This window comes from Monodelphis domestica, chromosome 1, assembly GCF_027887165.1.
Source record: "Monodelphis domestica isolate mMonDom1 chromosome 1, mMonDom1.pri, whole genome shotgun sequence".
Lineage (NCBI taxonomy): Eukaryota > Metazoa > Chordata > Mammalia > Didelphimorphia > Didelphidae > Monodelphis > Monodelphis domestica.
Window position 1 is genome coordinate 402,346,674 of NC_077227.1, and position 72,089 is coordinate 402,418,762.

The 72,089-nt window shown below is 36.5% G+C and overlaps 1 long non-coding RNA gene across 1 annotated transcript; it reads right to left on the bottom strand.

Moving 5' to 3' along the window:
* Positions 1-23,395: 23,395 nt before the first annotated feature.
* Positions 23,396-45,980, bottom strand: LOC103104664 (uncharacterized). Its single transcript, XR_008915224.1, has 2 exons — positions 45,630-45,980; positions 23,396-23,862 (listed from the first exon to the last, which is right to left on the bottom strand). It is a non-coding gene; the product is annotated as an uncharacterized LOC103104664 (long non-coding RNA).
* Positions 45,981-72,089: the final 26,109 nt, after the last annotated feature.

Sequence of the window (72,089 nt, forward strand, 5' to 3'; positions counted from 1 at the left end):
AGATTGATCTGCTGTCAGTCAAAGGAAAATTTCATGTGGAATGTTACTGGGAAACGGTTGGAGGCAAGAGCCAACTGCTGACTGTTTTGAAGGCTTTCTGGGTGATGGTGGTGAACCTGAAGGAAGAAGCTGGGTTTATCTCTGGGACTTGGGATAATCAAGTTGGAGGTGGCCTGGTTGATTTGAAGGCAGAAGAAGGACAATAGTCCATATATCTCTCTCTGACTTGCTCTGTTTCATGATAGTGACTGAATTGTCATTTCTCTCAATATCCTCCAACATAAGACTCCATTGTAGATAATAGGGAAAACCCTATCCCTCTTACCTTATCCTCTATCTTTCCTATTTCCCCAATAAACCCTTACTTGAGATAAAGGATACAAAAGAGTATTTCCTCTGAAACATCATAGCTCATCCTGGGTGATTTAGAAGGAGGCTGAAGAAGGGGGAAGGGAAACAAAGGAAGAAGAGGGGAGGAAGGGAGGTTTAGAAGGAGTAAAACAAAAGGAAGATTACTACTTGATCTATTAGTTATCTAATATCCATCAAATGTACCCTCCAATATTATCTATTACAGGACCCAGAGCAGTCTTACAAAGATAATTAACCAACGACAATAAAAAATAAAACTCAGTTCAACCTTATGTGTCTCAATGTCTCTCACACTTTTTCTTTGGACATTTTTTCATCTAGTATGATTTTATTATACTTAAAAATTTGGATGATTTAGTTGGGAAAAGAAAGAATGAAAGGTGATGAAACTGACTCATCCCCCATCTCCTCGTTCCATCTCTGGCTTTTAGTCAAAGTTATTCGAGACAAGTTATCCAATACTTCTCTCTTCTGCTCACATTGTATCTAGAATATTGTTCTTAGGGAAAAAGCTAGGTAACTTAGTGAATTGAGAGCCAGACCCAGAGATGGGAAGTCCTGGGCTCAAATCTGGCCTCAGAAACTTCCTAGCTGTGTGACCCTGGGCAAGTCACTTATCCCCCATTGCCCAGCCCTTACTGCTCTTTTGCCTTAGAACCAATTCACAGTATTGATTCTAAAACAGAAGGTAAGGACTAAAAAAAAAAAAGGTCAAGGACCTGGAGATTAAACCAGGAAAGGATTGGCAGGAGAAAGAATTAGTATTTAATTTGGGGAAATGAAGACTTGACTGTGAGACTTAATAGTTGTTTTTGAGTATTTGGAAGAAGAATTAGAGTTATTTCCTCTGGTTCCCAAAGGTAGAACTGAAAAATGGGTAGAAATTGCAGGAGACAGATTAAGGAAAAACTTTCTAACATTTAGAGCTTTCTGAAAGTGAAATGGGGTTGCCTCAGGAGGATAGTGGGTTTCCTACAAGTTAAAGTCTTCAAGAAAAAGCTGGATGAACACTTCCAGTATCTTGTATGTATATGGGTGTATGTTAATGTGTGTGTATGGGGGTGAGGTTGAAGCATCTGTTAAGTTATGATCTGGATGACATAATGTCTTGAAGTCTCTTCCAATTCTGAAATTCTATAATTCTTTAAAAAGTTGAGGGTTGCTATAACCAGATGAACTCTTCTCTACTTCATCCTTCCCTGTTCATGTCTATGTGTTTATTCAGATGATGATCCATGGAAAAAAGACACATGCAAACCTCTCTGCCTTTTAAATTTTTTTCTGAAATCAAGACCCAGTTCTTGTCCTACTATTGCTATAGAGTCTTTTCCTCTTGTTAGGTGTGAAATCTCCATTTTCATGTTTTTTAAAGCCCTTTGGCTGGATCAGTTTCCTTTACTCATATGGGAAACTTATGGGCTTCCAGATTTAAAATTAGAAGGGAAGGGGGCATTTGGGTGTCTCAGTGGATTGAGAGTCAGACCCAGAGATGGGAGATTCTGGGTTCAAATCTGACCTCAGACATTTCCTATTTGTGTGACCCTGGGCAAGTCACTTAACCCCCATTGCCTAGCCCTTACCATTATTTTGCCTTAGATCCAATACCCAGTATTGATTCTAAGATGGAATGTAAGAGTTTTTTTTTTAATTGGAAGATAAATAAGAGATCATTGCTTCTAGTCCTCTCATTTTACAGATGAGAAAACTGAGACCTAGAAGTGAAGCAACTTGCATAGGGTAGCTCAACCAGTAACTGGAAGAACTGAATTAGAACTCAGGTCCTCTAATTCCAAATCTCAAGCTCTCTCCATATACCATTCTGCCTCTCAATTAAATCATCTATATATTAACTGTTAGAGAGGTATTAGAAGAACCAAGAATGAAATATACACGAAAATTATGATAACAATGGAAATTGGAAAAACCAAAAGCAATAGCAACTAAATTGAATTCTACTAATAGTGACTAAGGTTTTTCCCTGAAGAAGAAACAGGAAATTGAAGCTTCCTTTTTTTTTTTCCAGAGCTGGGGAGGACTATGAGTGTGGGATACTACATATAATAGTTCTGTTCTGTTCATATATTGACTAGTTTTTCTGAATTATTTTTTCTTTTTTCTTTATTATTTTGAATCCTTATTTTCTGTCTTAGTAACAGCTCTAAGACAGAAGCATAAGGCTAGGCAAACAGGGTTAAGTGACTAGCCCAGGGTCACACAGCTAGGAAGTTTTTGAGGTCACATTTGAATCCAGATCTCCTGAGACCTGGTACTCTTTCCTCTGGGACCCCTAGCTATCCCTTTTTATTTATTTGTTGTTTGTTATTAGGGATGATTTTCTGGAAGGGAGAGGGAGGAGAATATGTTGGGAAATAGAGAGGATGTCAAAACAACAAAATATCAATGCAATTTTTTTAAAATTACAACCTTTATGAGGCAAAGAAATGCATCCCGTTTTATCAGTGTGTTTCCACCACCATCTACCAAGCTTCATTCATGGTGGGCACTTAAAAGTTTAGTAAGTTGAAGTGAATACATCTTCAAGCCTTAGACGTGTCCTTGCTTCCTTATTTGTAAAATGAGGCTCTCAGATTTCGAGTCCTAAATCCCACATTTCTACAACCCCGTGGCTATCCTGGTAGTTAGTGTTAATGTATGAACTGAAAAAAGCCTACAATATGACCGATTAAGATTATTTTAGAGGAAGAATTTCTGGTAGCTGTTAGAAAATGAAGAGGGATCTTATGGACTGTCCTTTACCTTTCTAAGAGATGAATGATGGGGCAAATGGCAAAGTGGTCACACTTGGAGCAAGATGTGGAGTGAGCAGAGGGGAAGAGAAGGAAATGCTAAAAGTAAGGAAGAGATGGGGAGGTCAGAGGAATGCTTCAGACACAATCTCCTTATTTCAACCAGGTATTTGACAAAGTCCCTTATGATATCCTTGTGAGTAAATGGGACCAAGATGATAGCATAGGTTGGTGAATTTCTTCCTGAATGAACAGTGGTATATAGACTATGTATGGTATCTATAGCAACCCGGAGAGAAGTCTCTAGAGGTATAGCAGAGAACTCTCTCTACAATCCTGTCCAGCCCAACATTTTAATTTTTCTCTATTACTAGGATCTCAGAGCTGAAAAGGATCTCTGAGGCTCTCCAGCCCAACTCATACCTGAATAATAATCTCCTTTATAATATTATCCAAAATAGCTGCTCTCTCCTTCCCCTTACCCCATCCCCCACCTTAGTCTTCTGCAAACTGGGAAAGTATGCCAATGATATTCTCTTTTTTTCCCTTTTCTAAATAGTTTTATGAAAGATTTAATTTTTTTAATTAACAAGCTTTTTTTTTCTTTTTTTACCCCTTTCCTCATTTGAGGGTGAGAGTAGACTATATGGAGAAAAATAAACTTTTGCAATAAATATACATAGTCAAACCAAACATATTCTCTCATATAGGTCATGTCCTCATTCTGCATCTTGAGTCCATCATCTTTCTTTCAAGGGGCAGATAGCATGATTCATCTTTAGGCCTCTGGAAATGTGGTCAGTCATTGTATTGCTCAGAGTTCTCAAGCCTTCCAAAATTGTTCACTTTTTACAATGTTATTGTTATTGTATAAATTGTTTTGTTTTTGTTCTCTTCACTCTATATCAGTTCATTCCAAGTCGTCTTAATTTTCTCTAAACAGTCCTTATATTTACATCAGTCATTTCCTTTTAGATGTGCCCCATTAGATTGAATACTCACATGTAACAAAGGAAAACAATTAACCAAAAATATAGAACACAGAAACCATATTTAACAATGTAATATTGTGTCCGAATAGTCCTGTGATGGAGGATGTAAACTTCTTTGGAACCTTTACTGGTTTGTCTATTACTCAGAATTTCATTTCTGTTAAGTGATCTGTCCACTTGCATTTTGTTATAATCGTGATATGTTCTATTTTCTTGGTTCTGTCTATACAACTCTTCATTAGTTCGTACAATTCTTCCCAGGTTTTCAGATTCCTCATAATCATAATTTCTTACTGAACTACTGTTCCATAATGTTCAATAAGTCTAGACTTTGCAGCCTTCAGTAGGAACCCACTCTGTTTCCAGTTCTTTGCTGTCATTCAGTTAATTCCCAATCTACTTAGCTGTGTTTAACATCTTTCAGACCATATATTCCAAACTATATCCTTAAAATAGCATGAGAAACAGAAAAATGCTTATCAATTTGGGGTAGATATTTAAAATATGAAGTTGGGCAGACTGGGAAATAGCTACAAAGTAGGATGACAAAACTATAATAATAAAAATAATGAAGAAAAATTGGCAGAGAAATGATGGGATAAAGAACAATGTCCTGGATTTAGAATCAGGGAATCTGGACTGTAATTCAGACTCAGACATTTACTAACTGTGCAACACTGAACATGTGACTTAACTCCTCTGAGCCTCAGTTTCCCCCTTTGTAATTGAGAAACTGAACTAGGATCTATCAAGCCTCTTTCAGTTGACAATGTGAGGAGACTGAAAAATAACAAGACTATATTTACGTCTGTTAAATGTCAACTACCACACTTTGGATAAAAACTATCAGCTGTATAACTATAGGTTCAGATTTCACAGCAGGTCACACAAAAAAGAAGACCTATAAGCTGTAGCTGAGCCAACACTCTAGCAACATAGTGAATGAGATCTCAGGCTCCCTCCAGAGCAGGCTGGTGTGCAGAATGGGGGTGATGTGGCCCCCACTGTGCCTTGTCTAAAGCACTGTGTCCTGTTACAGATTTCAAGAGCCCTTGATGAATAAGGATCACCAGGATGGGGAAGAGTCTGGAAATGGTGTCATTTGGGAAATAACCAAAGGAGCTGGGGATATTTAGACTAAAGAAGAAAAGACTTTGGGAGGATGTGATTAATTTCCTCAATTATTCTCCATCCGATATTGAAAGGGCTGTCATACAGGAGGTAGAGAGACTTCTACGTGGTCCCAGATGAAAGAAAGAGGAGTAATGGAAAGAAATTACTTGGAAGTTAATTTGGAATCAGTACAGGGAAGAGCTTCATAGGAACTTGATTTAGTACAGCACAGTGAAAGAAAGTCCTTTAGGGAGATGGGTGTGCAGAGAAGAATATCTGAGTTCAACCTCTGTTTCAGATACCTACTAGCTATATGGTCCTGAAAAAGTCACCTAACCTTTCTCGAGCTAATTTTCTTCATCTGTAATATGAGAATAATAATAGTAATTACCTCAAAGGATTGTTGTGAGGATTAACTCAGATAATATTCTGACCACATTTCTGAACCAGACTTAGATATAAATCAGAATAAATGCTTGGTTCACTTTTTTTTTTTAACCCTTACCTACTCAGTTCCAAGGCAAAAGAGGGGTAAGGGCTGGACAATTAGAGTTAAGTGACTTGCCCAGGGTTACACAGTTAGGAAGTATCTGAGATCAGATTTGAACCCAGGACCTTCCCTCTCTAGACCTTAACTCTCTATCCCCTGAGCCACCTAACTCCCCACTCCATCCCCACCTTTTTCTAATTTTTAAAGTTCCTATACCTCTGCAGCATGGAATGGCAGATAGAGTCCAAAAATTGCAAATTGGAAGACCTGGGTTCAAAACCCACTTAAAGCTTATTTTCTATGTAATAATGGGCAAGTCATCTAACCTCTTCAAAACTCTATTTCCTCCTCCATAAAATGCAAACAAGAATACATGAAGTACCTACCTCATAGGATTGCCATTAAGCTTTAATGCAGTGAGGACATGTAGAGCTGAAAGAGACTTCCAAGATATCTGGTCCATCTACCTCATTTACAGACGAGAGAACAGTCTCAGGGACCTCTCAATGACTTATCCCAGGAGATAAGTTTCTGAAGTCAAAACTGAACCCAGGCCTTCCTTCTGTTTCCAGAGCCAGGAAGCTTTTCACATAATGAATGCGAATGGATTTTTTTTTTTACCCTTATTTTCTGTCCTAGTAACAGCTCTAAGACAATTGGGGTTAAGTGACTTGCCCAGGGTCACACAGATAGGAAATGTCCGAAGCCAAATTTGAACCCAGGATCTCCCCACTCCTGGTCTGGTGCTCTATCCATGGAATCACCTAATGGATGTAAAGCTATTTGTTAATCTTAAAATACCATATAAATGTCAGATAATATTATTATCATCAGTTTAGAGCCAGAGGGAATCTTCATTGTGAAAATGTTGGAAATTTATATTGTGTCTTTTTGTCTAAAAAATTACAACTACAACCATGGTTAGGAGAGATGTAATTTTCATTTGGCAGGAAGCAGGTTGCTTCTTTCCCTCTTTGTTAGATGGGAAATTTTTTAACAACCTGAAAGGTAAGATGCCCCCATGCCTCTGTCACCTACTCCCCAGATTCCTAGCAATTCTACTCCACTGAGATCAACATTTTCAGGATTTTGCCAAACTGCTTTGCCTGATGTACGGCAAACTCCAGGATCAAATGTTTCACTCATGGCCTCCAGTGATATTATCATTAATCATTTTATGTTTTAATATATTCCCTGATGAAATAAATGATCACTTGGCTTACTGTTTCCCTTGGCTTATAGAGTCCTTTCTTTACTCTATCTTATTCTGTGGAGCAGGTAATTGAGTTTGTGTGTGTGTCTGTATGATAATCTTTGGCAGAGATGGATAAAGGGAAGGTACAGGCCTTGGTCCTAGGAATGCCTGACTGCTAAGGCATTGTGGGTCATGCATCTTCTTCCAAGCAGCGTGTAACTTCTGTGAGTGTGAGGGGCATCTCACTTATTAGAATTCTTTCTTTCCAGAGCCTTAATGCCATGAGGACAGTGCATTAGACATCACTGGGCCTTGGACATATTAGGTATTTAATATATGATTCTTGAATTGAATTGAACTAGACTGGGATTTTGAAGTGATAAAGATGGACATCAGGATCTCAATGAATAGGATCATGGGCTCAGAAATTCAGAGCAGCAAAGACCTTAAAAGCCTTTTAATCCTGCCACCTCATTTTGCAGGAGGCATCTGAAGCACAAAATGATAAAATGACTAAAAAGATAGAAAAATAGGTTGAGAGATGGATGGAAAGATAGATAGACAGAGACACAGACAGACAGAGAGAGAGATAGACTCACAGATGGATACATAAATAGAAAAATAGGCAGATGATAGACACAGACAGACAGATAGATAGATTATGCATGGATAGATATGCAGATAGATAGATAGATATAGCAAATTTTCCTCTGAAGAAACCTTTTCTCTAACAGTTCAGATGAGCGCATACCCTGAAGCTTATAATCTTAGAAAGCTATTCGTGGCACTAAAATTTTAAGAAATTTGCCCAGGGTCAGTCTTACAGCCGGTTTGTGAAAGAGAGAGGACTTGAGCATAAACTTTGCTTCTCCAGCAAAGCTCTAGCTAGCTCTCTTTCCACCAAACACTAGGAAACACCTTCTGTGCAGAATACTCAAGTGGTGGAGAGCCTATTTTTAATCCAGACAAAGTTCCTTTCTTTATGCAGTTTAACATATGTTGGTTGTCTCTCGAACCGAGGATGACGATTGTCTTTGTGCGTTTTTGTGCACAGACACTTGTGCGTGAAGATTTAAGTGGAAAAGTCGATGCACAGAGACAGTCCCACTCTCTCGGCATTGGAAGCCTGGGTCCATTGGCACGAAAAGTTGTTACACCTGGAGACTTCCTCAGCTGCATTGGATGGCCGTGTTATCTTTTGTGCTCCATCATGCCCTAAGCACTCCACAGTGCTTTGCTGCGTCGCCATCTTAGCCGTTGAACCTTCTTGTTGGTCTCTTCCGCCTGTTCCGCCGAAGCAGTCTTCACATGCTGGGTGAGCAAAGCCCTGGTTCACCGGGGGTCGACGTCGACCCGATGGCTACCCTCACAAAGTTTAGCCGGCCTGTCGAAGCCATTGCCCGGGGTGTGGCCGCTGCCGCATGCTAGCAGCTACTGGGAGTCACAAGTGAGAGCTGGGTGTCAGGTGAGGGTCAGTGGCTGGAGAGCTGCCCTAGAAGGGCACGACAAGCCCTCCATACCAGAGATATTACCCCTCCCTGAGCACCCCATACACCCTGGTGTACTAGAAGCAAAAGAACCAACTATACAGTTTGGATAACTTTTCCCACCCAATGTGCATTGATTAGATACAATTAAAAAAATTAAACTAGGTTATGCTTATATTGCTCTTCCCATTTATCAACACATAGTTTTAGGTCTGAAAGGGACCTAAGAGATTATGTAGTCCAACCTTCCCTTTCATGTTACAAAGAAAAGAACCAAGATGCAAAGATGTTAAATGGTGATATAGGGAGTAAAAGCCCAGCTAGATTTCAAATCCTGGTCTTCACGTATTGGTGATCATTCCTTTGTTATTTGGTCAAGTTACACCTAATTGATTGACAGACTCCTTGTCCAATCTGTCATCTTCTTTTCTGGATAAAAAGAGGCAGTTTATCCTTATCCTTTTCTTTTTGTTTTTCAACAATGGCTCAGTATGTATAACCCAGATGAAATTGCTTACTATCTCCAAGAAAGGGGAGAAAAGTTAGGAAGGGAGACAATTGTGATCATATAGTTTTCAAAAATGTATATTGAAAATTGCCATGACATATAATTGGGAAAAGAAAATATCTTTCAATAAAAAAATTATTGTTAGAAAAATGGCTCCAGTTTAGTAAGCTAACTATCAGAGTCTCAATGATAGGGTATACCAACAGACTCTTCTCTCTAAATCCTCTGATTTGACTATGACCAGGGTCAACTGGCTGGGAGAATGATTCTGATATAAGTGAGCACACATATCATGGGACAGTGGGATGAGACAAAGGAGGTCATTGGGTACAACAACACTTAGCATGCTGGACGTAGAGATAGGAAACCTGATTTTATTCCTGTCTTAAGTCTTTTCTAGCTATGTGATGCTAGGCAAGTTGCTTAGGTTTTCTTTGCCTCACTTTCTTCATCTATAAAATGGAGGCAATAATAACACCTAACAGAGTTGTTATGAGGACCTAGATTGCTATATAAATTCTAGTTACTGATATTAGTAAGTGCTATTGTCTGATACCTATATGGCCCAAGAAGCCTACTTTGTTCAATACACAGAGACACATCCCTAGTCCAGGCATTGATGGACTTCAAAACCTTGGTTAAGGTGAATCTCTGCCAACTGAATATTGCTTCTAAAATAAAATCTCAGGGAGGCCACCTGGTTCATGGATCAGACCTGTTGTCTTTGCATACTAAAGACATCTTCAAATGTTTGAATGATGGGATGATTCTGATATATTAAGTCAATTTTCAGAGAAAGAAACACCTTGCATGTCCGTGAGTAATTGTAGAAATTGGAAACAGACTGTTAAAATAGATAGAACCCTGGACCTACAGTCAGAAGGATTAGGGTTAAGGCCTAAATTTGTCACTTAGTAGTCTCATGATTGATCAGTAAATCACTGACCTTTCTAAGTCTCAATTTCTCTTTTGTAAATTAGGGAAAGTGAGCTTTGGTTACCTCAAAGGTTGGTTGCAAGGGGATAAATGAAATATAGTGCCTTATTCTCCCAACTGTCAGTTCTCTGATTCTCTTCAAATAGTTTTGATTTTTTTTTCCTATTTACTTATCAATACTGTCTTTGCTTAGTTGTTGGCCAATAAGTTGCAGTTCTTGCCCCTTCTACCTCTATAATATAACTCATATTCAGCCCCTTCCTCCCACTCACCAATAATCACCATCCTACTTCAGGCCCTCATCAACACTCATCTGGATTATTATGAAAGCCTGCTATTTTTTCTTGCTACCTTTTCTCTCCCCACTTCTAACCATTTACACAATTGATGATGTTTTTTTCATTAAGCAAAGACATGACCATGTCACCTCTCCACTTAGAAATCTTCAGTGGCTCCCTATAATTTCCAGGATTTTAAGAATATAAAATTAGGTTTTATGATGAATATGAGAATTCTAAAGTAATATTGTGGTCAGTGATTTAAAAATATAACAGCTTAAGTCAAAATGACTTTTAGCAGCTTTATTTACAAAGAGGTGGAAAGATTGAAAGTGAAAAAATATAGATAAAGAAATAGAAAGTACTGCCTAGCTACAGAATACCTATTTAATCCTAATGTCTCCAGACCTCAAATGGAAATCTGAAAGTAAATCTCAACAGAATCAAAAATCCTAATTAGGAAGCAGAAATCTGAAGAGCCAGGAAAAGCTTAAAAATCCACTGAGAACCATCAGTGCACACAAGGGGAAGACTGCCAAGAATCTTACCAGAACTCATTCTCAGGGAGTGTCCCACCAAAATACCAACGAGCAGAGAGGATCTCCTCACTGAAAAACCAAGGAAGGAATCATTCAACTTGTTACTGCAATCCAACACAGGATCCAGAGAAAGAGTCTTTTTCCTTCAGTCTGGCTTATGAACACAGAGAGTCCAAAGATGAATTCCAAAGGAGAAGAAGTTGAAAGGAGAAGACCCTTGGACAGGAAGTTCAGGACTTTTTATAGTCCTTTTTCCACTGTCACTTCCTGTCCCTTCCCCACTTTATGGGAACCAGTCACAGTCTTTCAATTTGGCTAACATTGCCCAGGAGTAGGACAATAGTCTCTGGAATTGTCACCCACTTTAACAAGGGACTTGTGAACTCTCATACTTAGGGACTTGTAAGGTACTAAGTAGGGATACTTAAGTTTTGATCGATTAACTTAAAAGTTGCTGATTGATAGACTAAGAGAGTTTGATTCACTCTTCACAGGATCAAGTATAAAGTTCTTTATTTGGCTTTTAAATCTTTTTGTAACCTGTCCTAGGGTTTACTTATAAATGTCTAACAACCAGCTTAAACAGTTTAACTCTCCCCAAAATTTTTTCTTGCTTTTTAAAAATATTAGTACTTGCTAACTACCAACAGTTAAAAAATTAACAAAACAAGTGCTAAAAAGGATTATGTGCAAACCCAAAAATTACACATTGTTTACAATTTGTTTAAAAAAACCCCAAAATTCCACATTGTTTACAATTTGTTTAAAAATATCTAAATGATGTATGTATGCTAATATAAATATCCTTGGCTTTTGAGTTCCTTTTGGATTTGTTTTACTTGGATACTTTTTTCATTGATTTTGTGGCATTTTTAAATGTAATCATGGCATGTATTATTCTCTTCTCTTTTCATCTCTTCATATATTTCCCTTGTTTTCTTTATATTCCATATAATCTGTTATCCTAAAAACTATGAATCCCAGCAAAACTATGATTCCCAGGAGTCCACTCACTTCCTGTTCATATGTGCTGATGTAGACAGGAGATAAACTGGATGGAGTCCTGTGTCTATTTTTTTTCCCTTCCTGTCATAGCTTTGGTGGAGTGGGCATTTTAAGCAGGTAGAAAAACTTAGTCACTTGGTTCTATTTTGTCAGATAGTAAACTTTATAAAAATAATATTTGAAGTATTAGACATTAATTTAATTCTTATACAATATTTGTCATTTCTAATAACAATAAATTCTAGGAAGTTGTAAACATATATTCTTCTGTGAACCTTTTCAGTAAACTTTGTCTTTCAAAGATCTCTCACATAAACAAAGGTCATGTTGCCCTTCATACACTCAAAAAACAATTTCAAATATCACAATCTATTCAGCCATTTCTCCCATTCATTTCATTTGTGCTATTTCCAATTATTTTGTCATAACAAAGTTTCCATGAATATTTTCATACATACACAGCTTTTGACCCTCTCAATAATGTCCTGAGGACCTAACTCTAGTAATGTAGTCTCTAGGTCAATGAGCATGAACAACTTTATAGTCTTAAATGGATACTTCCATTCTGTTTTCTTAAAAAAAATTCATAGCTTCTCTAGAAATATAATATTAAGCCTGTTTCTTCATGTTTCTATCAACATTTAATTTGATCCCCTTAGCCCATCTGGTTCTCAGTTAACAAAAACTAACCATATTTTGCTAGTTTGGTCCTTAGGCAGCAGAGATAATCTGTTGCCAGGACCATACTCTTTCCAAAACAAATCTTTACAGCTAGCTCATACCCAGTGGAACTTTTGTTCCAGGGCCACAACCCCTCAGGGATGCAGGATTACTTCCATATTATGTGTTAAAAAATAAATTAAAAACTTTTGCAGCATGTTTATGTTCTTTAAGTCATTATTGTCCCACCAAAAACTATATTTGGATTATGTTTATGCTCAGGCTTAGATTTACTACTAAACTCATGCAAGTATATGGGGGTTCTTCAGATATTCATCATATTTAATTTATCTAAGGTTCTATTTATCTCCTTATCTTCTTTCTTGTTTAATTTTTGGTTAGACTTATCTAGTTGTGAGAAGAGAAAATTAAAGCCCACTGCTATTAGTATATTGTTATCCATTTCCAATTATGTCTCTTTTAGTTTTTCCTTTTAAAATATGGGTGATATAATACTTGGTGCATACAGGTTTAATACTAATAATGCTTCATTATTCATAGCAGTCCCCATCCCTAACATAATAGAGTTATCTTGTTCATTCCCTTCAATTATATCTGTTTTAGTCCCAACTCTGTCAGAGATCATGATTGCTACCCCTACCTTCTCTACATCATCTGAGGCATAGTATATTCTGCTCTAGCCCTTCATCTTTAGTCTATGCTTGAATCACATTTTAATGTGTTTCTTATAAACAATATATTTTCAGGTTCTTGTTGTTAGTCCTTTTTGCTATCCATTGTCTTCCCATGTGTGAATTCATTCTATTACACTCACTGTTATGGTTACTAATCATGCTTTTCTATCCACTCTGTTCCTCCTCAGTATTTGTCCCCTTCTTCCTTTTTTCTGTTTTATCCCTCCTCAAATGTCCAGTTTCCTTATCTCCTGTTCATATTCCTTCCCAAATATGGTCCCTTATCCTCTTTCCTTGCCTTCCTCATTCCAAACTTGCTCACCTTTTCTTCCTTATCCCTTCCTACTTACTTTTAAATTCTTTTTACCTTATTTTAATTATTTGATACTCTTTAATTATTATTTTGTCCACCAAAATCCCTTTCTTATCCCCCATCTATACCCTACTACTCCTTGATTCCCTTATCCTCTCACCTTACCCCATACCTCTTGATATATATATTCCTCTCTAGTTATCCTCCCTTCCCTTGCTTTCCTTAACCCCTTGTCATCTTTTTCTTAACCCATTTCTCTTATTCCCTCAGTCCCCTAAGGGGTTTCTCCCCCTTTTCCCTTCCTTCTTCCCTCTTATTTCACCATTCACCAAATCCCTTCCTTATCTCTCAACTGTGCCTTCCTTCTTTAATTCCCTTATCTCTTTTCCTTAAGCCACTACCTCTTGATATATAGTTCTCTTTAGTTATCCCTTCCTTTTCTTATCCCCATGTTCTCCTTTCTCTTAATCCACTCTTCCTTCTCTTATTCCTTTAGTGACTCAAGGGGACTCCCAATCTACCCCTTATCCCATCCCCTTTCCCTCTTGGTTCTTTGAACATTAAGAAAATCCTGTACCCTTCTTATTATGTGTGTTGTTCTCTCTTTATTCTAGGTCTTGTTTGGTTCTAGTTATTCTAGTTCTATATTATTTGGTTCTAGTATGCCAGCCCTCTATCTCCTCATCCCCTTCTCTGTGGTAATTCCTCTACTCATTCTTCCTCCATATGAGATAGCCGTTCCACCCTGCCTCTTCCTGGTCTATTTCACTACCATTTCAGACCATTCCATTACATTCCCTCAACCTAAAGTCTTCTATCTATATTCACCCTTTCAAAATACCCAGGCAATGATGTCATTTCCAGGGACCATAGATGACATTTTCCTATGCCAGAATCAAACTATTTGACCTTTTGGGTTGTTTATGATTAGTCTTTCATTACCTTTGTATGTTTCTTATAGAGCAGATTTTTCTGCTGATTTCTGGATTTTTTTTTCTAGGAAGAGTTGAAACTCCTTTAGTTCATTAAATATCCATTTTCCCCCTTTTATAATGATGCTCATCTTTTCTGAACATGTCTTTCTTGGTTGTAAGCCCTGTTCTTTTGCTCTGTGAAATGCTGTGCTCCATTCTTTTAGCATTAAGGTTAAGTTTTTTTTGTAATTCTAACTGTAGCTCCACAGTATTTAATTTTTTTTCTTGTTGCTTGTAGTATTTTCTCCTTAAACTAGAGACTATCAACTTAGCATTAATGTTCCTGTGAAATTTCATCTTTGGGTCTCTCTGAGGTGGTGATTAATGGCTTTTTTCAATTTTTTTTTTACTCTCTGTTTCTAAAAATTATAGTCAGTTTTCCTTGATGATTTCTTGGAGTATGGTAACTAAACATTTTTTTCTGATCAAAACTTTCTGGATGTCCAACTATTCATATATTGTCTCTCCTTAATGTGTTTTTAGATCAATGGTTTTTGTAATAAGATACTTCATATTATCTTCTTTATTTCATTCTTTTGATTTTGCTTTATTATTTCTTGTTGTCTTAGGAAATCATTAGCTTCCCTTTGACATATTGTAGTTCATAATACGTTATTTTGTTCTGTAAGTTTCTGGCTTTCTTTTTCCTTTGGGCAATCTTTATTTCATAATTTTCTTGACTTCATTGCATTGCTATTATTTTTTCCCCTAATTTTTCCTCCACTTCTCTCACTGAGTTCTTTTTAAAATTATTCCAAAATCTCTTTTTGAAATTGTGGCCATTTTTTTTTTGGTATTTCTTTGCTGTTTTTGAAGTGCTCTTACTTCACTGTCCTCTGAATTTGAGCCAAGGAACTCCTCTGTCCCCATAATAGTTATTGATATTTGGGCTCTTCTTTGCTTGCTCTTTTTCATTTGTTTATTTATTTTTAATTATTGCACCCAAGGCCAATAGACTTAATTATTGGCTTTTTTTTTCTGGAGGATTTATGGGTGTGTATTTGTTTTTTCCTATGTTCTATTTAGTTATCGCAGCTTTTATGCTCTAGAATTAAATGTACTTCCACTCCCCTGCTCAAGTCCTAGTTGGTGATTGGCTTCAGATGCTCAAGAGACTCCAGAAAGTTCTGCTACTGCAATTGCAAACAAGCAATCCACCTTCTTCCCTGGGACATGTAAACCTTAAAATTTCTTAGACTTATGAATGTTGGAAATTTCACCATTGGGAAATTTCATACTTGGAAAAAATTTCCTACTGATAGTAAGAACTCTATTGGAATGTGAAACCCCTTGGCATGGGAGGATCCTTCTCCTCCCTAATTAAGACTACTTTAGGACAGAAACCTTTTGCTAAACAATGGAAAGGGTTTTGACCTATGCTTAAGCATAGAACAGGAAGTTCTTTGAGTCATGATTGATTTTAGAATTGATACAATAGAGATACTTGGAATGACAGAACCAGGTCTTGGAAAATACAATCTCCACCCTACTTGGAGTAACAGGATTTAGGAAGGGCTGCAGCAAAGATCAAGATTTAATTATTTGGGAATATGACCTTCAACAGACATGTGCAAAGCCACAGACCTCTGGACAGTCCTGGGTTAAACTAGAACCACAATTGGCACAGGGGAAACATCGACAGTGATTGGTAGATGTGAGAACTGAGGGGAGGGAACTTAGATGGTTTCCTTAAAGATAGCGGGATCTGAGGACAGAGTGGAGGAGAGTTTTTTGCTCTGAGAGATTTTGCTCTGAAGGAGTCTGAGAGGAGAGAGGTCCTGGAGGGAGAGCTCCTGGAGAGGTCTTGAAGGAGGCTGTGGAAGGAGAACTCAGGAGGAGTCAGGAGGAGAATTCTCTGGAACATTTCTTGAAAGGAGGCTCTCTTGAAGGTGGAGCCTGAGGTTGGCATGAGAAGCCTTACCTAGAGAGATCTTGGGTGAGTGATAAAACCAACTGACTGATTTATTCATTCTTATTCCTTTCTTACTTTCTTTCTTTTTCTATTGATTAATCAGTGTATTATAAATTAAATTTCTCTATAAAACCCAGTTGGCTTGGGCATATTCATAAATTGGGAATATATTCCCTGGCGACCATCTTATATTTATATAAAACCAAGACACAGTAGAAAACATATTTCCGTGGTCATAATTGATATATATATTTCCCTTGCTCTCAAACATTTTAATTATCACAGTTTATGGCTCCCACTCTCTTATCTACAACTATTTAACACTCAAAACTATTTTAAATCTAACAGACAACAACTAAGGACTTCACTCTCCTGGAAGTGACCACAGCTGACAGGCCTCAGTCCCTCAGCAAAGACACTCACTAGTGTGGGCTCCTTCCTTATTCCTCCTCTTTTACCTCTAATAGTTCCAGACAGAGCAGATGTCCAATCCATGTTTCTCAGGCCTCCAAATTTCCCCATTTGTTAGCAATGAGGCTTGAATTCCTGTCCTTAGGACCTGGTCTAGCCATGGACCAGTCAGTGTCTCCTCAGCTGATGCCACAATAGGCACAACTGTTCCCAGGGCCTCCAACATTGGATTCAGATTTCAGTGGTATTCTTGGGGATGCGAAACTCACCTGATTCATCAAGCAAGGTGAGGTTTATAATCTTGACCTCTGGGGATGCTTTTTGGATTCCCTCTGTTTGCTCTATTACTGGCCCCAAGGGCCTAGAGTAGTGGGACTGAGGCCAGCGAAGTCTGAAACTTTCCTCCCTAGTTGTTCTTGAGTGTTTACCTTCCCTTTGGATTCCTATCTGTTTTTGCCATTTTTAATGTCGATTTTGTGGAGTTCGTTTTGGTTGTTTGGGGTTGGGGGTTAGGAGGATAAGAAAGCTTCACACTTTAATCTGTCATTTTACCACAATGCATCTCTTGGTAGTAACACTTTTTTTTAAATAGTCATTTTTTAAAAATTTGATCATTTCCAAACATTATTCATTGGATACAAAGATCATTTTCTTCCCCCCCCCCCCCACCTCTCCCATAGCTGATGCACGATTCCACTGGGTATCACATGTGTTCTTGATTTAAACCCATTTCCATGTTGTTGGTATTTGCATTAGAGTGTTCATTTAGAGTCTCTCCTCATACATGTCCCCTCAACCCCTGTAGTCAAGCAGTTGCTTTTCCTCGGTGTTTTTACTCCCACAGTTTGTCCTCTGCTTGTGAATAGTATTTTTCTCCTAGATCCCTGTAGATTGTTCAGGGACATTGCATTGCCACTAATGGAGAAGTACATTACGTTCGATTGTACTGCAGTGTATCAGTCTCTGTGTACAATGTTTTCCTGGTTCTGCTCCTTTCACTCTGCATCACTTCCTGGAGGTTGTTCTAGTCTCCATGGAATTCCTCCACTTTATTATTCCTTTTAGCACAATAGTATTCCATCACCAACATATACCACAATTTGTTCAGCCATTCCCCAATTGATGAGCATCCCCTCATTTTCCAATTTTTGGCCACCACAAAGAGCACAGCTATGAATATTCTTGTACAAGTCTTTTTCCTTATTATCTCTTTGGGGTACAAATCCAGCAGTGCTATGGCTGGATCAAAGGGCAGACAGTCTTTTATCGCCCTTTGGACATAGTTCCAAATTGCCCTCCAGAATGGTTGGATCAATTCACAACTCCACCAACAATGAATTAATGTCCCTACTTTGCCACATCCCCTCCAGCATTCACTACTTTCTTCTGCTGTCATGTTAGCCAATCTGCTAGGTGTGAGGTGATACCTCAGAGTTGTTTTGATTTGCATCTCTCTGATTATAAGAGATTTAGAACACTTTTTCATGTGCTTATTAATAGTTTTGATTTCTTTATCTGAAAAATGCTGCCACAGGCTCAGCACTCTGGGTTGTGGGGGATGGGTCCTGGGACCTTCCTTCTGCCTACCCCTAAGATCCAAGTGATCTAGAGTTCTGGCTTTTGGGGGGCCGTACCTTTTGATCCAGGTCCAGGAGGAGGGTTCCCCTGGTCTGTCCTGTTGTTCAGTTTGAATTTCAGTGTCCTAGGAGCATTCAGTTTGTGATTGGTAAGGAAGGGTTTTCAGAGGTCTGAACTTTCGCTGCCTCTAAGCTGCCATCTTGACCGGAAGTCAGTAACACATTTTTTAAGTTTAATCTGAATTTTAATATTTTCTTTGAGGTTGCTTTCTTAAGTCTAGACAAATCAATACAATAATAAAGCAATTCATGATACATTGTGGTGCCATGGATAAGAGCACTAGACTAGGAGTCAGAAAGACCAGAATTCAAAACCGACCTCAGACACATAGTAGCTATATGACCCTGGGCAGTTCTTAACTCTTGCCAGCATAAAACTGGAGGGAAATGGCAACCTTCTTCAGTATCTTTGCCAAAAAAACCTCACACATGGATAACTGTTTCATGAAGAGTCAGATATGACTAAATGACTAAACAGTAGCAATATTTTATATTACTGACTTCCTACGTGCTGTATTAGAGTCAAATCAACCCCTTTTGCTGTCTCTCCTACATGGCCCTTCAAGTCTTGTGTGTGCATTTATATTAGTAACTTGCCATGCTTGAAATACTTTTCCTTCCTCTTCCCTCTGTGTCTTAACATTCCAGTCTTTCTTCTAGATTCAACTCCAACTCCATCTTCTAAAAAGCCTTTTCAAATTCATCTAAGTGGTAATGCCCTCTCTCCTTAAACTGCCTTGTATTATATGTCACACACACATATACAAATATATTTGTGAGTATATGTATATGTGTTGTGTTTCCCCTCAAAATATGTAGACTCCATCTGGGCAAGTGTTGTTTCCTTTCTTCTTCTTCTTCTTCTTCTTCTTCTTCTTCTTCTTCTTCTTCTTCTTCTTCTTCTTCTTCTTCTTCTTCTTCTTCTTCTTCTTCTTCTTCTTCTTCTTCTTCTTCTTCTTCTTCTTCTTCTTCTTCTTCTTCTTCTTCTTCTTCTTCTTCTTCTTCTTCTTCTTCTTCTTCTTCTTCTTCTTCTTCTTCTTCTTCTTCTTCTTCTTCTTCTTCTTCTTCTTCTTCTTCTTCTTCTTCTTCTTCTTCTTCTTCTTCTTCTTCTTCTTCTTCTTCTTCTTCTTCTTCTTCTTCTTCTTCTTCTTCTTCTTCTTCTTCTTCTTCTTCTTCTTCTTCTTCTTCTTCTTCTTCTTCTTCTTCTTCTTCTTCTTCTTCTTCTTCTTCTTCTTCTTCTTCTTCTTCTTCTTCTTCTTCTTCTTCTTCTTCTTCTTCTTCTTCTTCTTCTTCTTCTTCTTCTTCTTCTTCTTCTTCTTCTTCTTCTTCTTCTTCTTCTTCTTCTTCTTCTTCTTCTTCTTCTTCTTCTCCTCCTTCTCCTTCTTCTTCTTATCTCCAGAACATAGCACTTGGCACATAAGAATAGGGACTAGAAATGTGATTTTATTAATAAGGCTACTCTCATATGAGGAAACTCTGTTTACCAATGCACATTGACACCTTCTTTGCAACATATTTTCTTAGACAATTGCCTGGGATTGATGAGAGATTGAATGATTTGCCCAAGGCTTATAGAGCCAGCATTTATCAGAAGTAGGACTTGAACTTGACTCTATTTACTAGCTATACTTCTTCTATCATGGTAGCTGCTTCATTGATGTCTACTGATTACTTAAATCCTCACATAAATAATGCAAACACCTTGAAGGTAAAGACTATTTGTATTAGTAGCACCTAGATTTTTTTTTTTTTGAGTGATAAGGCAATGAGGTCTGGGCCTGTGATCTTGTTGGTCTATGGAATTCATAGTATGGAAAGTCCTTCTCTCAGTGCTCTTCTGTATCTGCTTTGTAACTTAGTCTTGGGAAGTGGCCTGGAGAGACAGAGAAGTTAGAGGATCCAACAGTGAGTGTGTCAGAGGCAGAACTTGGACAGAGGGTTTCCTGATTCTGAGACCAATTACCTACTATGTCATATGTTGTCTCTCTGTTGAACACACAGTGGGAATGGAATAATATTTGTGAATTGAATCTAATAATGTATTATAAATTAATAGTATATATGTATTATGTATATATATTATATATACATATATATTTGTAACCACAAGGCATACTATATTAATTATGATTTTTATTTTACTTTGGGGCCTCATGACAGTGAGGGATTATTTACTTCATAGAAAGTTTGTGGGTAAATTTGTATGTATCATATCCACACAAAAATCCCCGACATGCTCAGATGGGCAAGAGTGTGAAGGAATCTTCAGATGCTCCTTCTGAGGCACACTCCTGTCTCTCATGTCTCAATCTGCTGAGGACACCAGAATTCAGGGACCTACATGGCTACAACTCACAATGTGAATATGTTCCTCTTTTTCTAGGACTCTTGCCTGAGAAAGGACCCTAAACGTGACTGAGAATTGAATGGAAATGAAGTGTTGAAAGCTACAATCCTCTTCTTAGTTAATTAGCAGCCTATGCCACTTTAACTCTGCTGACTCTCTTCCTGCTGTAAACAGCTTGCAGCAGGGTTTCACAGCCATGAAAAGCACCTAGGTGAGCTTTCAGCCTCTCCTGTTTAGGTTAGAGAAAATTTAATCAAGAGATCTTGGGGCTAATGCCTAGAGGAGGAAACAGACACCCAGGATCATGGATTTAGATCTGAAAAGAGCTTTAGAGATCATTTAGTCCAATCTCATCCAAGGTCACATGGAAAGTGAGCATCAGAGGTAGGACTTGAGTACAGGCCTTCTCACTGTAGAATTTGTTCCCTTTTTGTTGTAGTACACATACAAATACTCCCACAACAATCCAAGTTTTAACTAAGTAGACTATGCTGTCTTGAGTATCAGGTACCTTCATTAAGGGAAGGGTCGGGGGACATTCCGGGAATCTGCCTCCTCGGCAGTTCTCCAATGGATGCCTCCTTGGAGGTGTCAGTGAGCAATATGGGACTCAGTTTTAATAATAAACTGCCAGGAGATGCTGCTGGCTGCAAAGTAGTCTTCAGGAAAGTGTGTGGCCTCTTGAGGAGGTGGGAGAGCACAAGAGTATTTCATTTAATAGACCATCTTCCTTACAAGTGAGTGCCTTATACCCCAAAGACATTTTTTTTCCTGGTCAGCTCCAGCAGGAGGCTGCAAAATGGGCAGTGGAATTTTACTTATGGAAGAAAACTGTTCACACAGGAGATGTCAACTTGTCAACCTGCATATGGCATCAAAGGAAGAATCCAAAATGTAATCTCTAGAAAAATGCAGTGACCATGAGACGTAGTTCTTAAAAATAATTATAGGCATTTGTGTGTGGGGAGTTTAAAGTCTATTTTTACTGATATATCTTAGTTTATAATATCTACATTTATTCCTGTATCCCTCCCTCCACCCCTTCCTAGATTGCCAGAGTAATCCTTTATAATAAAATTTTTAAAAGGGAAGAAGAAAGCTCAGCAAAGCTAACCAACGCATTGAAAACATCTGAGGTTATATATTCAGTGTTCCACACCAATGGCCCCTGGTCTTCACCAAGAAACAGAGAGGGAGATTTTCCCCATACTTCTTTCAAGCCAATCTTGGTTACCATCATTTCTTTACATCCATTGTAATTGTATTGTAGCTCTTACATGTGATATTTTCTGGTTCTTTTTACTCCACTTTGCTTTGGTTCATATAAATCTTTCCATCTACTTTATATATTTCTCTCAAAGATGCCTCTCTGGTATTTGCCCATATTAGTGTTAGAATTAGGATTTGAATTCAGATCTTCCCAACTTTAAGTTCAGTACTCTATGCATTGTACCCTGAGGATCCATTTTATAGATAATGTCATTGGTGTTCAGTGAGATTAAGGGATTTGACCAGAGTCAGATGCCCAGTAAATGTCATAGGCAGAAGTCATATCTTTTCTATGGCCATGACCAACACTCCATAGAACCAATGCATCCTCATGTAACACTTTCTATTCTAAAGCCACACTTGAAGTTGGTCTTAGTTAGTTCTCTACATGCCTAGGAGAAGGATCATAGATTTAAGGTTAGAAGGATATCAGAGATCATACAGATTAGGAATCTGAGGCCAGAGGAATTAAATGATTTGTGCAAAGTCATACAGGGAGGAACAGAATAAGAATTTAAACCTAGGCCCTTTTATTCTAGTTCTTAGTACAATATTTGGCGCTGAAAAAATGCTTGTTGACTGATCAACTGATTCCAAAGTCAGTGTTCTTTCTATAATTGGGAAAATGAAGGGAATGCACATTTATTTGGCATCTACAATGTACCAGGCACTGTGCTAAGCACTTTTAAAAAGCAAATATTACCTCATTTTATCTTCACAAGTCTGTGAGGGAGATGCTATTATTATACCCATTTTACTGTTGAGAAAACTGAGATTATTAGAGGTAAAGTGACTTTCCCATGGTCATACAACTAGAAAGCATCTGAATACAGATTCAAACTCAGATCTTCCTGGCTCCTGGCCTGGTGCTCTATCTACTGTACCAGTAACTGCTACTGCTACCATATTGTTGTTAATCCTTCATTTTCTAAGAGGACAAATGGCATCATGATGTCTTGACTTGAACATGGATTTGATTTAAGTGGGGCAGAATTGCATAAAATTGTTAGCTTTTCTCTCTTTTCTAGAGTTGTTGAAATCTGGTAGCAACATAAAAGTCAGGACAACATGATGGCCCAAGATACAGTGGATGGACTTGGTGTCTTCAAGCTCTAAGCACTCTGAGGTGCCTATTTCAGACATTCATTGTAACAAATTATTCTCATTCACCCATTTCATCAGGGAAATCTTCACATACTTGTTTGGGGTGGATTCCCCCTAATTCTCCAATAGGTATGAGGTCTGTTTAGTTATCCTCAATCTGTCTGCTGAGACAGTTTTACTGGGGTATAGCTTCTACTTATGCTACAGCTTTACTGAACTAGAAATGAGAAGTGGATGAAAGGTGGACAACAAGATGGATGAGTCTGAAAAAGTCTTAGCAAGCCCTCATGCCAGAGGTGCTAGTCCTTCCTAAATGTTCCCCTACATCCACCTGGTACTGTACCCCCTTCTCAAGAAAGAGGAAGAGAACTGAAGAAATATTTTAAACTTGAAAAAATAAATCTTTTTAAAAATTAATTTATTTAGCCAATTTAGAACATTATTCCTTGGTTACAAGAATCATATTCTTTCCCTCCCTCCCCTACCCCCACCCTTCCTGTAGCCCACGTGCAATTCCACTGAGTATTACATGTGTCCTTGATCAGAATGTATTTCCCTGTTGTTGATGTTTGAATTAGGGTGATCATTTAGAGTCCACATCCCCAACCATATCCTCTCAACCCATGTAATCAAGCAGTTGTTATTCTGTTTCTACTCCCAAAGTTCTTCCTCTGAATGTGGATAGTGTTCTTTCTCATAAGTCCCTCAGAATTGTCCTGGATCATTGCATTGCCACTAATGGAGAAGTCCATTACATTTGATTGTGCCACAGTGTATCAGTCTCTGTGTACAATGTTCTCCTGGTTCTGCTCCTCTCACTCTGCATCACTTCCTGGAGGTTGTTCCAGTCTCCATGGAATTCCTCCACTTTGTTATTCCTTTGAACACAATAGTATTCCATCATCAACAGATACCACAATTTCTTCAGCCATTCCCCATTGGAGGGCATCCCCTCATTTTCCAATTTTTTACCACCGCAAAGAGCACAGCTATGAATATTCTTGTACAAGTCTTTCCCCTTATTAAATAATAAATCTTTTGATTGACATGGAGCATAGGATCACAGATTTAGTGCTGGATGAGACCTTAACATTTAACCTACATCTAACAGATGGAACTACTTCCAGTGGTGGGAAGGGAAGCAATGAAAAGGGCGTAAAGGGAAGGGGAGAAAGGAACCCATTAAAAGAACTGTAGGATTTTTCACAGGTAGAAAAGGAGACTGAGGTGGAAGGGCATGATTTTTATTTGCAGTTAGTTGAAAGGTTCTCATAAGGGGGTGAGATTAGACTTTTTCTGCTAATAGATGTAGGAGTCAGTGCCCTGAAAGGTAAGATGATTTACTTGAGGTCACATAGGCATTAGGTTTTAGATAAGGGCCTGATGTTCATGTCTGCTTCCTTAGTCTTCCTGTGACTTAGTAGAGAGTTTTCAGAAGTTGTTGGGGCCAAAAAATAGGCATCCCTTTCTGGCCAGCCTGTCAAAGGTGAGCCCTCTGGGCATCCCTGAGCTGGTCTTCAGGTGACAGAGGCAACTTTTCTTCAGGGCCCTACTTAGAGGGGTTCTGAGCTGGTAGGACCTGTAGTAATTTGTCATCCACTGGCCCAGGCTTCAAGAATCCAAGCTAACCTTCAAGCTGTGATGGACCACTTGGTGGATGGTATGTCAAGAAACATGACTGACCCAAATGGATTCCTCTTAAGGTAGAGACTCTAGAAAGCAAATATGCTATTCAGATGAGCTAGGTATAGGATGAGATTGGGTACCCTTTTGAGGACGGAATGCTAGCCTCCTTAGTGAAAGAGTCCATGTTCCTTTTTATATTCAGCTTCCTTTTTTATGCCCTGTGGTGGGACTCTAGCTCATTACTGACTAGTAGGACTACATTGCTTTCAACCAATGTCCCTGAGGGCTAGGGGAAAGAATTGCTTGGGTTTCTCATGAAGACTGGGGAAATTCTGTAACCTTTACTCTTCTTAACTGGGGCCTTGGGAATAATATCAGGCCCAAAGCTATCTCTAGGCTTAAGCCCCAAGGGTCTCTCTTTGCCTCTGAACATAGGAAGTACACAGAATACCCTAGAGGCCCATGGCAAGAGTCTGAGCATCTTTGGATAGTCTGAAAGAAAGACAAGGTTCTTAGTTGCAACATACCATAAATGATCTTGAGTTTTATAAGTACATGAAAGTACATGAAAGTACATAAGAACAATGAAAAGAGAGAAAAGAGAAGGAAGAAGAAAATTGATTGAAAGAATTGGGAGATTTTCCATAGGCAGAAAAGAAGATGGAGGCAGAGGTTCCTGGTTTTTATTTACAAGTATTTGAAAACCATCATAAAGAACAATGAGATGGAAGCTGCAGAAAGCCAAAGTGAGGCTTGATGACAAGAAAAATTTATAAATCTATCATCCAAAGATACCATCCAAATACCAGACACTGTGCTAAATGCATAACAAATATCTCGCTTTATACTCACAACTATCCTAGGAAATTGAGGCAAATGGAAGGTAGAGGAGTTGCCCAGGGTCTCTCAGTCAGATTCTAAAATAAAATCTAAACTTGATCCTTCTTGAATCTGGACCCAGTACTCTGTCCATGGCACCACCTAACTACCTTAACATTCTAAGATATTCTGATTCTAATGGTTTATTTAGTAGCTCAGAACCTGAAACTGAAGATAACCAACCTGTAAATCACCAGTTCCTGACTCTGTCTGACTTTGCTGAAACCCCCTTCTTTGGTGACCCCATTGGTTTTCCCAAAATTTAAATTTAAACTTTGGCAGTGTCTGTTTCATTTTTGTCTTCCCTAGCACCTCCAGTAAAGGACCTGGCACCCAGTAGATTTTTTTCAACCCTTACCTTCTTTCTTAGAATCAATATTGGTTCCAAGGTAGGGGAGATGGGGAAGTGACTTGCCCAGGGTCACATATTTGAGAAGTGTCTGAGTCCAGATTTGAAGTCAGTACCTTTTGTCTCCAAACCTGTCTTTCAATCCACTGAATCACCTAGCTTCTTCTCTTTACCCCTACACAATAGATTTTAATAGAATATTTTTAAATTTTTATTTAATTTCTCTGTCATCCCTGAGCCCATGTAATCATAGCTAGGAACTCTAACACCTAGAGGAAATTGAATTGAATGATATGTGGATGTGGAAGTGTGTCAGTGAAGAAGATTGGAGACAGAAGTCATTGAAGTCAATGAAGTTGAAGAACTGGCAAACCAGGGTGTTCTAGGAGGTCAGGGTGAATACTGGGAAGAGAGGAAGGAGAATACCGTAGAGGTGCATAGGTGATAGCAAAAAAGGATTTGGACAGGATGGAGTCAACAAACCAGTCAGTTAACACGCATTATTTACATGCTTACTATATATCAGATATTGTGCTAAGTACTGAAGATACAAAGTTATACAAAACTGGTCACTGCTTTCAAGAGACTTCTAATGGGAAATGGAAGGGAACAAACATTTATTTGGCACCTACTTTGCCACGCACCACCTTACTAAGCGCTTTACAAATATAATTTTATTATCTGTAAGGTAGATGTTACTATTCTCTTCATTTTATAGTTGGAACTGAATTAAAGAAGTTAAATGACTTGCCCTAGCTAACAGTTGATTTGAACTCAGATCTTCCTGACCCCAGATTTAGTGCTCTTCACTGCTTGATTGAACTGCTTCTAAAGAAGGAATCAACATGTAAGTTAGTGGGTACTTACAAGATATAACAGAGTGGATGAAAGGCAATCTCAAAGGGGGAAAGGACTAACAGCTAGAGAAAATGGGATCAGGTCTTGAGAAAAGCAGGGAAATTCAGAGGGTGCATTGGGAGCATTCCAGGCATGAGGGAGAGATAGTACAAAAGCATGGAGCCTGACAGAGGAGTAATGTCTTTGAGGAACAATGAGAGGATCAGTGTAGCTGGACTAAGGAATATGTTGTGTGGAACAAAGTAAAAGAAGGTGAGAATATATTGCTGAGAATAGCTATTATTCACAGTTGATCATTGTATAATATTGCTCCAGTGTACAATGTTCTCCTGGTTCTGCTCATTTCATATTGTATCAGTTTATACATCTTACCAAGTATTTCTGAAATCATTCTGCTCATCATTTCTTATAATACAAGAGTATTTAATCATAATCATTTACCGTGACTTATTCAGCCTTTCCCATATTGAAGGCCATCCCCTCAGTCTCCAGTTCTTTGCCAAGACAAAAAGAGCTGCTATAAATATTTGTGTACATATAGATCATTTTCCTTTTTATTTGATCTCTTTAGGATACAGAACTAGTAGTGGTATTGCTGGGTCAAAAGGTATGCATTTTATAGTCTTTTGGGCATAGCTCCAAATTACTCCCCAGCATTGTTGAATTAGTTCACAACTGTACCAACAGTGCATTAGTGTATCAATTTTCCACATCCCTTACATTTCCTTTTCTGTCATAGTAGTCAATCTGATATGTATGATGTGGTACTTAAATTATTTTAATTTGCATTTCTCTAATCAATAGTGATTTGGAACATTTTTATATGACTATAAATAGCTTCAATTTCTTCATCTGAAAACTTCCTGTTCATATTTTTTTAACAACTTATTAATTGGGGAATGTTTTATGTTCTTATAAATTTAATTTGGATCTTTATATATATTTGAGAAATAAGGCCTTTATTAGAGACACTTGCTGTACAAAATTTTCCCAAGGTTTCTGTTTACTTTCTAATCTTGGTTGCATTGGTTTTGCTTATACAAAAATTTTAAATTTAATATAATCTAAATTGTTTCTTTTAGATTTTGTAATGTTATTTATCCTTTAATTTGGCCATCATTTCTTTCTTTACTGATAGATCTGACAGAGAAACTATTCCATGTTCCCCTAATGTTGTTATAGTATCACTCATTATGTCTAAATCATGTACCCATTTGACCTTATCTTGATATATATTGACCTATATCTAGTTTCTTACATACTACTTCCCATTTTCTCCAAGTTTTTGTTAAATAGTGAGTTCTTGTTCCAAAAACTCAGATCATTGGGTTTATCAAACTTTTTTACTTTGTTTTTTTTTTTGACCATTACTATGGTCATTAACTACTATGGATACTTATTTAAAAATGTTATCACTATTAGGGCAATTAGAAAGAGTGTGCATAAACAGAGGATATAAGAGTAAGTTGAAGATGATGGGATAATGTATTTTTTTTTTAATTAAGGATTACACTGGGAGAAGAGAAAAGGAGAGATGGAATAGGACAAATTCTCACAAGAAGAGCATGAAACAGTAAATACTGTGAAGAGGAAGATGGAATGGATAGGAAATACTTGAATATTATGCTCATTAGAATTGAATCAAAGAGGGAATAACATATACACTCAGTTAAGTTTGGAAATCTATCTTACTGTACAGGAGAATAGGGGGATAAGGGAAAGCATGTTGGGGGAGGTGATGGTCAGAAGCAAAACATCTTTGAGGAAGGAAACCATGAAAGGAAAGAGAGAGAAGGGTAAATAAGAAAAAAATATAGAATGGATGAAATATACAGTAATTATAAATATAAATGTGAATGGGATGAAATAACTGTAAAACAGAAGCAGGTAGCAGAGTGAATTAAAAAAACAAAATTCCACCATATATTATTTACAGGATATACATTTGAAACAGGGAGACAAATCTATTATGCTTTAGAAGAAAATTTAAAAAGCTGGGATAAAAATCATAATCAAAAAATCAAAATCATAAGCAAAAAAATCAATCTAATTTTAAAAGATAAGCATGGAAACTATGTTTTGATAAAAGGTACCATGTACAATGAAGTAATACTAATAAAAAAGCATATCTGTACCACATGTTATAACATCCAAAATTTTAGAGAATTTAAATGAGTTATAGGAAAAAGTTGACAGTAAAACTATACTAGTGGGGGACCTCAATTTTCTCCTCCTAGAACTAGTTAATCTGACCAAAAAAAAAATAAAAGTTAAGGAGAGGAATAGAATTTTTGAAAAGTTAGATATGATAGATCTCTGGAGAAAATTAAATGGGAATAGAAAGGAATATACCTTTTTCTCAGTGTTATATGACACCTACATAAAAATTGTTAGGCATAAAAGTCTCACAACCAAATGCAAAAAAGCAGAATATTGAATGTACCCTTTTCAGATCAGAATGGAATCAAAAATTACATTCAATAAAGGGCCATGGAACCATAGATTAAAAATTAATTGAAAACTAAATAATCTAAGTCTAAAGAATGAGCAGGTCAAAGAACAAATCATAAAAACAATCAACAATGTCATTAAAAATCATGCCACTCACAAGGCAATACTTCAAAATTTATGGGATGCAGCCAAAGCAGCACTTAGGGGAAAATTTATATCTCTAAACCCTTACATCGATAAAATACATAAAGAGCAGATCAATGAATTGGACATATAATTAAAATAACTAGAAAAAGAACAAATTAAAAATGCCCAATTAAATACCCAATTAGAAATCCTGAAAATCAAAGGTTAATAAAAGTGAGTAATAATTAATGATAAAATAATAAAATTGAAAGTAAGAAAACCATTGAACTAATAATTAAGACTTTTTTTCACCCTGGAATTGGGACCTAATCTTTTCTGATTTGTCTGGTTAGTCATTCTGACCTCACACTCTTAGGCTAAGAGCTTCCAAAGCTACTGTTACCATTGTTGCAGCCACCACCAAGGTCTTTTGCTGGTATTGTTGGGGAACTGTCTACACTGTACTCTGGGTTGAATTACTATAATGGTGTGACAGCTTTCCTGACAACTTCCTAAATTGTCTTGAGAATTAAGAATGTCTCACTCTCACCTTTTGTTGTCTCTGCTGCTTCAGAGTTCAATTTGAAGTCTTATTTTAGAGTTATTTGGAGATGAACATTGAGAAAATTCAGATGAATTCTTGTTCCTATATTGCCAACTTCCACACATGTTTATATGTGACCTTTTTATTAAAAAATACATCAAAACATTAAAATCAGAGAAAAGCTACATTCTAATCTGTTTTTCTTTTCTTTTTTTTAAAACACATATGGGAATGGGATTGACACCTCTGGTACAGGGCTTTAAATGAAAATTGTCGTAGTTGATCCTGAAGTTTATTAAGTGGAGTGGTAGTATGGTCTACATATTTAGGAAGTAATTATTCATTGATTGTGGCAGTGGAATTGTCTGAATACTTGAGTGTGGGTGGATATGTGGAAATTAGAGATGGAGAAGATTAGTTTTGCACTGGGTGCTGGATAGGGGGAACATGGGAAAGAATATTTTCACCCTTCTTTGGGAGGAATAGATGTCAGTATCTTAAGCAGAGCTCTATGAATGCCATTCTAATTCTTACTCTTAGCTAATGTGGGAAACTTTATTGTCACTGTTGGCTATAATCATGCACCTACCAAAGTCTGATCATGTTTTTAGTCCCTTCTTTATGCATAGGGCATTCTGCATTTTGTCTAGAGGAAGAAGGGCTTACTCACATCTTGAAATGTCCTATGTGAGAATGTTCTCCCTCATCCTCTTGACTTTCTAGCCTTTCTGGTCTCCTTTAAAACTCAGTTCAAATCCCACCTTCTAGAAAACATCTTTCCCTCTACCACTATTATCTTTCTTCTAGATTAACTTCTATTTACATATGTATACATGTACATATATACATACATACACATATATACAATATAGAAATATATTGTTCATACAACTAATTTTTGAGAGTAGAGAAGGTGTTTTTATCTTTCTTTGTATCCCCAGCACTGGACACAGTGTCTAACACATAATAAATATTTAATGCCTACTTGTTGATTGACTGACTATCACTTGCCACAAAGAAGGCAGATTGACCAGTCATAGCAGTCAGGACCATCCATAAACTTGTTCCACTTCAGAACCCAGTGTTACAACCATTTGAAACACTGAGTTGACTAATGCCAAGGATTCTAAAATTAGATAAAAATTTCCTCTGGCTTAGATTTTGGTGGTGGTTGTTGTTTTTAATTATTATTGAACATTTTCTCTAGGAATGTTGAATTGTGAAATTCGGCTTCCGTCTGCCTGACACAGCTCATTGCTTCTCTAATTATAAATAAATGGTTTCCACCCCTGGACCTCTCGGGCATAGCTCTGATAGATTAGTCAGCAGACTCATTCATGCCTGACTTCTATTTCATTCTCCTGGAGTGGCCAGCAGACTTAACACTTCTAGGTATAGCAATGATCTTCATGGGTGCCAACCAACTCATTTCCCCATTTCATAGGATCACACATTTAAAGTTTTAAGGGATCTTAGAGATCATGTAGCTATATCCTTTCATTTTATAATTGAGAAATTGAAACTCAGTTTCAAGGTTAAAGAAATCATCCAAAATCATAAAGATAGTAAAATGGAAAAGTGGAATGCAAACTGAGCTCTTCTGATTCTAAATCCAACCCTCTTTCCATTATCCCATGCTGCTTTCTTTTTCTCTTCTCCTTATCCTGTAACCTTTATAAGCTTGAAGGTGCTGTCCTGAAGCTTAGAATGAACTTTCCCTATAAATATCCTAGCGACAAAGCCAATATGGGGCCATCTCGCTTACTGGCAGATGCTGGCTCACTTCCAACATCTGCACAGAGACCTGTGGTAAATTTTGGAGAACATGTTAGCTTGAGGTTGATGGGGTCCCCTCAGCTTTACTAGACTTTCCCTTGTGACACGTTTGTGACAGCTTTGCTAGGAATGTTTCTCAAGAGGCCAGAAGGGAAATTATACTTTAGAGAAATCTTTTTGGCCTTTGTTGAAATCTTTGAGCACTGAGAAAGCAAGGTTTTAAAGCATTTTAAAAACTCAAGGAACTTAACTCAGCCTACAATACAGGGACAAAAGTTGGACAGAAAATAGCTGAAGGAGATAAAGTTCTTTGAGTTATTGGTTTTTTCACCTATATTTTTTTCCTAGAGATATACATGCCCAGAAATGTTTTACAAAATAGGAAATTAAGGTCATATGTCACACTTCTGAAAGTTCAGAGTAGCAAAGAGATTATAAGTGCATGAAAGTTGTATGCTATACATCAATTGCTAAATACTCACACGTGCCTTTAGCACAGTCTCTCCTACACTCTTTCACCAACTTCATCATTGAGCATCTCCTCTTTGCAAATCAGCTCAGGAATTCCCACAGGATAAAGCACCAAAGCCCCAGGGCTTGGTTTCCAGGTAAATATGTCCATCTGGTTCCAAGAATGTTCTATTCAATTTAATTCAGTGCAGTAATAACTTATTAAGTCTGTAGTAAAATTATATTTGAGAAATGGGATATCTGTCAGAGAAATTTTCTTCAAAGACTTTTCCCCCTGTTTCTTAATTTTCTCCTAATTTTAGCTGCATTGGTTTTGTTTGTGTAAAAAAATTATTTAATGTCATCAAAATTATCTATTTTATCTCCCTTGAATCTTTCTATCTTTTTATATTTACTCTTTTTATTTATCTTCAATAGCCTTAGTATTAATTCTAAGAGAGAATAATGACAAGGTCTAGGCAATCAGGGTTATGCCACTTGTTCAGGGTCACACAGCTAGGAAGAACACTTACTCTTAATATGTTTTCCAAACATGGGGTGAATGAGACAGGAAAGATCAGTAAATCCAGAGCACCGATGAGAACAGACTTCACTGTGATGCTACTATTTTGCAATATTATTTTCCCTTTTTAAGTAATGAAGGAGGAATTGGGGAAGGGTTGCTTAGGCTAGTCAAAGCACCCATTAGCTATCAATTCCTTTAAATCAAATTAATTGAGTTTCTCATCAATTCATCAATCAATTCTTTTGGTCTGTGAAAGTTAAACTAATTATGAACCCAACTATCCTCAATACCACAAAGGCATAACAAGAGAAACTTTATCAAATCTTAGAAATTAGATAACTCAAACGGGCTCAGTGGACTGGATCATCAGAGAAAAAAACTTGAGCTTCACATACATTTCATCTCTGCAATCTCAGGTAAGTCACTTAATCTTTGTCTTCATCAATTTTTTCAACTGTAAAATGGAAATAATAAAAGCACCAGTCTCCTAAATTTGTTGGTAGGGTAAAATGAGATAATATTTGTAAATCACTAGATGTTATCAACAATGCAAAGATTCAGGACAACTCCAAGGGACTCAAAATGATAAAGGTTATCTACTGTCATAGAAGGAACTGACAGAATCTGAATGTAGATTGAAGCATACCATTCTTCACTTTATTTCTTCCATGAATTTTTCTCCAGATGGAGCAATATGTATCTTGTTTCACTACCTGATGAACATAGAAATATGTATTGTATGATTACACACATATAACTGATATATTTCCTGGTGTCTTGGGGAGAGTGAAGGATGGGAGAGACAGAGACAACATGGATCACAAAAATGTCAGACAAAGATGATTAAAAATTGCATCAATGTAACTTGATATGTGTATATTTTAAAGGCTCAGGGCACTGTAGAAAGAACACTGACTTTATTGTCTAAGGACTGGGGTTCAAATCCTGCAAGCAAGTTATACCTATCATGAACAAGTCGTCTAACTTTTAATTTACTCTTCAGTAAAACAACAGGGTTGAATTAGATGTAAATAGCCTTCCAACTCTAAATCTATCATCCTATGACTTTAGAAAAATCTATAGTCCTCAATTTTATTTTGGAGAAACTAATTTCGAGAGAGGATGAATGATTTATCCAAGGTCACATAGTAAATTGGGGGGGGTGGAGTCATGACTGCATCCCCTGATTTCTAAATCATTGACTCTTCAGTTATGCTATGCCATTTCATTCAATCAACTGGCACAATATTTTTATGCCTACTTAATATAATTTATTATTTAATCCTTGTTTTAGAAAACAGGGGATCCAATCCACTATCAGGTACTCACAAAGATTCTAATCTCATGATAAATTTGATGCAAAGTCAATCTACTACTATGGCCAACATTTTATTATCACTGTCTTAAAGAGGCAGCCTTCAGAAGTTCCAGGTTAGCTCTATGACTTTGCATAGCTCACCTTTTCCTTTGCATCTTAATTTCTTCATCTATAAGATGGGATAACCATATTTGCCTTACTATTTACAAAGTCCTTTCCTTACAACTTTGTGAGATACAGAGTAAACTGTATACATGAATATAATTATTATAATAAAAAATCTACTAAAAGACTATCTAAAAAAACAAGTAAAAGTGTCAAGGTACCTCATCATAAATCAGCACAATTCCCTACAGTAAAATAAAAATAAATCCTTTTTTTTTTCAAAATGTTCTCTTTTAAAATTCCTACAGCATCCTTTTTTCTTCTTTTAATGTGTTATTTATTTTTAGCCTTGTTTTATTTTTTTTTTTTTGAGTTCCAAATTCTCTTCCTCTCACTCGTACTCCAATCTCTTGCATCTTTTTTTTTTTAACCTTTACCTTCATTCTTAGAATCAATTGGTTACAAGGTAGAAGAGTGATAAAGGCTATGCAGTGGAGGCTAAGTGATTTTTCCAGTGTCACACAGATAGGAAGTGTATGAACCCAATTTTGAACCCAGGACCTCCCATCTCTATGTCTGGCTCTAGCTGCCCCCTTGCAGCGTCTTTTAATGGAGAAATTGCTGGCTGGGAATTAGTATTTTTTCTTCTTTAATAACTTTTACTATAAACTTAATCTTAACTAAATTAATGAACTATGAAATGAGCTATGAAGTAATATATAAACCATATATTCCAGACTATTTGCTTTTTAATTACGTATACACATATATGCTTTTACCAAAATAATAGCATTAGGATTTGCTTTTCTTCTGTGTACCTTTACTATTTTTAGCCTCATAGCTCAAGAATTTCAAGAGATCTTAGAGCTCTTTAGATTAACCATCCAATTTTATAGATGAAGAAATTGAGGCATAAGGAATTTGCTTGGCAAAGGACATACAGACAGTGATCATCAGAGGTGGGGTTTGAACTCACTCTCTAATTTCAGAGTCAGTGCTCTTTCTACTGTGCCAAGTTGTATCCTATGCAAGTTTCCTAGATCATATCTTTTCCATCTAGATGATTAAATGTTTACCTTGCTATAATTTTTATCCATTTAAAAACATTTTTAAACCCTTACCTTCCACCTTGGAATCAATACCGTATATTGGTTCCAAGGCAGAAGAGTGGTAAGGACTAGGCAATGGGAGTTAAGTGACTTGCCCAGGGTCACACAGCTGGGAAGTGTCTGAGGTCACATTTGAACCCAGAACTTTCCATCTCCAGGCCTGACTCTCAATCCACTGAACCACCCAGCTGCCCACTAATTTTAATACATTTTAATAAAGTGTACATGTAGTTCTGATTCTATTTTGTTCATTCATTCAGTCAATATTTTCCTATTTCTTTATGTTATTTTAATTTTTTTAAAATGAGACTATATTGCTCTTTATTTTAGCTAGCTGAGGAGCTATCTGCTTCCCTTTCTGATGCTTCTTCTCAGTCACAACCCATACCAGATTATGCTTCGAAAGCCTAAGAATGACTGAGTCAAGTTATTAGGAACTAAGGTACAGTAAAAGTGTTGGGGGAGCAAGCTTTAGGTGTTAGGCAGTATTGAATGTCTCTAGGGGGTTATAGAATACAAACTTAGAAGTTGGATACTGCCTGTTATTTGAAGAAATTAATTCATTTCAAAGACACATTATTAAGCATCTTATATTCTTTTCATAATTACTCTCACTTCTAGAGTCTTCCCCTATTAATTATTTCCAATATACCCTGTCTATAGTTTGCTTTAAAAATATTTATATATTATCAACTCCATTAGATTATAAGTTTTTTAGGGTAAGGACTGTCTTTTGTCTCTTGTATTCCCAGAAATTAGCATAGAGTATCTGCCACATAGTAGGCCCTTAATAAAATATTTATTGATAGATTTGCAACGTCCTACACTAAAATCCTTTTCTGATACCACATTATGGCCTAAATATGGTTCTTGAAGGTTCTTGAAGTCCATGCTAAGAAAGTCCAATCTATCAAAAGGGCCTGCCAAAACTGGGAGCAGCCCATTGACGGGCTGTGCAACTGTCTTCTGAGGATCAGTCAAGTTAAAAGCAGAGAAGCTCATTTTCAGAAAATTGGCCCTGAGTGTGGGGTGGTAGCAAATTATTTTGGCTATAGCAACTCATTGAGGCATAGAAGGGGTAGTAATCTGTGTTAGTGACAATCAGCAGAAGTGAAAGGCTTCTAAAAGTAATAGAAATATTTAGTCGGAATTGGAGAAAACTTAGCAAGGTCAATGCTATCTGTGGATGGGTATTTGAAGGACTGTTATGAGAAAGAGTATTAGACTTATCCTATTTAGCCCTAATGGACAGAACTAAAAGCAATAAATAGGAAGTGCAGAGAGGCAGATTTAGACCTGATGAAATGAAATCCTAAATAAGCAAAGCTTTCTAACAATTAGCGTTTTCAAAAAAATGTAATGGACCCCTTTAGGAGCTAGTGAGGGTTCTTCTTCAATGAAGACTTGACTCTAAATCTGGTTGATGGTTTTGGGGGATCTTTTAGAGGAGATCCCTGGTGAGATAACAGTCTTGATGCCTTCTGTGGTTCCTTCCCATTCAAGGATTCCATCTTTTTCTTAAGGAGTGTGCAGGTTGTGAGCAAGATATCTCTCCTACAGAAATGTGATCTCTTTAGGTCAATAATGCCCTAGATGTTCTGAACTGGGAAATGAATGGCAGTTGACCTATTCCTATATATGGAAAATTGTTTCATAATGGAAAAGGTCATTGAACTATGGTAAGAATACTTGAGTTTCATTCCTAGCTCCCCTACCTACTTGCTATGTGATTTTGACAAGACATATAATTTCTCAGCCTACTTTTTTTTTCCTTAAAAATGGCAATAATAATTATATTACTTTCCTTAGAGGATTGTTGTATAGAAAACGCTATAAATCATATTTAGGATTTCACAGAGTCCAAGATTTACTTTCAAAGTTTGAAAATTAGAAACAATTTTGTCAGAGTATATTAACAAAAAAAATGCCTCCACCCTAACCTCCTGACAACAATAACAACAAAATATTTGATAGGTAAAGAGGCACTATGGGATTTTGCTATTGGTTTTTTATGTCCTATCACTCTCTGAATTATGGAGGATCAGGTAAGATGTAGAACCCTTAGATGAGTAAGAACTTAAATAGGCTACATATCACTTTTCTACCCTTCTCTTTTGCAAACAAATAACAATCTGAAGATTTATTGAGTAGAAAAAAATGAAATATCTTATTAGAAAAGCAACTGTCCTGGAAAATAGATTGAGAGATAATTTAAGAATTATCAGACTACCTGAAAGCCATGATCAAAAACATTATATTTCAAGTCTATCAGGAAAAATCTGTCCCAATATCCTAAAACTAGAGAATAAAATAGAAATGGAAAAAAAAATCTACAGATCACCTTCTGAAAGAGATTTAAAAAAAATTAAAATCCCCAGGAATATTATAGTCAAATTTTAAAGTTCTTAGGAAAAAAAGAAAAATTGCCAACATCAGGAAGAAATACCTTTAAATACAGTGAAGCCACAGTAAGAATCACACAAGATTTTCCAACTTCTACATTAAAAGAATAAAGGGTTTGGAATATGATTTTCTGGAAGGCAAAATACCTGGGATAACAACCAAGAATAATGCACCCAGAAAAACTGAATAAAATTCTTTAGGAAAAAAAAGTTTAATGAAAAACAATAAAAAATATTTAATAAAATAGAGAACTTTCAACTATTCTTATGAAAAGGTGAAAGATAAAAATGTGACTCAAGACAAATTCATTCTAAATATGAATAAAAATTCATAAAGGACTTGAGAAATTTAAACCATTTATTTATATATGTATATAGGTTTACATATATATATATATACATACTCTAAGAATTTTATTAAGAGAGTTAGAAGGATTCTACATAGATATATTCTGTCTCAGAATCAATACTCTGTATTGGTTCTAAGGCAGATGAGTGGTAATGGCTAGGCAATGGATGTTAAGTGACTTGCCCAGGGCCACATAGCTGGGAAGTGTCTGAGGCCAGATTTGAACCCACCTAGTTCTCAATCTACTGAGCCATCTAACTGTGGGTTAATTTTAATTAATTTTGAATTTATGGTTCTTTGTCCCTTTATTGAAAATAATTTTTAATCACATAATGGTTTGAAAAGAATGCATTTAATACTTCTGTTATTTTGCCTTGGTTTTGAGGATTTTTACGCTCTAATACATAGTCAATTTTCTAAAAATAAAGGGGCCATGTACAGTTATGAAAAAGGTATATTCTTTTCCATTTCCATTCAGTTTTCATCAGAGTTCTATCATATCTAACTTTTCTCAAATTCTATTCATCTCCTCAATTCTTCCTTATTTATTTTATGGTTAGATTATATCTAGTTCTGAGAGGGGAAAGCTGAGGTCTCCCACTAGTATACTTTTACTGTCTATTTCCTCTTCTAATTTATCTAACCTTTCCTTTAAAAAATCGGATACTATGCCATTTAGTGCATATATGTTTAGTATTGTTATTACTTCATTGTCTATGGTGTCTTTTAGCAAAGATGTTTTTCTCCTTATCCATTTTAATTAGAACAAATAATAGGAACAATAAATAATTTCACTAACAAGAATGACAACAATGAGAAAATATTCCAAAATTTGTACAAAACAATCAAAGCAGTACTTAGGGGAGAATATATTACTCTAAATATGCACATCAATAAAATAGAGTGAGAACATATCAATTGGTTGGACATGCAATTTTAAAAAAAGAACTAAAAAAAGAAGAAATGAAAAATTCTCAATTAAAAAAACAGAATGGAAGACCTAAAACTTAAGGAACAGCTTAATAAAATTAAAAGTAAAAAAAATAAATAAAGTTAAAACCACACATTAGTTTTATAAAAAACACAATGAAATAGAGAAACAATTGACTGGTTTAAAAAAAGAAAGAAGAAAATCAAATTGCCAATATCAAAAGTGAAAAGGGTAAATATAATACCAATGAAAATGAAATTAAGGCAATTATAAGGAGTTATTTTGCCCAATTACACGCAGTAAAACTGATTATCTAAGTGAAATATGGATAGGTATTTTCAAAAATATAAATTGTCCAGGTGAACTGAAAAAGAGCACTTAAGAAAACCTATCTTAGAAAAAGAAATAGAATGTCATCAGTGAATTCCCAAAGAAAAAATCCCTAGGACCAGATGAATTTACAAATGTATTCTACCAAGCCTTTAAAGAACAATTAATCCTAATACTACATAAACTATTTGAAGGGGGGAAAAAGTAGTACTAAATTCCTTTCATGATACAAAAATCATTTGATACATAAACTAGGGTGAGCAAAACCAGAAAAAACAACAACTATAGATCAATTTCCAAAATGAATCTTGATGCAAAAATTTGAAACAAAATACTATTAAGGAAATTATAGCAATATATTTAAAAGATCTCACAGAATAACCAGGAATAAAAGCCTATTTCAATATTAAGAAACTATCAGGGGACAGCTAGGTGGCTTAGTGGATTGAGAGCCAGCCCTAGAGACAGTAGGTTATAGGTTCAAATCTGAACTCAGACACTTCCTAGCTGTGTGACCCTAGTCGAGTCACTTAACCCCCATTGCCTAGCCCTTACCACTCTTCTGCTCTGGAACCAATTTGGTTCCAAAACCAAGGCAGAAGGTAAGGGTTAAAAAAAAAGAAAAGAAAATTTTAGAATAATTGATCATATCAATAACAAAAATCATATGATTATGTCAATAGATGAAGAAAAAAACTTTGAAAAAATATACCTATTCATATTAAAAATACTAGAAAGCATAGGAATCAAAGGAACCTCTATGAAATAAGGATAAACTTGAAGCCTTCCCAATAAAATTAAGGACCAAGAAAGGATGTCCATTATTGCCACTATTATTCAATATTGTTCTAGAAATGCTTGCTTTAACAATAAAAGAAGAAAAAGAAATTGAAGGAATAACACAACAGGCAATGAGGAAACAAAACTATTAATATTTGCAGATATGATGGTATGCTTAGAGAACCCCAGAGAATCAACTAAAAACTAATTGAAGCATTTCACAATTTTAACAAAGTTGCAGGATAAAAAATAAACTCACATCAATTATCAGCATTTCTGTATGTAATCCACAAAATCCAGTAGGAAGTGATAGAAACAAAAAATTACTGTCAACATGGTAAATATAAAAATCTTGGATATCTACCTGCCAAGACAAACCCAGGAATTATATGAATATAATTGCAAAACACTTTTTCACATAAATAAAGCAAATCTAAAGAACTGGAGAAATACTAATTATTCATAAATAGGCTAATCCAATATAATGAAAATGACAATTTCTACCCAAGTTAATTTACCCAATCACTAAAACCACATCAATAAAACTACCAAATAATTATTTTATAGTACTAGAAAATATAATTTTAAAAATCATCTAAAAGAATAAAAGTTCAAGATTATAAAGAGAATCAATGAAAAAAATGTGAACAAAGCTGGCCTAGAAGTACCAAATTTCAAACTATATCACAAAGTGGTAATCATAAAGACAATCTGGTATTGGCTAAGCCATAGAGTACATAATTAAGTACATAATAAATAGGAATTGCTAGGTGATACAGTAGATAGAGGGCTGAGACTGGAGTTAAGTAGACATCTTTTTTAGTTCAAATCTGGCCATAGCCACTTATGACCTATGTCACTGTGAGCAAGTTTCCTGTTGACCTGTTTCCTCATCTGCAAAACAGTCTATAGAAGGAAACGTCAAACCACTCTAATATATTTGACCCCAAATGGGATCATAAAGAGTAAGACATGGCTGAAAATAACTGGACAGTAAAAACACAGAGTAGTAAATGACTATAGTAATTTTCTAGTGTTTTATCAAACAAACTTTTATGTTAACAAGTCACTATTTAATAAAAGTTGCTAGGAAAACTGGGACACAGGCAGAAACTAGTCACAGACCAACATAAATAATTTAGACCTAAAGAATGATATCATAAATAAATTAGGGGTACAAAGGGGAAATTTATCTGTTAGATCTATGTATAATAGGAAGAATGTATGACCAAATGAAATAGAGAGGATCATGGAAAGTAAAATGAATAATTTTGATTATATGAAATCAAAAAGCTTTTGCACAAATAAAAATAATGCCATCAAAATAAGAAAGAAAAGAAGAAACTGGAGAAAAAAATTACAGCAAGTTTCTCTGATACAAGCTTCTCTTCTCAAATATGTAGGACCTGAGATAAATGCATTAAAAAAAACACACACGTCATTTCCCAAATTATAAATGGTCAAAGAATATAAACAAGCGGTTTTTCAGAAGAAGAAATAAAAATTTTCAGTTGTCACATTAAAAAATATTCTCAACACAAACTAAAACTCTGAGATACTGCCTCACATCTATCAATTTGGTTAACATGACAGAAAAGAAAAATGACAAATGCTAGAAGGGATATGGAAAATTGGGACACTAATGCACTGTTGATGAAGTTACAAATTGTCCAACTATTCTGGAGAACAACTTGAAACTCCAACCAAAGGACTATAAAAGTGTTCATACCCTTTGACCCAGCAATATCACTACTAGGAATATATTCTTAAGAGATCAAAGAAAAGTAAAAAGGAGTCATTTGTATAAAAATCTTTATAGATGCAAGAATTTGAAATTGAAGGAATGCCAATTGGTTGAGGAATGGCTGAACAAGCTGTCATACATGAATGTGATAGAATATTGCTGTGCTATAAGAAATGATGAGCAGCTATCACAAGGGTTGATGGGGATATGATTGGGGATATAGACTATAAATGATCACCCTAGTGCAAATATCAATGGTATAGAAATGGGTCTTGATCCCATTTACACATGTAAAATCCAGAGGAATTGCATGTCAGCTATGGGAAGGGTTTGGGGGAGGACAGGGAAAGAACATGAATCTTGTAACCATGGAAAAATATTCTAAATTAATTAATTAAATACAATTTTCAATAAAAAAGAAATGATGAGCAGGATGGTTTCAGAAAAACTAGGTAAGACATGAAGTGACATAAAGTGAATTGTGTAGAATCAAGAGAACATTGTAGATAGTAATAGCAATACTGTAAGAATTCTCCTTTTTTTTTAGCTGGGGTTTCTCTTGCAACATGGCTAATGGAAATATGTTTTACATAACTTCACATATATAAAAATGATCAAATTGCTTCTCTTCTAAGGAGGGTAGAAGGATAGATGGGAAAAGAAGTACTTGAACTCAATTAATTTTTTTAAAATGTTAACACATAATTGGGAGATATTTAATTAAATTAATAAAAGCATTGAAATAATAACATGTAATATTATCAGTATTTAATTTTATATTTATGTACTTTGTTTAGTATTCATTAATTACATCTTAATCTGAATTGGGCAACATTCTGAAGTGTTGGACCATGTGGGCAATGCTGATATTTCTTTTCTAATTCTTTCTTCATTCAGTTTATTCAGTATAAAATAATGTAATGTTATAAATTGTATTTTTTTTGTGATAACTTCTATATTTTGCTTAAAATTACTCCCTATATCTGTGAGATGACCTAACTGCTCTTTTAATTTTGTTGCTAGCATGAACCTTTATATTCTTAAAGAATTCAATTTAGCCTTATTATGAACCAATTTAGGATTTCTGTGTAATTTCTGCCAAACTGATTTCCAGTTTTCCCAGAAATTCTTGCCAAAAAGGGAATCCTTCTTCTAGTAACATATGTTCTTAGGTATTAAACATTGGGCTTATCAAACATGTTGATTATTTTATGTTTTTTTGCTCATCTCATATAATCTATTGATCTACTTTTTCTACATTTTAATCAATACCAAAGAATTTTGATAATTACTCCTTGGTAATATATTTTGAAACCAGTAATGGTATCTGTTCTTCATTCATTATATTTTTTTCTCATTTCCTTTGAGATTAATTTTTTTCTTCTAGTGAATTTTGCTATTTTTTCTTTTTCTACCACATTTCCCATAGGCAAGTTGATTGATTAGTTTAGATAATACTGACATTGGTTATATTGTGATAAACTATAAAAATTAACATATTTCAATTTCTTAATGCCTAATTTCTGCCAAACTGATTTCCATTTTTCCAGAAATCTTTGCAAAAAAAGGGAATCCTATTTGCAGTTGATTATGTTTTTAGGTTTATCAAACATTGGACTTATTAAACATATTATTGGTTATTTTTGTTTCTTGCTTACTTCAGCTAATTTCTAATTATCTACTTTTTCAATATTTTAATCAGTACCCTTTGGTGCTTACTGCTATTTAATATAGTTTGAATTCAGATAATAATATCTGTTTCAAATTTTTTTTTACTTCTCACTTTTTATTTTTTTCCTTTACATCTATTTTATTTTTAGTTGTACTTAGGTAAAATTTTCATGTTTGATAGACTAACTCAGATATCTACATATTTGTAGATATTTAAATAGAATTTCTCATAGTATTGTTTCTTTTGAGGTTTTGTTAGTCTATATCAAAAAACTTATAAATGGATTGATTGGTTCTATATCTTACTATAGTTTTATACCTATCTATCACCTCAAATTAGCCTTTTTCCATTTTTTGCTGACTCTCTGAGGTTTTCTAAATATATCATCATGCCATATAAAAATAAAGATATTTATATCTCCTTTTTGCTGATTTCTGTTTCTTTGACTCAGTTCTATTAGCTTATTAGCATGTATAACTTTTGTAGAATTATCACAAACTTTTCCTCCAGTTTGTATTTGGAAATCTATTATTTTCTTCATTGTATACAATGTGATCTCTATAGTTTGAGTATGTTATTTTATTCTATTCTATTAAAGAAAGAAATTTAAATCCCTGTAATTTTTTTTTGGGGGGGAGTTAATACAAATGGGAAAAAATGTATTATTTCTTTTAAAACACAGAGGGGAGAGCCAGAACCAATAAGTAAAAGTGAGAAAAAAATACTGAATTTGGAATAAAATATCTTGAATATGAATGAATCCTGGCTCTTTTACTTACTAGTTATGCAACTTTGGACAGTTCAGCTAACAATCTTGAGACAATTTCATCATCTATAAAATGTGAGGTTAGGACTAAGTGTTCTCTTCAGATCTAATCTCCATGATTCAAAGAATAGTTAAGAGGTTAAGGTGTGTCTTGAGTTAAAAAGTATTAAGTCAATGAGGTAGCTCAGAGAAAAGGGACCAAAATATGAGGCTAAATATTAACACCCAACAGAAAAATACCAGATTGTGTTCTTCCCACTTAACCCCCTAGCCATGAAGTAGATTTAAAATGATATCTTCTAAAAGGGAAGTTCTTCCTCCAGTCTATTTGAATACTGGGACCCAGAATCTATTGTCCATTGACTGCTGTTTTCCTCCTTCTATAGGCCAGAAATTCCAACCTAGATGAAATCTAAGGGATCATCTGGTCCAAAACATACAGAGCAAGGAATCTCTTCAACATTACTCCCAGTTAATCTCTATTTCATAATCTTTGCTTGTGGAAAATCCACTCATTTTGCTTCCATTTTTATACAGTACTAATTATAAGGAATTGTTTTTGTTACATATAGGTGGATCCTGCAATTTTGTAATAAGAACAGAAATTGTAATTATAATATAATTGTAACAGAAATAGGAATTGTAATAGGAATGTAATAAGAAAGAATGGAAACTTGTTTTTTCTCTCTGCCTCTTTTTTTTGGTTTTGTTTGTTTCCATTTCTGTTTGTCTGTCTGTCTCTTCTCTCTCTCTCTCTCTCTCTCTCTCTCTCTCTCTCTCTCTCTCTCTCTCTCTCCATCCTGGGTAATTGGGCCCTTCCCTATTCCTGGGGTCCAATCCAGTAAAGGATCAGTGAATGGGACAGAAGCCAGTGGATGAAAGCTTCATTTCCAATCCTCTCCTTCCCGGCCTAAAACAGAATCTTGAAGCTGAAATAAAACTGAGTTGGATGCTAGGGCATCTATATATAAATCTGCTACTCGTAATATGAACCGAACAGGGGCCTGGGCGGGCTTGCAGGGCCATATGAACCAGGCACTCCGAGTAACATTAGAAAAAGTATCGTTAACCTTCAGGTGCAGTATAAATAGAGCTCCATCGCTCTCCCCGGTCATGATTACTGTCATGATTACGTGGGGTTGCTATTTTGGGCCCAAATGGCAGAAATGCCTCTTATTTAGCCAAGAAGCAGCATTGTAGGATGCCAATAAATTCTGGGGAAAATTACATTTTAAAGAGGAGAAGTTTGACATACATCTGGCTATGAAATGGAGCTGAACATATGGCTGCCCGGTAGGTAGGAAGCCGCTGAAATGCGATAGGTAGAGCTGAGAAGTGCCCCTGTGGTGCTTCAGGGCGCTTGGGGAGAGCTCATGTGGTGAAGCCCCCTCCCCTTCCCGCAGAATGTAGAGTTCATGCTGAGCAAGGGACATTTAATTTAAAACTGGCCTTGCTTTCCTGACCTCCTCCTGGCATCCTCTGCTTGGATCTCAAGAGGAGCTATAAGTAACCCCAATATAGAGAGGGAGACTCCCGAACCCAGCCCAAGCTTACCTTCCCCACACTTCTGCCAAATGTAAGAACGTAATAGGCTTGGAAGTGCCAGAATCTTTGAGCTGGGGAAAAAAGTGAGGAAAGAACAAAATCTAAACAAAACCAACTAAAGAGAAAGAAAGGAGTGTTCTTCAGCCAGGAACTGTGGCATTAATAGTATAGTCCCCCTTCTGGACAGATGGTGGTGCTGGAAGGAGATCTCTTGGGATGGAGACAAAGTCAAGTGTCTCTAGTAGGAAAACAAAAGGCTGGTAAAGTACAAGGTTCCCCGGTGTTGTATTCAGAATCAAGCTCTGTTTTCTAAAGCTATTTCTTTTCTTGGACTATGATCTAGATCAGTGATGGTGAATCTTTTACCACACCCTGCCCCCAGCTCCCCACTGAGTGCCATGTCTGCCCCACCCAGAGACCTCATGCTATACCCCTCCCCCCACCCAGTGCTGAGCACCTTGCCCCCTCTTACTCCACACTAGGGAGGGAGGAAGCATTTCCACTGGGCTGCTGAGCAGAGTGGTGGGAGAAGTGAGGAATGTCTTCAGCATGTGTAGAGAGGGGGAGGGGAGTGGTTCTAATGCTCTGTTGCCTTCTAACTCTGCTGCCTGTGAGCTGCCCACTTTTCCCCCTGTGCACCCCCATTGGTTGCTGGGCAAAGGGGCAGGGGAATGAAAAAATGTCATCAGACATGGTGGAGTGGGGGAAGGGAGCAGCTCCAACCAAATCCCTCTGCCTTTCTAGTACTGTACTGGGGTGGGGGGAAGTGGGCAAGTGCCTACAGAGAGTGCTCTGTGTGCCATCTCTGGCACCCACCCATAGGTTTGCCATTACTGCCCTAGACTAAGCCTGATCTGTTTCTGGGTGAGCAGGGTAATGGAACTCTCCAATCCAGTTGACTGAACAAAGGCTATAGATTGGATTAGTGATTTCACTGGCAGAGAAAACTCCCCTGCTATTGAAGGTTGGCACCTTTTTCTGTCCTAGAGAAACTTACAGGTGAATTGACTAGTCCAGGGTCATAACTGATATGGTTTTATCAGAGGCAGGCCTGGAACCCCAGAATTCTTGATTCTGAGCTTGGCTTTCTATGTACTTATACCATAGTGCTTCTGACAAATAAGCCACTTATTTTATTTATTCACTGTAGTTCCCATCTCAGTATCCATATGGGATAGACCTAAGGACAAGTTGTTTAGGAATTCAGACAAGAAAGACTTCTCTGTCTCTGCTTTTGGTCTCTATCTACCCATTGTTGCCTCTCTCTCCTCTTAACAAAATCAGATTCAGTGGTTTATACAATCAATATGTTTTAGAGCTAAAAACAAAGTTTAAAGGCAATCTAAATCTAGGAGTGCAGTGAAGCCTACTTGAACAAGTTCTTGAGAGCTAATTGTTAAATTTTTGGTGTGAACATTTATACCTTGGAAATGGTCAATTCCTACAAATCAGCATTTGATTTGTTAATTTGTTTATTGCTTATACTTAAGAAAGAAATGGAGAAAATGTTCATGTAGATCAAACTTTAATGTCTTGTGATCTTTTTTTTTCTTTTTGGAAAGTTGTTTGTTAAATATTTCTTGACACAATTCTATATAGACCTTATTTTATTGATGAGAAAAATGAAACTACATTGGTTATGATATGCCCCAGCTCACACAAAGTAGGAAGTGACAGACTTGGAATTCAAACAATCAGGAAACAATTTTTAAAAATCCTTCCCTTCCTCTTAGAATCAATACTGTGCACAATTTCCAAAGCAGAAGAGAGATAAAGGTTAGGCAATGAGGGTTAAGTGACTTGCCCTGGATCACATAGCTAGGAAGTATCTGAGGCTAGATTTAAACCCATGACCTCCTGTATCTAGGCCCGGTTCTCCATCCACTGAGTCATGTAGGCGCCCCAGCAAGCAATTATTAAGGACTTTTTATGAGCCAGTGCTAGATACTGGGGACAAAAAGATAAAAATGAAACAGTACTTGTCCTCAAGGAACTTAAATTCTTTATATGTGCTTCTGGTTCTTTTTAATCTCCCTACAATTTCATATAAGAACCTCCTCTGTGATATTACTTCTAGCTCCTAAAGGTTCTTCTGGGTTAACCTCATTTATAAGGAGATATACAGTCTGTCTATTTCAATGATGGAAAGCTCAAGTGTGACAAATTTTCTTCTTATAATCAACTAAAAATGAATTCCCTGTCACTTCTACACAGTGGTCTTGGTTCTCTCCTTTGTGATCACAAAGAACAAGTCTGTTCCTTCATCCACATGACAAGCCTTCAGATTTTTTAAAGCATAAATCATATTTTTTTGCCTTTTCTTCTCCAGGTTAAACCCTTTAGCAATAATGCAATTTGATGACATGTACATATTTGTACCTACTGGGTTCTTTTTGCCCAAGATCATAGAGGGAGGGAGGGAGGGAGGAAAGAAGGAAGGAAGGAAAGAAGGAAGGAAGGAAGGAAGGAAGGAAGGAAGGAAGGAAGGAAGGAAGGAAGGAAGGAAGGAAGGAAGGAAGGAAGGAAGGAAGGAAGGAAGGAAGAGAAACCATGTTTATATTACTTAGGGAATTTGTTATGATTTTTTATCACATACACACAAAATACAAATTTGGTCTGTTTGCTTTTGTTGTATGATTACTGTGGTTTCTATTTGTGATCTTCCTGGTACATTTTATAATATAATCTAGCAAACAGCAATGGTAAATATACTGTCTTTTCCTTCTCTTCCCCTCCCTGCAAAGAGCATTCAAGTAAATTCTTAAGCAGTTCTTCCTATTGGCATTGTACTTATGACAAGTGCTTAGAGATTACAAAAGGAACCAGCAATCCCACTGGGTTCTTTCTGTACTTGGAATGTCTATGCCTTCAGAGATGCTCTGTTTGCAAAGGAATCTGGGAATTTGGATGACAGAACTGCCTCTCTCCCAGAAATCAGTTTGGGAGGCAATGTCCATCAGTTTCACATTTAATTAAATTTCCTTTGCATCACCCCAGTATCAGCCTTCACCCTTATTGCCAATTACTTAAGTAGATACTTGAATTACGAAAGCCACATTTCTAGATAGGTTTCATCTCTTGAATTTTTTTCAAAATTACAAATTCCCCTTAGTCATTTCAGGATTGCATTTGTTTTTGGAATCTGTTTCTTTCTCTGTGGATTTGCCAAGCCTTCCTTGCTTACTATTTCAAAGAGACCTAGCATCCTGGTTTGGTCCCAGTTCTTCCTTCTTGGACTAGAGTCATTAATGGTTTTAAGCAATCAGATTTGGGGGTCAGCTCAGGCAGTATCATGTGAAGTGGATTAAAAGTGACAACGAAATAGACAACTTTGCTTAAAATGCCACTTACTTTTATTTCAGCCACTAGAATATTGCAAGTAGACCTGCTCTTTGACTGGATTACCTAGATTAATTAGACCATATCTGGCTCAATTCTCCCTTACATGTAAAGGTTGCAATTACATGTATATGTGTCTATATTTATATGTACATGTAAAAGCATAAACCATTTCATATTTTAAGGATTAGACACTGCCCCATTGCATTTTCTTTTTCTAGATTTGCTGCCTCAAGGACCAAAGCCAAACTTGTGACTTCATGTCAAAGGACAACACAACAGACCTGATTTCTTTTGAAAGGTTACTCATTGTAGTGGACAATTGCTGGATTTGGACTCAGCTTCAGGTTTTTCATTTGAAAAAAAAAATGGGATTATAACAGTATTTACATCACAGAATCCTACAGAAAATCAGATGAGAAAATAAAAAGCAGTTTGTAAAACTTAAAGCACTCTTTAACTCCTAATTGTTCCTTTTTTCCCCCTTTTTTGTTTTCCCCTTCGTTTCAGCCATTTTCTCCAGATGTCCACTATACATTTCTCTCCAGATATGCAACTGACAACTAAAACTCAAATGTGTTCCAAACAAATCCACTGAATTCTCCTCTTAACCATCTTTCCTTACTCTGTTGGCCAACATCAATATTCTTCTAGGCACTCAGACTAGAAAATGGAGGAACATTTTTGATTGACTCAACCCTCACCTTCATTTTTTGCATAAATCCTCACCAGGGCCCATTGTTTCTCCTTTCATAACTCCTCTCCTCTTTCCTCAGGATTCTACAGATGCAGTTCTTATCTATACTCTAAATACCTCGAATCTGTTTTACTGCAGTTGTCTCCTAACTGGTCACCCCATCTCCAGTCTCTCTGTCCTGCAGACTATCCTGGGGATGCTGCCAAATTAATCTTCCTAAAATGCTGCATCCATCCTGTCATTCTCTTCAGCAAATGACCCACAAAGCTGAAATTCTGGAAAGAAATCCAAGTTACACATGCCATCAAGCATCTCCAATTGTCTGCTGACCCTCTCCTTCTCACCCTCAGCTTAAATTCTATGAGGCTATGGTCAACCTCATCCTCTTCTTTGCCTCCTCCCCCTAGTAGATCTTCTTCCAGACTTTCTTCTTTCTATAATTGTGGCTCTTAGACACTGAAATCTTACTGTCATCTTTTATCTTTATCCTTTCCCCAACATGCCCTTCCAGTCATCAAGCTCTGTTATGGCTTCTTTCTTAAGCTTCATCATACTTGTCACCTTTTCCCCCATTTCTATTGTATACCACCTTAATTTGGGACTGCACCTCATGTTATTTTACTGTAATTATCTCACTCTTTTCTAAACCCATATTTTCTATCTTGGAATTAACAGTGTGATTGATTCCAAGGCAGAAGTGACTTGCCCAGGGTCACACAGCTAGGTCTTGTCTGAATCCAGATTTGAACCCATTTCTCGGACTAAATCTCTGTCTACTGAGTACCTTAGCTGTCCCACTATAATTATCTCTTTACTGGTGATAGATATTTTACCTTCTTAAAGTGCTATTCATCTTGTAGTCATGTTTCCCTGCTCAGAAAACTGTAGTTTCTCCTTGCCCAGTGTTCCAGGTTCTCCTTTTGCCACTCAGTGTTCTTTTTTGCTCTAGCCCTATCTCCCATTTTTCTCAATTGGAGAAATATGTATATGAACAAGTAAACACAAAACATAAAGTCTATAGAAGCATTTCATGTTCATTAAATGGGAGAAATAATGAAAAAGGATTTTTGTACACTACTTCAGAGCAGCCTGTTATCACCTGGGTTTCAGCGTAATCAGGATCTTTCACCAGGCCAAACAAATTTCTAGCTCCTAATACCTACAAGGGAAGTACTCTCCTTCAAAGACCAATTATAGAGTGCAGGAGATAGGAGGGATTCAAAGTATCAATTCTAAGACAAAAGAGGTGCAAGGGCTAGGCAAATGAGGCTAAGTGTCTTTCCCAGGATCATATAGACAAATGCCTCTTTTTTTAAAATTAAAAACAAACAAACAAACAAACAACAGCAACAACAAAAAACAACTTACCTTCATTCTTCAAGATCAAAAAGAGCAGGGGCTGCTGGGTAGCTCAGTGGATTGAGAGCCAGGCCTAGAGATGGGAGGTCCTAGGTTCAAATCTGTCCTCAGACACTTCCTAGCTGTGTGACCCTGGGCAAGTCACTTAACCCTCATTGCCTAGCCCTTACCACTCTTCTGCCTTGGAACCAACACACAGTATTGATTCTAAGATGAAAGGTAAGGATTTAAAAAAAGAAAGATCAAAAAGAGCAGTAAGGACTATGCAATGGAGGTTAAATAATTTGCCCAGGATCACACAGCTAGGAAGTACCTGAATCCAAATTTGAACCCATGATCTCCCAATATCTACGCCTGGCTTTCAATCCACTGAATCACTCAGTTGCCCCCTTCTAATGCCTTAAAAAATTTGCAAGGAAGGAAACCAGAGACGCAAATAGGAAAAGTGAGATATAAGCCATTATAACTAAATTTGAAGGCAAATAAGCTTTCTTTCTTGAATCTTCCTTCATCTCTCCTCTCCTCTTTCTTCCATTCTCTCCCTCCCTCCCTCTTTTCCTTCCTTCCTTCCTTCCTTCCTTCCTTCCTTCCTTCCTTCCTTCCTTCCTTCCTTCCTTCCTTCCTTCCTTCCTTCTTTCCTTCCTTCCTTCCTTCCTTCCTTCCTTCCTTCCTTCCTTCCTTCCTTCCTTCCTTCCTTCCTTCCTTCTTTCCTTCCTTCTTTCCTTCCTTCCTTCCTTCCTTCCTCTCTTTTCCTCTTTACTTCTCTTACTCTTCCTTCTCCTTTTTTTTTCATTCATTCCTATCATACCCTTTGTCTTGAATAATATTATTTCTAAAAATTTCTTATTCTGAACTTAACAAACACCAAATAAAACAAGTGAACATAGTAGAATGGGGGATAAAAATATAATATATGTGGAAACTATTGGTCTCTAGTATGTATAACTTATACTTCTAAGCATAAGTTCATGCTATACTTCTAAGCATGTAATACATTTCAGAATTTTCCACATATTTTGTCTTCCTTCAGAAGTTTTTTTTTAGGAGGATTGCTCTGTACAAGGATGGACCTTGATGCCCAAAAGGGCTCAGCTGAGCCTGGAAGACCTTGGCTAGAAGGGAAGCATTCTGGTTACAGGAAATAGCATGAACAGAGTCCCAGGGGGCAGATTGAACATATTTTTTTTTTCCCCTTGGGTAAAGAGCCTGACTGTAGTAAAGGATTCAAATAGGGAATCAGCAGCAAATAAAAGGCAAAGGTACATTGGGTTAGATTACAGAGAACCTTAAATTCAGGTGTTTGTCTTTGATCCCATCCAAATGGGGAGTTGTGCAGGATTTTGCACAGAGGAGTGTTGTAATGAGAGTATTCGTGAATGATTGTGTGATGCTTGTTGATTGCTTGTGTGTCAGCAGGATACTTGGGCGTCCTAAGGCAGTTATAGGTCAGATAGGGGACATCTGGGAAACTTCCAGGAGTGGTTTTATGGATGAGATAACTCTGCCATCTAGCAGCCTGGCCTTCTAGTACCTCTCCTAGCACAGATGAACACAGGGATTAGAGCTAGAAAGAAGCTTGGAGATCACAGGGAGTATTAGTTCTTGCCCTGGGGGCCTGGGAAACATTTTTTTTTAATTTAGTAATTTTAAAATAGTATCCCAATGACTTATGTTCTTTGTCATCCTAAGCTCTTTGTTTTATGAATTTAATAGCTTTCTGAGGAGTCTATTGGTTACACCCAACTGCCACTGGACTTCATGACACAGAAAAGGTTAAGAACACTTGCTCTCCAGGCAAGATGACTGACCTCATCTGACAGCTGAGGAATCCAAAGACTGAAAAATGGCTCTGACTTGTTTAAGGAAGGTCACAGATAGAAAGTGTCAGGGCCAGGATTCAAATTTCGATATATTCTGATTCTAATTCCAGTGTTCTTTCTTTTGTGCTCTGCTTTACTTTCCAAACATGTGATGAGAAAACTGAAGCTCAGGGAAAAAGTTAAGTAGGAAGAGTTTGTTTGTTTGTTTGTTTGTTTTTTAAATCCTTAATTCTGTCTCAGTATCAATTCAAAGACAGGAAAGGTTAAGTGATTTACCCCAGGTCACACAGGGCAAGGAAGGGTCTGAGACCTAATTTGAACCCAGGTCCTCCTGATTCCAGGCCTAGCACTTATATTAAGAATTAAAAAAAAAAATCTTACCTAATGTTTTAGAATCAATATTAAGAATAAGTTTCAAGGCAGGAGAGCAGTAATAGCTAAGCAAGCTTGGTTAAATGACTTGTCCAAGATCACATATCTCTATATTTGAGTCTAGGACATCCTCATCTCCAGACCTGATGCTCTACTCACTAAACCCCTACAAATTAATCTTCATTACAAATATTCATAGTTTGGTTTCTTTTTAAGAGTTGTTTCCGTTTACATTACTGAAACTTTGTATGAGGGGCAACAAGATTTAGTGGAGAGACAGCCAGCTTTGGACCTATGAAGACTTGGGATCAAGTCCTGCTTCAGACATAGTCACTTTAACATAACAGACCCTGGGCTTGAGTTCAGTTGTATATGGTTCTTGTTTAGTACAATGGAAGGTCCTTAAAGTCAAGCACTATTTCATTTTTGTATTCGAGTTTCCAGCACCTAGAGTAGTGCCGGTACAATAGTTAGCACCAAAGAAAGGATGGTTGAATGACTGACCATTTGGCAGACCACCATCTATCACTATCCACATTCTATATAATACTTGGGCAAATGACTTAAACCATTAAAATTTCTACACAAGAATCCTAAAAGCCATACCAAACACTTCTTTAAAAAAAATAGAACAACTTTTTGTCCTGGTATCAGTTCTGAGACTGAAGAATGACAGTGGCTAGGCAATTGCCCAGGGTCACACAGAGAGGAAGTGTCTGAGGTCAGATTTGAACCCAGGTTCTGCCTATTCCAGGCCTGGCTTTCTATCCACTGAGCCATCTAGCAGCCCCATAGAAAACACTAATTAAGTAATTGTTGATTTTCCCTTAGACTGTGATATATTTTTTGTATTTTTGAATGTAATAAGAATTGAATATACTGCCTGTTTAATTTTTACCTTAAAATAATATCTTAAGGAAATAAACATGGTACATGAGAAAAGTACTGAATTTAGAGTAAAATAAAAATTGGATCCAAATACCAAATCTGCCATATTCTAACTGTATGACCTCTGGCAAGTCACTAAACTTCTCTGAAGCTCAATATTATGCCCAAATATTAAAATGGGGGAGTTGACTAGATGAACCATAAGTTACCTTTCAGTTCTAAATCTATAAACCTATAGGAGTATAGAACTAGCAGGACCAAGGGACAGAAAACAAAGTTTAGAGAGGACTCATGAAAAAGAGTGAATATAACATTTTATATTATTATAGAATGTGAAAATTAATAATATATATATATATATATATAATTATATCTTTGTTCAGTTGTTCAGTCGTGTCCAACTCTTTGTGACCCCTATTTTGGGTTTTCTTGGCAAAGATACTGGAGTGGTTTGTCATTTCCTTCTCTAGCTCATTTTACAAATAAGGAAACTGAGTCAAACAGGGTTAAGTGACTTGGCCATGGTCATACAACTAATAAGTAACTTAGGTCAGTTTTGAACTTAGGTGTTCCTGATTGGCCCTGTTCTCTATCCACAGCTTCCCATGACTATATCTACATACACATATCAGAGCTGGACAGGATCTCATAGTTCATCTAGTTCAACCCTCTTAATTTACAGTTGGAGAAACTGAGGTCCAGAGAGTGGAAATGATTTGCCCTAGGCATCACGTCTAGTACATAACAGAGGCAAGATTAAAAGCCAGGCATCCTGAGTTCAGGTTGAGTTCTTTGTCTATTGTCCCAGGCTCTCTCATGGAAAACAATAAAATTGCAATTTCTTGCTAAGCAGCTACATATAATGATTTTTTTCTTTAACATAGAGGTTGAGTCTCATATGTGAATGCTTATGCAAACTGAGTTTATCTCTGCCCATCCAAACCTCTTTGTTCTGGAAAATGCCTTGGACTCGTATGAGGTCAAGCTTTCCATACATATTTCCAAACCCAAATGATTCAACAAAATTTTATTTCACTTTGGAATCAGTATCTTCACTCGGTTCCTCAACCACAGGGGCCGAATGAGGATGGTTCTTCCAGTTCCACTTTGCTTGGTCTTGGCTATTTCCTTTTCTGGTTCCAGAAAGAAATACCATGAATGAACAGCTTACATATTTCCTGGTCTGATAATTTTGAATCTCAAAGAAAGTTTATGTTAAATTTAAGTTTCAGGTAATCATTGGCTTTATACATGCCCAGGTGTGCTATCACAACCCAAGGAATGCATTCCCATTGGCCTCTGCCAGGAGGGGAAAGAGAAATGCCAGTAGAAATGCATCCCTTTAGAAGTTATTTGCTGATGCATGTGGGATATGTTCTGGGCATGCCTCTGACTTTTAAATTTGTTGATTAGATCTTGAGAAGTGCTATATGACTATAGAGTATACCAATTTAGAGCTAGAAGGAACCTCAAAAGGCATCTAGTCAAACCATTCCTGAATTTAAACACTCTCTCTCTACAATACCCCCTACAACTACACAATAATAATTAACATTTATATAGTGCTTAAAGTTTGCAAGGCAATTTCCAAACATTAGCTTATTTGAGTCTTATAACATTTGTAAGAAGTGCTATTATTGTAATGATTTTACAGTTGGAAAAACAGTTGGGATTAAATTATTTTCAGCATCACATAAATAGTAGATGTCTGAGGCTGGACTTGAACTTAGATCTTCCTGACTCAAGGTCTAGTACTATATCCAATGGGCCACCAGCTGGTAGTAGAGGAAGCCCAGACAGTTAGTAGTAGGTTCAGGAATGGAATCCATGTCATCTAGGCCTTTTTCTTTTTTATGCCTTCTGGTATACCGCCAGACTGTGTCCTTAGCTCCCCAGCAGGCTGCATCCAGGGAATAGCAAGTATTCTGACTTCCCTAATGTCTGGAGAATGTTTAGGGTGGTAAATATGGAAGCAGTATGTTGAAACTATATCATAGAAGGCCTTGCATGCCAGGCTGAGGGAATGAAGTCAGGAAGAAAGAACAGGGCATCATTTGGAATATCACTTGACCCAAAGCACAGACATGATCATGTCTTAAAGCCCTCCTGCCCAAGATCTCAAATGGAGAACCAAATGAAGGCAGCATGTTACAGTGGAAATAAAGCTGGATTTGGAATCAAAGGATCTCTGAGGACCATTATGTCAAGTTGAACAAGTCACTTAACATCTCTGATCTTTAATTTTCTCATTTTTGTAATGTAGTAGTGTTCACGATCCATTCTAACTCTCAATCTATGGTCTATGCTTTATTGTCTTTTGGTCTATAATTCTTAGCCTACCATTTAAGACTTTCCACAATACCACTCCAGTCTTCCACTCCTGCCTTATTCCCAGACTACTAACCTTCCTAAACTCTTTATTGCTGGGGAATAAAATGACTTGTTATTTCCCTACCATGTCATTGCTTTCCTGGCTCTGGGCCCTTGTTATAACTATCATCTCTTCATGAAATATCCTCCTTTGCTTTCTAGCCCCCCAGCTAAGGTTCACTTGTGTATTGTATATACAAAGAAAGGACTTGGGGAAGAAGGCATGAGTATCTATAGCTAAGGGATCAGGAAAGGCTTCCCAGGGGTCTTTAATTAAAATTACCCTCATAAAGACAATGAAAGAGACAAAGTGTGAATGTGCTTTAACTCCCTGACAAGACTGGAATCTCACTGAAGACAGGGATTACATTTCATAGGATTATAGAATCACAGATTTAGAGATGAAAGAGAATTCTGAGTGTAACTAATCCAAACCTCTCATTTTATAGTTGAGGTACCATAGACACAGAAGAATGAGAATACTTGTCTAAGAACACACAGAAATCTAGATAGAATAATGGAGAGCCAAGTCTAAAGTAAGGAAAACATGGGTTCAAATTTGGCCTCAGACCCTTCTTAGCTATGTGACTCTAGGCAAGTCACTTAACTACAATTACCTAGTTCTAGGATTTGAACCTAGAGTCTCTGCCTCTAAATCAGGTTCACCATCAACTATACTTGTGTTTCCCTCATCTTAGCATTTTCTTTGGCATCTCAGAGGGAACTTGATGCATCACAGTGAGACAATCTGTACTGATTAACTCAGTGAATCAACTGAATTAAAATAATTATTTAATTATAAATTAATTAGTTGGGGGTAGCTGGGTAACTCAGTGGATTGAGAGCCAGGTCTAGAGATGGGAGGTCCTAGGTTTAAATCTGGCCTCAGACACTTCCCAGGTGTGTGACCCTGGGCATGTCACTTAACCCCAATTGCCTAGCCCTTACTACTCTTCTGCCTTGGAACCAATACATAGTATTGATTCCAAGATGGAAGGTAAGGGCTTCTAAAAAAATAAATAAAAATAAACAAATAAATGAATTGGTTAATAAATTTTAGTAAGGACATTCTTCAACTGGAGCTTTAGTAAATTTACTCTAGTAGTTTGTATGCTAAAAGGTACTTTATAAACCTTAAAGTACTGTATAAACTCATCATTATTACTATTACTGCTATTACTTCTACTTCAGTGCTCATTCCACAACATCACTTCTTTATTTATCCAACATAAAGTGACTGATTGATAGGGTGGAACCATTATGATACATCTCTGTTGTAGGAAATAAGAATGAGCTCATTTTTAGTTTATAGCTTAGAAAAACCACATGGAATTCCTTCTAGATCAAAAGAGGGGAAGAAAACAACAAATATAATGGATCCAGAACAGCATGGATTTCCATGAAATGTTAAAAAGTACAGTAAGTAAAGCCAAGAAAACAATCTACACAATTACTAAAGCAATATAAACAACCACACAATAACTGAAAATAAAAATAAAATAAATTGCAAAATTACAAAGAGCAAAGAACTCCATGGAAGATTGCTGAGTTAGGAGGTATAAGGATGTGGAAGAATGAATATTTTCAGATTTATTTGATATATTGCTGATTTTTTTCCTCTTTTTAAAATTTCTTTAACTTTTTTTTTATAAGGGATAGCTTTCTGGGAGAGGAGGAAGAGAGAGAGATACAGGGAAAACCTTGGAAATGAAAGAACAAAAGACATCAATAAAAGTCTATTATAATAATTAATAGCTGACATTCATAGATCAATTTAGGATCATAGATTATACAACTTAGAGGTGGCAGGGATCTTAGATTCATATGGAGCAATTAAAGGTCAAGAATCTCAAGGGTAATATGATGAAAAAATAGGAAGGAAGGAAATCTATCAGGAGCAGATATTTCAAATTGTACTATAAAAAAGTACACATTAAAAGAATTTGGTATCAGTGAGACACACACATACACATACACACACATACACACAAACACACAAACACACATACACACACACACACACACATAGAAAGAGACAGAGAAAAGCATTTGATAAAACCTAGTTATTAGGGTCAAGGCTAATTATTTAATTAAAAACTGCTTGGAAAATTGGACAGCAGTTTGGCAGAAATAAGGTTTATGCCAACACTTCACACCATATACCAACATAAACCTCAATGAATATACTACCTAGACAGAAAAGGTCACATAAACAAATTAAAGGAACAAGGAAAAAAAAACTGCCTTCCAGATTTATAAGCAAAAGTTCAAGACTAGACTTCTGGGTAAATGTGATGGCAGTGTAGACCCAGGACTCTTCTTCTCCTTACCACTTACCAATATATACTACCTCAAAAGGCAAAAACAAACAAACAAACAAAAAACAACAACAACAACAAAAACAAATTCATATGAATGAAGGGACTCCACAGTAGGGCACAACATTAAAGGTATGTAGGATTTGGGCATTTCCATACTATTAGGGGGAGAAATAGCTTCCACCAAAACGTGAGCTGATCTACCCTGCCCCATCCCACCTACAGAGCCAGAGTCGGAGCCAGTGTGCTAGAATCTGTGAGCAAGCAAGGGGCACCCACTAGAGAGAGTGAGGGGGCACCTCTGGGTCCTTGAAAGCTGACTAAGACCACCAAAGGCCTACCCCTGAGAGCAGCTAGACCTGAGACCCCAGCAGACTAAACAGCTCAGACCTTGGGCACATGCAGAGATAGCATAGAGAAGGGTAGCAAATAGTAGAAGCTACAGAGACTTGAGAGGTGCCCTCAGGCAAAAACCATGCTCCTTAGCTCCATATGCAGAGAGCCTGCCCTCCTTACTCAGACTTCTGATTGGAAAGGGAAGGAAAAAACATCATAGTGATGGCAAACAATGCCCAGGAAAAACAATTTCCCAACACTGAGAAAAACAAGAAGGCATTTACCCTGTATAATTTTTATGTAGGAAAAATTCAGACTAGAGAGGTAATACTAGAAGAGGACATATAAATAAATGTATCCAAACCTTCAAAAAAATGGAAATTGGCCACAAGCTTTTGAAGAATTTAAATCGGAGCTTATCAATAAGATAGAAGGATTTTGGCAAGAAAAGTGGTAAATACTTAAAAAAGAAAACAACAGTTTAAAGGACAGGAAGTCCCAATTTGAGAAACAGCTGGAAGTCATGAAAAGTGGGATAGACAAAAACCAAAATGGAAAATCAAAAGATTATAGTAGAAAACCAGTTTTTAAAGATCAGAATTAGGCACTTGGAAGTCAATGATCTTGCAAAACAACAAGACTTACTAAAGCAAAGTCAAAAGACTGACTAAATAGAAGAAAACAGAAAATATTTCACTGATAAGATGATAGACAATGAAAAACGGTCTTGAAGAGACAATTTGAGAATCATTGATCTACCTGAAAACCCAGAAATAAGCAGAAATCTTGACATCTTGCTACAAGAAATTATCCAAGAAAACTACCTTGATGTTCTTGAACAAGGGAGAAAAATAGACATTGAAAGGATTCATAGAACAGTCTCTACACTAAATTCTGAAAAGACACCCCCCAAGAATGTAATTGCCAAATTAAAGAGCTCTCAAGCTAAGGAGAAAATTTTACAAGAAGCCAAAAAGAGACAATTCAGATATCAAGAAGCACCAATCAGGATTACACAAGATCTGGTAGTTTCCACACTAAAGTACCACAAGGCTTGGAATATGATATTCAGAAAGGCAAGAGAATTGGGTCTTCAACCAAGAATCACCTACCCATCAAAACTGACTATATACTTCCAGAGGAAAGTATAGGCATTAACCAAAATATAATATTTCCAAGTATTTGAAAAAAAAAAGACCAGAACTAAGTGGAAAGTTTAATATCCAAAAACAAAAATCAAGAGAAACATGAAAAGGTAAATAAGAAAGAGAGGGGAAAGGGGAAAATGTTTTTTGTTTACATTTTCTTCTTTAAGGGCTTCAATAGGTTTGAATTGTTTATATTAATACATGGAAAATGTTATTTGTAACTCAAAAATATATTCATTATAGTAAGTAAAAGAATCATTCCCAGGTGTAATAAGTGGTCTAAGATGATATGCAAAAAAAAGAAAAAAGAAAAATGGAGGGGGGAATAGAAGATGGCACCAAGAGAAACTTAAAGGAATAAGATAAATAGGATAATTTATATCACACAAAGGGGCACATGGGAAGGGGAGGGGAAGAATACTATTATAATAAGGAGAGGAAGAGAGTGCTAATAGGTAATACTTAAACATTTCTCTCAGTAAAATCAATTCAGAGATGGAAGAGCATCTAAATCCAATGGGGTATGAAATTCTATCTTACCCTACAGGGAAAGTGAGAATGGAAAAACCAAGGCAGGGATTGGGGAGGGGAGTTCGAAAAGAGAGGGAAAGAGAGGGGGAGGGAACTTAACAGATCCTAAAAATTAATGAGAAGGGAACAAAAAGTGAAGGGGCAGAAAGGGAAGCATAATAAGGATGGGGATTAGGGGAACTGATTAAAAGCAAACCACTGGTTTAAAGGGTTATAATTAAAGAAGAAAGGGCAGAACTAGGAGAGGATATCAAAATGTTGGGGAATACACAAGTGGCAGTCATAACTTTGAACATGAATGGGATGAACTCACCCATAAAATGAAAACAAATAGCTAAAAGGATTAGAAACTAAAATCCTATGATATGTTGTCTACAAGAAACACATATGAAGCAGGTAGACACTCACAGTGTAAGGATTAAAGGTTGGAGCAAAATCTATTGGGCCCCAACTGAGAAAAAGAAGGCAGCAGTTGAAATCATGATATCTGACAATACCAAAGTAAAAACAGATCTTATTAAAAGAGATAGGTAAAGTAATTTCAGTCTGAAAAAAGGCAGCATAGACAATGAGGCAATATCAATACTCAACATGTATGCACCAAATGGCATAGCATACGAATTTCTAAAAGAGAAACTAGTGGAGTGAAGGAGGAAATAGATAGTAAAATTATACTAGTGGGAGACCTGAACTTTCCTCTATAAAATCTAGATAAATCAAGCCAAAAAATAAATAAGAAAGAGGTAAGAGATGTGAATGAAATCTTAGAAAAATTATAGTTAATAGATATATGGGGAAAAATAAATAGGGACAAAAAGGAATACACCTTCTTTTTAGCAGCACATGGTACATTCACAAAGATTGACCATGTACTAGGGCATAAAACATGGCAAACAAGTTCAAAAAAGCAGAAGTAATTGATGCAACCTCTTCAGATCATATTGTAATAAAAATAATAATTAGTAAGGTTACATAGAGAAATGAATCAAAAATTAATTGGAAATTAAATAATATGATTCTCCAAAATTGGTTAATGAACAAATCATAGAAACAATTCATAATTTCATTGAAGAAAATGAAAATAATGAGACATCCTTTCAAAATCTATGAGATGAAGCCAAAGTAGTACTCAGGGGGAAATTTATATCCTTGAATTAATATATTAACAAATTAGGGATGGCAGAGGTCAACGAATTGGACATGCAAATCAAAACACTTGAAAGTGAACAAATTAAAAATTCCCATATGAAAACTAAATTAGAGATCCTAAATTTAAAGGAGAAATTCATTAATAAAATTGAAAGGGAAAGAATTATTGAATTAATAAATAAGACTAGAAGCTGGTATTTTGAAAAAAAATTGACAAAGTACTGGTCAATCTAATTGAAAAAGGAAAGAAGAAAACCAAATTTACAGTATCAAAGATGAAAAGGAAGACCTCATCTCTAATGAAGAGGAAATTAAAGCAATCATTAAAAACTATTTTGCTCAATTATATGGCAACAAATATGGCAATCTAGGTGATATGGATAAATATTTACAAAAATATTAATTACCTAGAATGACAGAAGAAGAAATAGAATATTTAAATAATCCCATATCAGAAAAAGAGATTGAATGAGCCATCAAAGAACTCCTTAAGAAAAAATCCCCAGGGCCTGATGAATTAACAAGTCAATTCTATCAAATATTCAAAGAACAACTAATCCCAAAATTATACAAACTATTTGATCTAATAAGCAAAGAAGGAATTATATTGAATTCCTTTTATGACACAAAAATGGTACTGATTCCAAAGCCAGACAGGTCAAAAATAGAGAAAGAAAACTAAGGCCAATCTCCTTAATAAACATAGATGCAAAAATCTTAAATAGAATATTAGCAAAAAGACTCCAGGAGGTGATTATGAGGGTTTTTTATCAGGTGGGATCTATACTAGGAATGCAAGGATGGTTCAATATTAGGAAAACCATCCACATAATTGACCATATCAACAGGCAAACCAACAAAAATCATATGATTATCTTAATAGATGCAGAAAAAGCCTTTGATAAAATACAACACTCATTCCTATTGAAACACCAGAAAATATAGGAATAGAAGGGCCTTTCCTAAAAATAATAAACAGTATATATCTAAAACCAGCAGCAAACATTATCTTCAATGGGGATAAATTAGAAGCATTTCCAAAAAGATCAGGAGTGAAACAAGGATGCCCATTATCATCTCTATTATTTAACATTGTACTAGAAACACTAGCTGTATCAATTAGAGAAGAAAAAGAAATTGAAGGTATTAAAATAGGCAATGAGGAGACCAAGGTATCAATCTTTGCAGATGATATGATGGTCTACTTAAAGAATCCTAGAGAATTCTCTAAACAGCTAGTGGAAATAAGCAACAACTTTAGGTAAGTTTCAGGACACAAAATAAACCCACATAAGTTATCAGCATTTCAATATATTTCCAACACAATTCAGTAGCAAGAATTAAAAAGAGAAATTCCATTTAAAATCACCCTAGACAATATAAAATACTTAGGAATCTATCTGCCAAGACAAACACAGGAGCTATAAGAACACAACTACAAAACACTTTCCACACAATTAAAACTAGATCCAAATAATTGGAAAAACATTAATTTTGTTCATGGGTAGGATGAGCTAATATAATAAAAATTACAATCCTATCCAAACTTATTTACTTATTTAGTGCCATACCCATTTAACTACCAAGAAACTTTTTTACTGAATTAGGGGGAAAATAACAAAGTTCATTTGGAAGAACAAAAGATCAAGGATATCCAGGGATATATTGAAAAAAAATGCAAAGGAAGGTGGCCTTGTAGTACCAGATATCAAACTATACTATAAAGCAGTGGTCATCCAAACAATATGGTACTGACTAGGAGAGAGAAAGGAGCATCAGTGGAATAGACTTGGGGTAAGCAACTTCAGCAAGACTGTCTATGATAAACCCAAAGATATTTTTTTGGGGGGGGGGGCACAAAAATCCACTATTTGACAAACACTTTTGGGAAAATTGGAAGTCAGTATAGGAGAGATTGGATGTGGATCAATATCTCACACCCTACACCAAGAAACATTGAATCTCAGGGGAGTGAGAGGTTTCCATAATTTTGTGTTTAAACTTCCTAGACATAGTAGCACAAAATAGCAACCTGATTTCATTGAAGGTTTAGGAAACTGAAGGAGTGATGGTTCAATACCAGCATCAATTAATCAATCAATAATCATGTACTAAGTACCTACTAAGTGCCAGGAATTTTGAAGAGGCTGGGGATATCAAGACAATGTACTATAGGAAAGGATAAAGTTGACCATTTCAGAGGAAACTGGGAGGACTTTTTCAAACTGATTTAGAGTGGAGTAAGCAGATCTAGAAAAAAAATATACAATGAAGGAATTATAGAGAAAAAACAACTTTGAAATTTTTTGTAACTCTAATCAATGTGATAAACCATTAAGTCCAAAGAAAGAAGAAAAATGCCACTCACCTCCTATCAGAGAGTTGATGAATTTAAAATACAAAAAAGGGAAAACAGTTTCAATTCATGCTTAATGTAGGAATATTTTTTCTGCCAGTCTATGCAGCAGAGAGGAATTTTTTTTTGTTTTTCACTAAAAAAGTAATAATTTGCTCAATGGAATAGAAGGTAGTAGGAGGGACTGACTGATTCTTAAAATATACTTGTTACTTGAAAATGAAAATAATTTTTAAAAATTAATATCTTATAAGGGGTGGCTCACTGAGAGGAGTAAGAAAGGAAGAAAACTAGGTAATAAAACATTAAAAGCCTATTTAAACATTAATAGCTGACATTCATAAATCAATTTAAGATAATGATAGGTCAGAATAAGGAACTGGGAGGGATCTTAGATTTCATCTAGTTCAACCCATTAACTTGCAGATGAAGAAACTGATGTTCAGAGAGTTTAAGTGATTTTCCCCTAAGTTTGTAACTCACCTTCCACACATGATCTAATATAAACGTCACAATAATCTGGTGATTTAGTTAGTACAAATAGCATTATCCCCATTTTATAGATAAGGACATTGAACCCAAGGTGCTTATAGGACTTAAACAAAGTAATTGAGCTAATACATGTTGGAAATGAGTTTCCAACTCCAAATCAAGAGGCTTATCCATGATGCTAGAATGCTCTGTTCATCTTTTGATACAATTTTACCTCTGAAGGAAGTATTGTTTAACATGCACCTGAGGAGGATTTATTGGAATTGAAATGGAAACGCTTTCAAGGTTTTATTAAGAGATATATTCATCTTGAACAACTTCTCTCCCTCCTGGGTGTTCATGAATGTGGGCTAGAAGGGTAGTTTAGGAGCTGAGTTTTGATATATGTGATTCCTAGGAGATGGTATCAAGGGAGACATTTTTCAGTCAAAGGTTCCACGAATGCAGGATTTTAAAGTCTACAGGCAATAGAGTATGCTGGTGATGAAAAGAGCCACAAAGAAAAGGCTGCTTGGTAGTTATTGAGAAAATTAGTAGCACTTCAGGTTACTTATAATGAACTGCCTTCAGTATTTTGAGCAGAAAAATAATCAGTGTGTTCATTCATTTCTGATCCGGAATTCAGATGTTTGTGTTCCAGGACCAGACTAGGCCTAGTGAATGATCTGCAAAGCATCATGCTAATGCAACCCTGAAGTTTCTTTTTTAAGGTGGCTTTATGGTTTAGTGAGAAGAGTCCTGGCTCGAAGACTTAGAGGAAGGAAGAATGTGATTTCATGTCCCTACCTCTTCCACTTACTAGATGTTGATTGTGTGACAATGGACAACTCACTTAATTTTTCTGAACCTTAATTTTTTCAACAGAGGCACAGACCAGTAGGTTGTTGTGAGTCACAAGCAATATGTGTGTAATGCCCTTTTCCAACATTATATTATTCATTAAATGTCAACCATTACTATTATAATAAACCTACCAATGGTACATAATGAGAAATGGTGGAGGATTTGGGGATCAGGCATCCTCAGTGCAACTGTCTCCTTCTATTGATCTCTAGCCAAACCCTCCTTTAATGTCCTGGAGAAAGTGTATGAGATAGGAAACTGGTTTTGGAAAAGCCATAGGACCATATAGTTAGAGAGAGAAACCACCGTATATATTATTTAGCCCAAAGGCCTCATTTTATAAAGGAGGAAACCAAGGCTGTTACTAATAAGTTACTTATAGTTAGTAAGTCATAGATGTATTAAGTGCTGCTGAATATAACTCAATTGTTCTGATGGGGTGCCCTACGAGTTTTTGGTATACAACCGTAACTGGGCCCTCACCGCTGCTGGGCAATCCTTCTGTGTTTCTTTTATCAATTCACTATCCTACTCTTCACAGAGGTTCTTCCAAACCTTTTCTTTCCTCCTCAAACTTTCCATGGCTTTCCATCCCTCATCTCTCTCAGCTGGGAGCCTACCCTCATATTTTATAGAAAAAAAATTGAGGTCATTCACCTCAAGCTCCTTCTTCCATCTTCTCCATCTTATGTCAGTCAGCAATCTTTTTCCATATCTCCTTCTTTATCTGTCTCACATAATGAATTAGCCCTACTCTTTAACAAGACAAACCCTTCTACCTGCATCAGTGACCTCATTCCATCCTGTCTTCTCTAGTAGACTATCCCTTTTTTCTCATCCCTACTCCCTCACTTTTCTTTAATTTTTCCCTGTCTGCTAACTCTTTCTCAGCTACCTATTCTCCCTTATCCTTAAAAAAAAATTCTTTCTTTGATCCTTCCATACTTGAAAATTATGCATTATATATTTGTATATCTCTTCTGCTTTTTGCAACAAATTCCTTGGGAGGGCCATCTACCATAGATGACTCCATTTCCTCTCTTCTTAATCCCTTTCAAACTGGCTTATTACCTCATCACTGCCTTGAAACTGCTTTCTCCAAAGTTATCAATGATCTCCTAATTGCTAATACTAATGGCCTTTTCTCATTCCTCATCCTTCTTGAGCTCTCTGCGGCCTTTGACACTATCAATCACTCTCATCTTGATATTCTCCTCTCTCTAGGTTTTTGGGACACTACACTCCTTTAATTTTTCCTTTTATTCATCTGACCTCCCCTCCTCAGTCTTTGTTAGATTTTTCATCCAGGTCATACCCAGTAACTATGAGTGTACCACAAGACTCTGTCCTTGACCCTCTTTTCTTCTTCCTCTATAACATTTCACTTGATGATTCAACTAACATCTTTTTACAGATAATTAATTATCAGGTCTATTTGTCTAGGTTAAATAACTCTGCTAACATCAAACTGCCTCTTGGACATCTCAAATAAGATTTTAAACTCAATATTTGAAGAACTGAACCCATTTTCTTTTCCACCAACCTTCCCTACTTCCTAACTTTCCTTTTCCTTTTGAGAACTCCACCATCCTCACAGTCAATCTAACTTGCATCCTAGTTGTCACCCAACTCCTTACCCTCTCTCTATCTACATATCCTATCAGTTGCCAAGTCTAATTGGTTCTACCTTCCAAACTCTTTTTTATATAACCTTTGCTCTCTTTTAACATAGCCACCAGTATAAACCCTTGTTATCTCATTTCTACTTTTTTCTTTTCTTATACTACCAACTAATTCACCCTCACCAATATAATATAACCTCTCCATTATGAAAAAATAAGTATAATCTACCATAATGAATTAACCCATTATCCATGTTTGAAAATTCATATCTCCATCTAGTGCCTCTCTTCTTTGCAAAGAGGCAGAAAAAAAAGCATTCATCATGTTTAGTCTTCTGAAGTTGCGATTGGTTGCTGCATTCATTGATCAGAGTTCAGTTGTCTCTGTTGTTATGGCCATTACTGCTTTTACATGGAGGGGTCATGGTTTATTTAACTGAAAGAAGTATCCAAACTGAAGAAATCTCAGATCTCTGGGAGTGGTAAAGGCTCAATAAATATTAAAGTGCACATTTCCCCAGATGAAACTTCCATGATTTGTGCTATAGCAAAGACAATACTTTAAGCCAAAAATGGAGAGGTTTGCTAGGGCCATCAGGGTCTTTAGGTGAGTCATAAGAGTGTGCAGCACAGAGTGTGAGCAGCATCCCCACAATTAACAATTAACACTGTGGTCAATGGTTGTTAACAATACCTAAGGTTTCACAATTTAGGATCAGGTGTCTGTTGACAAACTAGGTTATTTAATGTGGACACCTTCAGAACCTCCAGGGAAGATTCTCTTAAGTTTTGGAACCTCCACCTTGACTTATTCCTCTCCTAACTTGATATGTGGCTGAATCTTTTCACTTCTCACTAATCCCCTCCCTGTCCCTACAGACCCTTGGCACAGAGCTCAGTTGAGGGAGGAACCTGGGGCTCTGATGTTGACTGATGGATGGGTCCTTCAGGGCTCAGTTTCTGGCACCTCATTCTATGATGATGCATTCTTTGGATGGGAGAGTGGAGGTGGTTCAGGAAACAATTCCGGAGGGGTTCTCAATGAAACCCTGAGAGCTAAGACACCTCAAAACTGGATTCTAGTCCAGGAATCCCAGGCTGGATCTTCCTCTGTTCTATATCTCTAAAAAACATGTTGCGTTTAAAAAAAATCTTTTATGCAAAACTCCAGACAGTGCAGCATTCTGGTGCTGTCTATCATTTCGAACATGCAAGAGCAATGCAGAATGGAAATGTTAGCTCATCTCTTCTGGGCTGACATAAGCTGAGCAGGGAGGGACACTTAAGGTTAGGGATGAATAGGTGAAGGTCTCTTCTCCCTGAAGACTAGACACAGATGTGAAGTTCTTTGGGGTCCATATGTTCAAAGGCCAGAACAGTAATCCACCATATACCTTGAAATAATGCATTTATTCAATGGACTTTCCCCTCTAAACGTTCTTAGCATTCACCCACCCACAACAACTCACTTGCCTTTTTTACCTGCTTCCAATCAGAGTGAAGCCCATGTGAGCCATAGCAGAGAAGAGTATATTTCCTGACCTTTCAGCCTCTTCATCCCTAATTGGTTCCATGCTTTGGAATTAATTAGATGAGTTGGCAATCCATCACATATTGGAAAAGAACAGAGGCTCTGGGGGAAACACTGATTTACATTATCCCATAAATTACCTCCATGCATGTGAGGCAGTGGTCTGGGACCTCGGAGGGATTTCTTTAGGATAAAGACACAGGGACTACAAGGTCGACATGTGGCCCTTTTAGCTACAAGAACAGGGGGTGGAAACTGGTTGAAGCTGTTGAACAGAGTCAAGGTAAAGTTGTCCATTTTCTCAGCTCATGGAGTTTAGTTAAGTGATCTCTGAACACTGCTGGGGAAGAAGAGCAAGTGGGCACAAGCATGGGCTTCCTGTATACTCAGCATCTCTTTTCAATTGAAAGATAAAGCTAAATCAATACCTTTTACCCCCTCTCTGAAGAACCCCCAAATGCTTTGTTATATGTGAAAACAACATAAATGGTAAGCTGATAACTCTTGATAAGGCTACACAGAAGCTCATCCAATCCTTTTGAGGATCTTCCCTTCTCCCAGGTTGTGAAAAAGTCATGTAGCTGAGAGAACCACTCTCACGAGTAGGAGTCAGGCAATGGAGAATCTAATTCCAATTTTGTTCCTTAGAGATGTTTTGTTTTTCTATTTGGACAGGTTTTTACCTCTTTCAATAACCACAGCAAAATATCTCAATTTCTTTTGGTATATCATTATTGTGTGTGTGTATGTGTGTGTTTAGCACTGACTGAATAAAAATAGTTTGTGAAGCATAACCTCATATGATCCTCATGGTGACCCTATCAAGAAAATAGTACCATGTCTTGATTTTACAGAGAAGGAAACCAAAGCAGAGAGAAATAAGTGATTTCCCCCAAGGTCTCAGTAATTCAATTGCTCATAACAGCTGGGTTGTTCATGGATTCTTTTGCTATTTCTACCACAACAGCCAAAGCCTAGAAATGGAAAGGAAGAGCTCTGCTTTTAAATATCCAAAGACCTGACACTGACAATTACTTGTTGTGTCACCCAAAGGAATATCATTATACCCATGAGGAAACTAAATCATAAATAATATCTGTTTCCATATCTCATTGGATTGTTGTGAAGAGAATGCTTTGAGTTCCTTAACACACTAATAGAAGTTCTTTCATCTTCCTCCTCTTCCTTTTTCTCTTCCTCCTTATTTTCTTCTGTTCCCCAGAAATATTTTGCTTTTCTAATTAGATATCTTACCTCTTTCAATAGCCGCAGCAAAATATCTCATGTTCTCATGACTACCTAGCTAACTTTTCCATTCTTGCCACCAGGACCATTAATTCCCTGAGGTCTTAACATTTTATTTCTCAGACTTCTATCCAGGGACCCAATGATCTGACCAGTGAGCATCATCCCCTACTGTTTCTCTATACAGCCATCTTCTCAGTGGTACCTGAAAAGGTACTACACATCTACCACCAACCCATTTCCACTTTTAGAATCATAATCAAGTCAATACTGCCATTTCCCCCAAAGAGAGGGTATTAATTTTCTTCTCTAGAATTCTATTCATCAGCTGTGGACCTTTCTAAACCAAAATAAATCTCTGGCTACCACTCTCCTATATGTGCTCTCTCCCTCTACTAGGATCTTATATCCTTGAAATTTTATTCTTTTTATGTTTTTTCCAATAGGATATTTACAGAAAAAGTATAGTGAGTACAACTTCTCACACTTGGAACACATTCTTCTTTGCAAACATCTTGGGCCCTAGACAGAAGGATTTCTTTAAAGTGGTTGTTAAAGAACATTCCCTCTTGGGAATGAGTCCTTTTCTTCCTTCAGTGAGTTCCCACTAAGGTCACTTTGGGGTGTGGAATAGGTGATGGAAGAACAGCTTCCTTGTGGACAGGTTCTTTGCTCCTAAATACACCAGTAGTCTTCAATTTTATTTTTTTCTTCCTGGAACTTAGCACAGAGCTTGGTATATTGTAAATAATCAATGTATGCTTTATTCATTCATTTGTTTTTTTTTCTTCTTTCATTCATTCATTCATTCATTCATTCATTAAGCACAAACTTATTGAATGACTGTTATGTTCAGGATTCTACATTAATTTGTCCATAAGACAAATAATCTCTATGCATAGTCTATTAAATGAAATGCTGAAAATTAAATTGGACTGAATTCATTGGAAAATTTGGAAATGAACTTTACATTTTGAAATCTTAATTGCTTCCCATTTTGGCATGTGTGGACACAGTAGAGCCTTAACTAGGGCAAGGCCACTGGGGCTTTGTCCCAAGGTGCTTACTGGAGAGGGAAAATAACAACTTTTATAGTAGCTTAGAAACTGTGGAGCTTAGCACCTAGTTAACGAGAATAATTAATTAAAAAAGGAAGACACCATATGGCTTACACTTCTACCCTACTACAGATTTGCTTTCTCCTAAACACCAACAGCCTGTTCCTCCCCTACCACTATATCCTCTCCAGGGGGCATTTTGCACCATTTGCCCTGGGTGTTAAGGAAAAAAAAACAAAACAACAACCTAGTTATAACTCTAGATACCGTTTACATTTCAAGAGGCAATAGAGCATACCTTGTAAGATTTTGAAATTGCTTTTCAAATATCTGAAATATTTGTCTCTTCTCCTCAATCTCAACAGCAAATATTATGGACTGACTATTCACTAGATATATCAGCACAGCTTGGCATAAAGAGATACTATATTTGACAAAGTCCAATTTTATGTTTCCTATCATCATTCTTCCTTATCCTAACTCCATGTCATGGTTAAAACTGTCTCCAAAGTCTGGAATACACTTTTCTTACTTATCTCTGTTTGCTAATGCATAGCTCTTCCTTTAAGGCTTAAATCAAATGTCATATATCTTTGTTGATTACTTTAGGTGAAAGTGATGATACTCTCCTCACATTTATTTTTTCCTTGATAAATTTCTCAATAATCTTTTTCTTTAGATCTCTATATTACCCTTCCACTACCTTTTCTTCCTCCCAACACACACATGCACAAATACACATGCATGCATTCCTACATACACATGAATTCCTCTCCATTGCAATGAATATGTAGTTAAACAAAATAAATTGATACTTATCTGGATCTGAAAATGTAATTTTCATTCTTCCCCTGTAATCCACAATCATTCTACAGTGAGATGCCTCCTCCCATTTTTCATACCCCTTTTTCTAGACTTCTTCTGAATCTCACTCTTCTGGGTCAAACTTGTCCTGGATCTGTCTTTTGGTCAATTAGGCTATAGAATTCTTGAGA